The sequence below is a fragment of the Pygocentrus nattereri genome, chromosome 17, assembly GCF_015220715.1.
Source record: "Pygocentrus nattereri isolate fPygNat1 chromosome 17, fPygNat1.pri, whole genome shotgun sequence".
In the NCBI taxonomy this organism is placed as follows: Eukaryota; Metazoa; Chordata; class Actinopteri; order Characiformes; family Serrasalmidae; genus Pygocentrus; species Pygocentrus nattereri.
Genome location: NC_051227.1, coordinates 28,737,325 through 28,809,413, shown reverse-complemented (window position 1 = coordinate 28,809,413; position 72,089 = coordinate 28,737,325). Strand labels below are relative to the sequence as shown.

General features: G+C 40.3%; 8 protein-coding genes and 1 pseudogene across 8 annotated transcripts; all 9 read left to right on the top strand.

Moving 5' to 3' along the window:
• Positions 1 to 7,511: 7,511 nt before the first annotated feature.
• Positions 7,512 to 8,444, top strand: LOC108414495 (putative gustatory receptor clone PTE03). The gene has a single exon (XM_017687358.1). It carries the CDS (start codon positions 7,512 to 7,514, stop codon positions 8,442 to 8,444), a length of 933 nt encoding a protein of 310 aa, XP_017542847.1.
• A 9,920-nt stretch (positions 8,445 to 18,364) lies between these two features.
• On the top strand, positions 18,365 to 19,294 carry LOC108414496 (olfactory receptor 142-like). Its single transcript, XM_017687359.1, has one exon. The coding sequence runs from the start codon at positions 18,365 to 18,367 to the stop codon at positions 19,292 to 19,294; it is 930 nt and encodes a 309-aa protein (XP_017542848.1).
• A 9,854-nt stretch (positions 19,295 to 29,148) lies between these two features.
• On the top strand, positions 29,149 to 30,105 carry LOC108414494 (annotated as a pseudogene).
• A 7,938-nt stretch (positions 30,106 to 38,043) lies between these two features.
• Positions 38,044 to 38,982, top strand: LOC108414497 (olfactory receptor 10A3-like). The gene has a single exon (XM_017687360.1). It carries the CDS (start codon positions 38,044 to 38,046, stop codon positions 38,980 to 38,982), a length of 939 nt encoding a protein of 312 aa, XP_017542849.1.
• Positions 38,983 to 43,563: 4,581 nt separating this feature from the next.
• Positions 43,564 to 44,493, top strand: LOC108414492 (olfactory receptor 142-like). The gene has a single exon (XM_017687357.2). It carries the CDS (start codon positions 43,564 to 43,566, stop codon positions 44,491 to 44,493), a length of 930 nt encoding a protein of 309 aa, XP_017542846.2.
• A 5,452-nt stretch (positions 44,494 to 49,945) lies between these two features.
• On the top strand, positions 49,946 to 50,884 carry LOC108414498 (olfactory receptor 4S1-like). Its single transcript, XM_017687361.1, has one exon. It carries the CDS (start codon positions 49,946 to 49,948, stop codon positions 50,882 to 50,884), a length of 939 nt encoding a protein of 312 aa, XP_017542850.1.
• Positions 50,885 to 55,088: 4,204 nt separating this feature from the next.
• On the top strand, positions 55,089 to 56,027 carry LOC108414499 (olfactory receptor 10A3-like). Its single transcript, XM_017687362.1, has one exon. It carries the CDS (start codon positions 55,089 to 55,091, stop codon positions 56,025 to 56,027), a length of 939 nt encoding a protein of 312 aa, XP_017542851.1.
• A 3,142-nt stretch (positions 56,028 to 59,169) lies between these two features.
• Positions 59,170 to 60,108, top strand: LOC108414491 (olfactory receptor 10A3-like). The gene has a single exon (XM_017687356.2). It carries the CDS (start codon positions 59,170 to 59,172, stop codon positions 60,106 to 60,108), a length of 939 nt encoding a protein of 312 aa, XP_017542845.2.
• Positions 60,109 to 66,258: 6,150 nt separating this feature from the next.
• Positions 66,259 to 67,206, top strand: LOC119265756 (olfactory receptor 1509-like). The gene has a single exon (XM_037546491.1). It carries the CDS (start codon positions 66,259 to 66,261, stop codon positions 67,204 to 67,206), a length of 948 nt encoding a protein of 315 aa, XP_037402388.1.
• Positions 67,207 to 72,089: the final 4,883 nt, after the last annotated feature.

Sequence of the window (72,089 nt, the reverse complement as noted above, 5' to 3'; positions counted from 1 at the left end):
TCTCTGTAATACTGATTGTTCTGTAAAGCTGCTTTGTGACAACACCTGTTGTAAAAAGCGCTATATAAATAAATTTTGCTTGCTTGCTTGCTTGCTTGCTCCTGACCAACTCCACCAACTGAGCCATCTTGTCCCTCATCTTGAGCACGTACGACAGCACATTGCTGTTGTAAAAAGCGCTATATAAATAAATTTTGCTTGCTTGCTTGCTTGCTCCTGACCAACTCCACCAACTGAGCCATCTTGTCCCTCATCTTGAGCACGTACGACAGCACATTGCTCTTTTGCTCCTTGCCTTGCCCCTCCCAGGTTTCCTTCAAAACATCCAGAGGGCCTCTCACTTCTCTACCATACAGGAGGTGGAAGGGTGAGAATCCTGTAGATGCTTGGGGCACTTCCCTGTAGGCGAAGAGCAGGTATGGCAGCCATGTGTCCCAATCAGCACCAGTCTCTGAAACAAACTTCTTGAGCATACATTTCAGAGTTTTGTTAAAGCGCTCTACGAGCCCGTCAGTCTGAGGATGGAATGGAGTGGAATTCAAGCCTTTTATGCCTAGCAGTGAGAAGACCTCTCTAAGCTGTTTAGATGTAAAATTGGTGCCCAGATCCGTTAATACCTCCCGCGGTATCCCCACTCTAGAAATTAGCTCAATCAAAGCGTTAGCTATTTGCCGCGTTTTCACTTTCCTAAGTGCGAACGCCTCCGGATATCTAGAGGCATAATCACTAATCACAAGAATGTAACGGTTACCAGTCCTACTTCTAGGAAGAGGACCAACCACATCCATAGCAATACGAGAAAATGGAACATCAATTATGGGCATGTTAATCATGGGGACCCTGTCAGACTTCTTCTGAGGAGCTGTCAATTGACACTGAGGGCATGTTCTACAAAACTCTACTACGTCCAAATGTAAACGTGGCCAGAAAAATCTGGCGGCTATTCTGTTCAGAGTTTTATCCTGTCCCAAATGACCTGCCTACGGCTCCGAATGACCCATTTTTAGCACGTTCTGTCGCATACAGGTAGGTACTACAAGCTGCTCAACATCATTTTTTCACTCTGTATAAAATGTTGTTTCTCACAACGAACTGCATGTCACATTTACTCAAACTGTTGCCTTGGCTGCATTTTAAAAACAAAGGTTTTAGAGACTCATCTTGTTCCTGTAGCTCTCTGATGTTACCTGGGATGTCTCCCGTGCTACCTTCAGGCTCAATTAGCTGCTCTACCATAACCGTGCCTCTAACTCTATCCCTCCTCCTCTCTTTACGAGACTTTTTGGATTTGGGGGTTTCATTAAAGGGCAGTTCTTGCATTATCAAAGAATTTTCAATCTGACTCTGTTTAGCCTGTCCACGAGTGACCACATAAGCCTCTGCTGTATTACATGTAGCAGCTAACAAATCAATTAGAATGGGCAGATCTCTACCCAGAATAACTGCATATGGCGTTTTCTCCAAAACACCTACATTCAGCAAGTAAGTTTGACCATCAATTTCAATGTTCACATCAGCAGTTGGGTAAATTTGCTCATCCCCATGAATACATTTGACTCTCAACTGAGATTCATGTTTCAATTGGACATTTGGTACACATTTTGCTGCCACTAACGTCTGACTGGCTCCCGTGTCTATCAATGCTTTAACCATTTTGTTGTCTATTTTTACATTGATTACAGACCCTTTATTGTCTACTGCAGGTATAAAGCTATTCTCTTTCACTGGTGAATAACACAGACGACCTGAGCTATTATGTGACGCAGGGCATGCACTCATTTTGTGTCCAAATTGGTTACAATTGAAACATTTAACTTTTTCAGAGCGATTTTTACCACAAGCTGAATCCCTGCTTGTTTGTCTATTCGAGTTACGCCAGCTCCCCTGTGTAGCTGTATTGCTAAATTGCGGCTTAGTTCCACCCCAGACCATGCCCCCAGACCCACCTGATTCATGGTGATGGCGTGGTTTGTTTACAGTCTTCCCCAGCGTGAATGCTCCGTCCGCTAGCCTCGCAGATACAAACGCCTCCGCCATGTCTACGGCTTCCTCAGCCGTGGATGGATTCCGCTCGATGATCCAACGCCTCAGCTCAGGGCTTACCATGCTCAGGTACTGCTCCATGATGATCGTGGCTCCGATCTCCTCCTTACTTTTTGCCTGCGGGGTCATCCACTTTTCATAGAAGGATTTGAGCCTAGTGAACAGCTCTCTTGGGGTCTCGCCATCTTGTACTACGCAGTCTCTGAATCTTTGGCGGTAAGTCTCTTTATTGATCTCATACTTTCGCAGGATAGCGCCCTTGATTTTGCTGTAATCTCCCGTTTCTTCTCCTTCCATGGCTACATAGGCGGCTCGTGCTTTGCCGTCTAGCAGGGGGACAAGGTGTACTGCCCAGTTCTCAACTGGCCATTTAGCCGCTTGAGCCATACGCTCGAACATAGTCAAATACTGCTCAATGTCATCTGACTCTTTGAGCATTGGCATTCTTGGCGACGGCCACATCGCATTTGTTGCAAACTGCTGTTGGGGTGGACTTGCGGCGTTACTCCGCTGTGTACCACTGGTTGTGTGAGTTCTTCGCAGGATCTGACTCTGAGCTGGTTCGTTCGGCTCCTTGCCCGCCTCATTCTCTCGACTCCTTTGATTCTTTTCCACGTCGCGTCTGTGCACTTCTTTCAGCAAGCTGAACTGGTGCTGCATTGTCCGCCATCTTTGTTCATTTTTAGCTGCTTCTTTTCGCATGAGGTCCTCTTTCCCTCTCTGCTCCTTCATGAAGTCTTGCAGCATACCGCATACTTGCTCGAGATTATATACCGAACTGCACGGTGTCAGCTCTATGGGTTGATTACTTGACTCGTCTTCTTCCGCTCTCTGCTCACCTTGTTGTGAACTCTGTGTGGCCAGCTGTTTCTTTGGAGCCATTTTCCGTTAAGAGTTGTCTTGAGTTCTAGCTGGCTTCACTTCGCGTCGCTTCCTTGTGTTCGCCTTCAAGACTGTTCCGCTGCCACCATTTATGGGAATGTTAAGGGGATTTCTTCCATTTTGGTAGTGTTGGCGTGAGCATGGGTTTTACCCTACAAAAATCGGATCAGACTCCAAGAGCCAGATGCACACTTGAGCACTTTTATTTCCAAGTAGAGACGATACAAGTAGAAAAAGCAAAAACAAACACTGAGCAAAAAGAAAATAAACCAAATAAATTCAGAACTGAGCGGCCTGCACCAATCCATGCAGTTCTGGCTGGTCTCCACCGGCACCCAGCAGCCAGCTAGTGTCGGTGGACACGACCATTGTCCTCTACCCAAAGGAAAGGGGAAAAAAAAAAACCAAGAAAGAAAAATCCCCCTTATAAACCTCTAGCCCCACCCCAAACATTAGCATGATCCATTCCCGGGCTAGCAGGGGTTACAACATACAAAACACACAACATAACACGATGGCCATCTTACACAAATAACAATAACAACAACAACAACAACAACACTACACAATCATGATCTAGTGATGAGTCTTAATTTCTACACCTTATAACCATTCTATCTTTCCTTTCCCCTTTAGGTCCTGTACCAGTTGTTCCACCATTGTGGCCACACAATCGTCCAGCAACACATATGCCTTGGGCCATTTAGTGAAATAATACATAGTGGTTTGTGGCCTTGGTGGTGGGAAAGGGTCCCAAGACATCCATGGCTATTCCTTCCATCAGGCCACTGGAACAAAGGTACTGCTATAGAGCATGCAACAGCTGCGGTGGCCCTTGGTTGCGCCACATCCAGTAAAACATGCTTTAGGGTCTTGCTTATCCCAAAGTGCCCCACCACATCCAGCACTGTTTCAAACAGGCTGTGCAGCACTAGCAACTACCAGATATGCATAGTAGCCACTGGATTCTTCCATATATATTACAGCAGCATGTAATCAGAGGCTCTCCCTACCTGCTTAATTTAAAAGTCAAAATGCAAAATTTAAAAGCACCATTGTCACAAGCACTTTCAAGGCTGTTAAAGATTATCAGTATATCTTTATAACTTCAACTCTACAACATGTTCACATCACTGTGAAAAGTGTGCATGGTAATTTCATGTCTGGAATTTCATGACTTGAAGTTCATTCTTTGTTGAGTGTACTTAAGTAAAAATTCAGGTTAATTTTTACTTTCAAACGATGAAAGTTCAAATTATATTTTGTCACTTACAATATTTACTAATTACTTTTTTGTGTTTTATTTCATTATGTTGCTCTCTGTGGCCATTTGCTGTCATGCTGAATTGTACTCCTGTAGAGATATGATCCACCTCATTTCTTGGTCCTCTGCCTCTTAAAACTGCGTGTTCCAGGTCAATGAGGCGTCAGATCATGCACAGCATGATGGAAACACCACAGGGCCAAAATTGGCACAGTCCTACCACATTCCCCCACATTACACAGTCATTTTGCTATTGCTTGCTCATCTGCTGGCTGTACTACATGATTATTCTCTATACTCTCCTGTACTTGTGAGACGACAGCACCAATTTGTGTCTGTGGCCACATGCCTTCGGAAATGCCAGTGTCAGCACCTTACACAGATGAGCACAGGGGGCACTAAATGCAAACCTGCTCTCAGCTTAATTATTCCAGCATAAAAGGGCACCCTTTTCAGTAAGCTGGTATAACATTGTGGAAATGTCAGTGAATCCATGCATTAAGCTCAGTACAAAGCCAAGACAAGAAAGCAGCATAGCTCACCAACACTCTGTGTGAGAGCCACTCAGTGTGCATCTTCCCCAATTCTGCTTCCACCCCAGTATTAATCACTTTGTGGTAGAGGAAGCTAACATGCCATTGAAGGAAATTACATTTCTTAGGATGTACATGGAGGCTTGCAAATATCCTGCAATACCAGCTCCAAAATTACGGTTGCCCAATCAGTTTCTGGTGTGTGTACCAGCACGTCATCAAGATAGATGATGCACTAGTCCCTAGGAATACTGACTAACACTCACTCCATCAGCTGCCCAAATATAGCAGGTGCATTTTAGAGGCCAAGGAACATTACTGTAAACTTTCCAGAGCACGGGGCCCAGTGTCAATGCTGTCTTTCTCTTGCATCCAGAGAGAGCATCCATCTGCCGCATGTTGATTTTCTACACCTCAGAATCAGGATAGCCCTTCATGATTTTGGCTCCTGTCATTGACAAAAAATCATATAGCAATAATGCATGCTTCCCATATGGATGTGAACCAAAATGCACGCTCTCAATAAAGCCCTTCCAGCATGACTGGTACCTGCTTCCTCCGTCTCATGTCAACAGTAATGGACCAGCGTTGGACATTGGTAGCCTCCCAGCCATCTGACATACCTCTTCAAGTGTGGTAAAGCATGTCTATCCACAGCAGAGAGATTATTGAGCCTAAGTGTATAAACGCAATGAGCAGCCATCAATGCTCCACTCTATCCAAAGCCTGCGGTGGCAATTGCTCCTTCCAGCAATTCCAGCTGTTGGCCACTGCTGCTCCTCCCAACATCGGCCACTGCTGCTCTGCCGCTCCTCTCACCCTTGTCCACTGTCACTCCAGTAATTTCACCTCTATTGCTCTCTACTCTTCTTCACCAGAAGAAGAGTTAGGTGAGGTCAGAATTTCTGCTTTAAAAAGCAAATAAAAATAGGAAGCATGTCACTCCTAGCCCTACTCTTTCTGTTACTAACAGAAACCCACTTTAACTAGTCCTCAATCAGAAGAGAATAAAAAATAAATACATACACACCCTTTAACCAAAGAACAGCAACATACAACATGAAACCAAATAAACAGTCTCTCTTTACTGGAGGCACATGCGTTCCATGAGCCTCTTCAACTGGCATTTTGCATAGCAAGGCTAAAATTCTCAAGAGAGACCCTATTGTAGCCATCCTAATATCATATCTATATTGTCACTAGGGGTGCGGGAAAAACTCAATTCTTAGATGCATCGCAATGCAGACGGGAACGATTCTGTATCGATTCATAAATGCCGAAAATCAATTTTATAAATATTTACTTTATACCGTAATGTTGACAGAACATAAAAAACAGAACTTGGAAGTGGGTAAGTGCAGTGCCCAGACAGTCTCTGGTGGCATGTAACAAAAACGCATATGGATGAGCGAGAAATCCGACCAAAAGCCAGGTTAGATCAGGGGTCACAACCCAAATGTTCAGAAGAGACATTTTGTCCTTTCAACAAAAATCAAACCACCTTGGGAGCCACAGCATTTGATGTCCAGTATGGCTCAAGATGTGCTGATGTCCTAGTATAGGCTAAAAAACAAATGAGAACATGGACTTACTTTGCTTTAGCTCAGCTACAGTCACTTTCTTCCCATCTCCACCAGAAAACCTTTCCTCAGAAGTAGAATAGCTTATTGTAATATGTCTCTCATTGCTTCTTATTCTCCAGATTCTTGTTCAGATTCTTTTTTCCATTCCACCTTAAATTCTGACTGAGGCGCTGAATGTAAATGCAGCACCATTTAGGGTGGAATGGGGAAATTCGAAAGAGAAGCGTCTTCATCTTTGCAACTTTTTAGTGTTTGACAGTGTCTTGTTGCAGATTTAACATTCCAGGAATCCGACTGTGCTGCTTATAAATGCGAACAGGTCAATTTGTTTCCAGATGTTCATCTTAAATCTCTTTGCCTTTTTGTAGCTAGCAGCGAAGTCTTGCCTGGCTAGTATGTGACCTGCAGTCTTCTCAGTCGTTGAGAACCAGGGCTTTCGCACTATGTTGCACGCTTTGGAGCCGAGATTCAGTGTCAAGTCTCGAAAATATTTTACTGACACAGTGACCTCTGACTTTCTACAATGAGACCTAAATTGAAATTAAACGGGTAGGACGGCTGTAACATGGTGCATGGACATCGACTGCCACTGGATCTTATGCCACCCTAACAGCACATTTTATGGCAGATTAGTAGCAGCAGCGTCTCAAACAAGAGCAGTGAATGAGAGCCTTCTAGATCCCTTCCATTTGATTAGATATTGGAAGTAAATATATTATGGATCATTACAAATACTTTGCTTTAAAACTATTGAGTCCCCACACAGTGAGAAAATAGACATCCTGTGTAGAAAAAAAGATGCATCGATAATTGTTTTATAATCACATGGCAGCCCTCTGAATCGTATTTGAATCGAATTGTGAGGTGCCTGAAGATTCTCACCCCTAATCTGCACTATTCACTTTTATGATTATCTATGTTTGACAACATAGAGTCAAGTGTCAAACCCTGGACAAAAAAAAAAAAAAGTAAAGACCTCTGAAACTAATTTTTATGTATTGTCATGCAGTCATATGTGGTCATAACTGTTCCTTGTCAAGCCCAATCTAATTCTCCCTGGAAATGTCCTGTGCTGTCCACAGGGGGGTAGGACAGTTTATGCACATATTCACACACATATAAGTGTACATGGTAGAGGAGCACCTTATGGCTACTTCCAGCAGCACTTTTGTTCCCTGTCAAGACAATTAATTAATCTAAAGGACAATGGAAAATGGAACTCTCTTTTATTTCTCCATGTTTGAAAATATGGGAGAGTTTCGATTTCTTTTTTTCAGTTTGTTATTTATTGTATACTTCTTAATTGTATTCTTTAATGTAACCATCATTTTGATAATAGTTATGGAAACTGCACTGCACCAGCCTATGTACATTCTGATTTCATGTTTGTCACTCAATTCACTTTATGGTACTGCTGGCTTGTTTCCAAGATTACTAACTGATTTATTATCCTACACACACACAATTTCTCGCCATGCATGTCATATACAAGCTTTTGTCATTTACACTTATGCATCAAATGAATATACAATCTTAACTTTAATGGCATATGATAGATTTGTTGCTATTAGTAAACCCTTACAATACCACAGTATAATTACACCTAAGAATCTTGCTGTTATGATTGCTCTGGCATGGATTTGTCCAATGTTTTCCATTGGTATTGGATTTATTTTGACTGCTAGACTTAAACTGTGTGGGCATGCCTTAACAAAATTGTACTGCAGCAATTGGGTAATAGTAAGACTCTCCTGTTCTGATACTTCATTAAATAATATTTTTGGGTTTGTAGTGCTTATAGCAACAGTTTTCATCCCTTTGAGTTTTGTTTTGTTTTCCTATGTTAAAATTATTTTAATTTGTCAAAGAAACACATCAGAATTTAGAAGAAAAGCTTATCACACTTGTCTTCCTCACATAGTAACCTTTGTAAATTATTCAATAACTATTTTATGTGAGATCACATTCAGCCGCTATGAAGATGGGTTTTTTCCTCAAGCAATCGCTGTTATTTTATCTTTGGAGTTTTTGACCATACCCCCAATATTAAATCCATTGGTTTATGGCTTAAAATTTCCAGATCTTCACAGAAAATTTAAACACATTCTGAAAACATCCAAAAGAATTTATTCTAGCTAAACATGTGCTTTGGCATGGGTGAAATGTGAACTGCAGCCCATTACATTTAACTGTTTCATGCATGTAAGCATAATGTATTTTTAAATTTCATATAAAAGAAAAAACAAACATCTCCATTTCCTGAGAGATGCATTGTGAACTAGGCATTACCTATCTAACAACCAGAACACACCAGTGTTTGGCAGGCTGCATGACAACCCACAAAACATGTATAAAGGCTTAGTATTCAAAGTGCATCATCTGTTTTAAAGGTTGCTTTTATTTACCTTGATGTCAACCTATGACATACATGTCTGGTAACTTTTTTTTTTCGCCATCAGGTTGTCATGATACTTTTTAAATTAAATTACGTACCAAGTTATGACAACTATCTTTGTAGCTTGGTGAGTATCACACTAACATAATGCTGATTTTTGACATAGCTCAAAATGTATAAATGGTAAAATAAAATTTGCTTCACCCCAGGGCCTCAAAAATGTTCACTTTTTTTTAGCCATCCTGTTGTGGCAAATTATGTCATCAGCATCATGCCACAAAAGAAAATCACTACCACCTGACATAGCTGTTACATGAACTTGATGTCAAAGCTGCCAAATACAACCATAAAGATGCATAAAATATTTGTTTATTCCCAATATGGCATTTTCTAAACATTAACTCAAGTCTTAAAAGGAAACCTAGCTAGTATGACTTGTAAACCTCAATATGAGTTAAATATCATAAACTATTAAAATATTTTGTTAAAATTCTATAAAATATTGTATTTCCTATAAAATCTATGGAGATATTTGACATGTTTGACACATGGGAGTCACCATTATTTTAAAAATGCAATGCATTTTGGGTGGCAAACAAGGTGCAAAATACAGGGATCCAGGACCTCTTGGACCCCCTGGATGTCTCAAATCAACATTCTGGGGGATCACTGACATAATAATAATAATAATAATAATAATAATAAGTTGAACTTATATAGCGCCTTTACACAAAACCCAAGGTCGCTTTACAAAATGCATATCACCTTACACAAGGCCCGAGGAAGATGCAGGAGAAAAATGAAGGAGAAAAAGATGAGATTTCAATAAAGATTTGAAATGAGAAAGAGAAGAGGTAGAGCGAAGAGAGAGAGGAAGAGAGTTCCAGAGCAAGGGGGCCGCAACACTGAAGGAACGACCACCCATAGAGCTGAGCCTGAACCTAGGGACCACTAGAAGGCCTGCTTCCGAAGACCTGAGGTTACGAGTGGGCTTGTAGGGTATTAGAAGGTCGAGTAAGTATGCAGGAGCCAGGCCATGAAGTGCCTTGAATGTGAGAAGTAGAATTTTATAGCGAATACGTAAAGTAATGGGCAGCCAATGAAGTCTCTGAAGAACAGGAGTAATGTGCTCAGATTTTTTAGTGTATGTGAGAATCCGTGCTGCAGAATTTTGCACTATTTGTAACAACCTAAGTGACTTAGCGGGGAGCCCATAGAGCAATGAGTTACAATAGTCCAGGCGAGAAGTAACAAAAGCATGGACCAGAGACTCAGCTGCAGCCGGGGACAGTAAAGGACGGATACGTGAAATATTGCGAAGGTGGAAAAATGCCGACCTAGACAGAGACTTGATGTGTGGTTCAAAAGACAAAGAAGGGTCAAAAAGAACACCTAGGTTTCGGACAGTGACAGATGGAGTGATTGTAATATAATTTACAGTGAGAGCAAGATTTTTGAGAGCGTTAACAGTTGACTTGGAGCCAGTAACTATAAACTCGGTTTTGTGTGCATTTAAAGAAAGAAAATTTGCCCTAAGCCAGGAGTTCAGGTCAGTAAGACATCTATTTAACTGGGGTGGGGGAAACAGTGCTGCTGGTTTGAAGCTGAGATAGATCTGAGTATCATCAGCATAGCAATGAAAGTGTAAATTGTGACTACGAAAAATATAACCGAGGGGGAGAATATAGATTATAAAAAGGAGGGGACCAAGGACGGAACTCTGAGGGACACCATGTTCAATGGGCACTGTGTCAGACGTATGGTTCCCAATTGAAATAAACTGAAGCCTGTTAGTCAGATACGAGTGGAACCAGGATAGTACGGTTCCAGAGAGACCAATCTCAGTGAGCCTAGTTAAGAGAACATTGTGATTTACTGTGTCGAAAGCAGCAGTGAGATCAAGAAGCAAAAGAATGGAGATGCAACCTGTATCCGCGGAAAGGAGAAGGTCATTTAGGACACAGAGAAGAGCAGTCTCTGTGCTATGATGCAAACGAAAACCAGATTGAAATTTTTCAAATAGATCATTAGAGTTCAAAAAATCAAGCAGCTGGGAAGCCACGACCTTTTCTAGAACTTTAGAGATGAATGGGAGATTTGAAATAGGCCTGTAATTGCTCAAAATTGTTATATCTGAGTCAGGTTTCTTAATGATAGGTGTGACAGCTGCTGTTTTTAAAGACACAGGAACATATCCAGAAGTGAGTGAAAGATTAACCAAGTGGCATATTGGTTCGGAAAAGATAGAGACACAGCGTTGAAGAAGATGGGTAGGAACAGGGTCCAGTCGAGAGGATGAAGTCTTAGAGTTAGCTATAATATTGACAATAGAAGTTGAGTCAGTCAGAGAGAAATTTGAAAAAGAAAGTGACAGAGTTGGAGAGAAAACGATAGGCCCATGGTAGTCAACAGGGGTATTCAACAGGTCTTTATAGATGGTTGACACCTTGTTACCGTAGAATTTCAGAAAGGCATTACATAGATCAGTTGAGGCAGTATTTGGAGTTGATGGGGGTCGCAGAAGCTTATTTACCACTGAAAACTGAAGCTTGGGATTCTGACCAGCAGCACTGAAAACATCCGCGTAGTATGACATAAACTTACTATGATGTAAAACAGATGCTCAAATATTAATTCAGGGAAAGATTATTGTTTAGTCTGCTTCATCAATGAAATGGTAGACTTCTGTCTTTGGTATTCTTAACTAGCTAGAGATGCAAAAATGGTCTGCATCAAGGTGGCGCTGCAGCAAATTGGGTCACACAGTTGATCCTTCATAGCCATTTCCCAAAAGACTGACGGAAAGAATTGTTACTCATTTTTAAAACCTTTGACAAATACAAGATGTGTAAGATCTCAACTAATGTGTGGAGCCATATTACCAAACTAGCAAAAGCATTTCCAAGAGAACAAATAAAATTAACAATAAAAATTTTGTTGCCATTGAAGCTAGCATCAGAACCGCTATGCCAATTAAGTTACCAGCCAAGAAATGCTAGAGTAACCACCCACATGGGACCCTGTGTGTCTCTAGGCTGGCATGGGTACTCTACCAGAGTGGCTCAGTCCCCCACAATCCTATGCCACACAATATGCTTAATTTACATAATAAACACATAATAGACACTGGGTGGCATTGTCCTGACCAGTGACAGTTCCAACATGCTCTGCAGAGCATCCAGAGGCACTGTTGTTGCTTTCAGTGGCTCTGTGCTCTAGGTGGCGCTATTCACACTTGGAGAGGCTCATGGGTGCGCTCTAGAGAACCATGCTGCAAGGCCAATGGGGGCAGCTCTGGGGTGCTCTCCAGGGCACCAGGGTGTACTGTCAATGCTTGTGGTGGCTCTGGGGTGCTCTCCAGAGCATGAGGTGGTGCTGTTGACATTTTGTCAAAGGGCAATAAACAAATTACTATTAAACTTAACAGCTTTTCTACACATATGGAGAGGAGACAGAAGTAAGAAAAATGTTTGTGGACAAACAACTTTGGCTGTTTCTGACTGGTTATCATCTTGCTCTGTCTTCTTTGATTCACCAGAGGAAAGCTGATAGGAAATTAACTTTAATACAACTGTGTGGATGAAGACCCAGCAGTCATGCCCCAATCCCAACTTTTTTGGAATATGTTGTTGATATCAAATTCTAAATGAGTGTATATAAAAAAGGCTATAAAATTTCTTAGTTTCAACATTTGATGTTGTCTTTGTAGTATTTTTGAATTCGGGTATTCCAATCACTTCCATGGCCACAGGTATATAAAACCAAGCACCTAGCCATGCAGACTGCTTCTACAAACATTTGTGAAAGAATGGGGCTCTCAGGTGCTCAGTTAATTCCAGTGTGGTACCGTGATAGGATGCAACGTGTGCAACAAGTCCAGTCATGAAATTTCCTCACTACTAAATACTCCACAGTCAACTGTCAGTGGTATTATAACAAAATGGAAACGATTGGGAACAACAGCAACTCAGCCACGAAGTGGTAGGCCACATAAAATGACAGAGCAGGGTCAGCGGATGCTGAGACACATGCTGTGCAGAGGTCGCCAACTTTTGCAGAGTCAATCGATATGGACCTCCAAACTTTGTGGCCTTCAGATTAGCTCAAGAACAGTGCACAGAGAGCTTCATGGAATGGGTTTCCATGGCTGAGCAGCTTCACATGATCAAGCACAATGCCACAATGCAAAGTATCGAATGCAGTGGTGTAAAGCACCACCACTGGACTCTAGAGCAGTGGAGAGGTGTTCTCTGGAGTGGGTCCGGGTTTGAAGGTTGCCAGGAGAACAGTACTAGTATGACTGCATTGTGCCAAGTGTAAAGTTTGGTGGAGAGGGGTTTACGGTGTGAGGTTGTTTTTCAGGAGTTGGGCTCGGTCCCTTAGTTCCAGTGAAAGGAACTCTTACTGCTTCAGCAGACCAAGAGATTTTGGACAATTTCATGCTCCCAACTTTGAGGATGGCCCCTTCCTGTTCCAACATGACTGTGTGCCAGTGCACAAAGCAAAGTCCATAAAGACATGGATGAGCAAGTTTGGTGTAGAAGAACTTGACTGGCCTGCCTCAACCCAACAGAATGCCTTTGGAGTGGAGCGGAGACTGAATGCCAGGCCTTCTTGGCAACATCAGTGTCTGACCTCACAAATGGTCAAAAATTCCCATAAACACAATCCTAAACCTTTTGGAAAGCCTTCCCAGAAGAATTGAAGCTAACATCATATGAAACCCTAAGAATGTGATGTCACTCATATGCATGTGAAAGCAGACGAGGGAATACTTTTGGCAATATAGTGTATCTTTCATATAGGCACACTTTCCCTTTCTCCTTCATCAATATGTTTAAAAATATCAGTAGTTTTTAATAGATGTCAGCTGCTGGTATGTGGAAATTAACCTCGCTTGGAGGGGGGACGGAGCCAGAGCTTGTGCGGGAGATTGAGAGGTACCAACTAGATATAGTTGGACTCACTCCACCCACAGTGTCGGCTCTGGAACCAAACTCCTTGATAGGGGTTGGTACCTCTCCTACTCAGGGGTTGCACAGTGTGAGAGGTGCTGGGCAGGTGTGGGAATATTCACAAGTCCCCAGCTGGCTGCTGTGCAGTTGGAGATGGTCTGGTGGATGAGAGGGTTGTCTCGATGCAAATTTAAATTGCGGAGAGGAAAATTCTGACTGTTGTGTGTGCTTATGCACCAAAGAACATGTCAGAGTATTCTGCCTTCTTGGAGCAAGTGGGCGGGCTTCTAGAAAGGGCCCCGCCTACAGAGTAGATATTCTTACTGGGAGACTTCAATGCTTAGCTGTGGCCAAAAGCTTGTGGGTGCCTGTCAGAGTGGTAACCCAAAAAACCCTCCAGTGGAGACCCGTGGTGAGGGAGGAAGTCAGGTTGAAGAAACAGGCCTTTAAGAACTGGATGGCCCAGAGGACTCCTGACTAAGCAGATAGGTACCGAAAGGCAAAAAAGGTGGCAGCGGCCATAGTGGAGGAAGCAAAATCCAAGGTGTGGGAGGAGTTTGGTGAGGCCATGCAAAAAAAAATGCAGTCGGCCTTGAAGAGGTTCTGGACAACTATCTGTCGACTGAGGAGCGGTCAGGGTGGCTTCATCCAAGATGTATTCGGCAGGAGTGGACCAACTCTGACATCAAATGAGGGTATTGTCGTTTGGTGGAAGGAGCACTTTGAGGAACTCCTTAATTCGAGACATGCCTCCCTCATAGGAGTCAGAGCCTGAGGCTTCTGGTGTGTTAAGTTCCATTTTCCTGTTGGAGGTCACTGAGGTAGTTAGCAAGTTCTTCAGTGGCAAGGCATTGGGGGTGGATGAGATTAATCTGGAAGTGCTTAAGGCTCTGGGGCCTGTTGTGCCTGAAACGCCTCATATCTTATGGACCTTGGAAACAGTACCCTTGGAGGGCAGACTGGGGTGTGGCCCCTATTTTTAAGAAAGGGGACCAGAGGGTGTGTGCCAACTACCAGGGTATCACACTGCTCAGCCTCCCTGGAAAAGTCTATGCCAAGGTGCTGGAGAGGATACTTGACAAATAGTTGGACCTCAGATTGAAGAGGAACAATGCAGATTCTGTCCCATGGAATAATGGACCAGCTTTTCACCTTCTCACAGAATATTGAGGGGGCATGGGAGTTTGCCAACCCAGTCTACACTTGTTTTGTGGACTTGGAAAAGGCTTAAAACAGTGTTCCCAGAGATGGAGGTCCTCTGGGAGTATGGGGTGCCGAGGCCATTCAATTTCTATGCTCCCGGAATGAGAGCTGTGTTTGCATACTCGGCATTAAGTCAGGCTGAGTGTGAAGCAGTTCGTATGCAGATCAGCACCTCCAAGTCTGAGTCCAGGGTCCTAGCCTGGAAAAGGATGGCATGCCCAAGGATGGTAAGGGGAAAGGACTTGGTGGAGGAGTTTATATATCTCGGGGTCTTGTTCACGAGTGATGGGAAGAGGGATCTTGAGATCGGCAGCAGGCTGTGACAGGCAGCAGAAGTAATACGGTCACTGTACTGGACTGTAGTGATGAAGAGCGAGCTGAATCATAAGGCGATGGCATGTGATACTGTGTGGGATTCTCTGCTCTCCCAACTGCTACTGTGATCCTATCTGGGCTAAGCAGTTAATGATGATCATGATGATGAATTAAAGGCACCAATTACTGATGAATGATATAACACTAAATTCATACAAAATACTCAAACTTTAAATTTGCATGTTGTAATATGTTTTGTTTTTATTTTGCTTGATAATGCATTTAAAATGTAAAATGTATTGAGTGTGTGTGTAAATTTTGAATTGTGTTTTGTCATTGAATTATTTTTATATTGAGAGTTTCAACTGAATTTTGCACTTCTGCCTTGAAATAAACATAATGCAGATGGATAATAAACTGTCCAGTCAACTATGTTACTTGTTTCAGTTAAAATATCTAAAATGGTGCTTGACATTTTTTAAAGCATACTGCACATTGACACAGTTTGGAGCTTTGCAGAACATCACTTAAAACTATTAGAATTACCCCTATGAGTTTTATATAAAAAATATTTCAGTCTTTAATGACCGTGCTGAACATATCACGTGTATCAGGGGGGGAAAAAACTCTTAAAATGATCTTAAAAACATCATTGTACACTGTGTGCACAATTATTAGGCAAGTCTTATTTTTGAGGATTATTTTTATTAATGACCAACTACAGTACTCTTGGTTAAATGTTAATAAACCTCAAACATGAATGTTTAAGAAAAGAAAGCCAAAACTTCACTTTACTTAGGAGAATATCTATATGTGCACATTTATTGGGCAACTATAATGGTGCAGAATTATTATGCAGCTAAATGAAAAACACATTTTCCCATCTCACGTTTTTATTTTCATCTGTTCAAGTGAGAATTATAAACAAACAACTCAAAGCTTTCCAATGAACATTTCTGAGAAAAAAAAAATAGTGACCAATGTAGCCACACTTCTTTTCAATAACAGTGATAAGCCTTCCATTCATGGAGTCGGTCAGTTTCTTGATCTGTTGACGATCAACTTTTTGTGCAGCAGCAACCACAGCCTCCCAGACACTGTTCAGAGAGCTGTACTGTTTTCCTTCACTGTAAATCTCCCGTTTAAGAATTACCCACAAGTTCTCAATTGGGTTCGGGTCAGGTGAGGAAGGGGGCCATGTCATAAGTTTTTCATCTTTAATGCCTTTACTGGCGAGCCATGCAGAGGAGTACTTGGATCCATGTGATGGAGCATTGTCCTGCATAAAAATCATGGCCTTTTTGAAAGATGCAGCTTCTTCCTGTACAACTGCTTAAGTGTCTTCTAAAAACTGTCAGTAGGCTTGGGAGTTGATTTTGAGCCCATCTTCAACCCAAAAAGGTTCAACCAGCTCATCTTTAATAATACCAGCCCATACCAGTACCCCACCTCCACCTTGCTGGCATCTGACTCAAAGTGGAGCTCTGTCCCGTTACTGATCCAGCCACAGGCCCATCCATCTGGTCCGTCAATAGTCACTCTCATTTAATCAGTCCATAAAACCTTTGAAAAATCTGTCTTCAGATTCTTCTTGGACCAGTCTAGACCAGTCTGGAGCAGACTTGTTCAGTGGTGGTGGGTTTCAGCCTTCCTTACCTTGGCCATGTCTCTGAGCGCTGAACATCTTGTACTTCTTGATAATCCAGCTAGATTGCAGTTCTGGAATATGACAGAACTGGAAGATAATGGGTTCCTGGTAGCTTCACGCTTGATTCTTCTCAAATCCTTGGCAGTTATTTTGCGTCTTTTTTTCTCAGCACGTTTCTTGCGACCCTGTTGACTATTTGCAACAAAACGTTTGATGGTTCTGTGATCACACCCCAATATCTTAGCAATTCAAAATCAAGAGTTAGAACATATGCCTAAATATTATAATATGGCCAAAATACTCACTTGCCTAATAATTGTAAACATGGTACCTCAAATATTAAAATGTTTATCACCTACCCTTATTAATATTATTGTTCAAGCACATTTACTTAAATACGCTGAAATATTTTTTTTTCTAGAGCATTAATTTCTCTCAGGTAATCAAATAGCCTTTTTAGGCTGTCATTGTTGTTGTTGAAAGAAAAGACAGTTTATCAGATCCTTTTAGAAAATTGTGAGCACTAATATCTTAGTCTTTACTTAATGAAGGTATTAAAACATAAATAAAAGTAAAAACTGTCTAAAAGGGTATTTTACTCACTAAAGTGTATTGTGAGCAGGTGATCTGAGCATTTTCTTTCTCAAACTATTGTGAAACTTGTGGCTTTGCAATCACTGTATTACTAAAGCTACTATTCGTTTGTTTGTGTTGTGGCTTCTGTTACAGAAATGTTAGTCATGATTTGATGCACTGCACAGACTGTAGAGGCTGCGCTCACCAAAAACCTAAATCATACAGTTCCCGGTTCTTATGCATTACAGTTGTTATGCCTGAAACTCTCCAGGCTTATGTCAGGCAGGTCCAAAAAAGTTGTGACAATGAGTAAAATGCAAAGAAACAGAGAACATACATTTATCAATTTGCTTCCACATGTATTTGAATGAAAACAGTACAAAGAAAAAATATTAAATGTTTTATTTTATCGACTGTATTGTGTTTTGTAAATATATATGCAGTGATGCCTGTACCATATTCTAAAAAGTTAGAACTGGGGCAGTTTAAAACTAGGAACAATGTGAAATGTTAAAAAAATCTTAAACAAGCGATGCAACAATGCTTGGGTTTAAAAGGAGCATCCAGGAAAGGCCTAGTCCTCTTTTAAGGATCTATAGATGCTCACATCTTTACTAAAGATTTCACCCTCTAACGTGCATAGGTTCTTGTAAGTGTACGCAACCCCAAGAAACGTGTAACCATGAAGATGATGAAAGTATTACTATTGCTGATGTAAACTTACTTGGGGAGTTAGTCTGCAGACCCCCCCCCCCCCCCCCCCTTTCTTCTTTAAATATCACGTCAGGCTTCAGAAACATAAGCAAGAGCACCAGACATGAAACTAGACAGAAGACAGTCAACATACAACATACTCACATAAATATTCAGAATAATCTTTGTTTATTTTCTGGAGAATTATGCTTTTAAGACTTTATATGACCTCTGTTCTATTTTGTTTTAGTATTCAAAATTCAGAGAACAAGTGATGGAAAATTCCTCCAGAGAGTTGATGTTTGTGCTTCATGGACTCAGTGAGACAAGAACAAACAAATACATTTACTTTGCATTTGGCCTTGTTGTCTATATTGTGACTTTGCTTGTAAATTTAACACTAATTATTGCAATTATTCTGGACAAAACACTTCATGAACCCATGTATCTCTTTATATGCAATTTGTTTGTGAATGGAATATGTGGTGCTTCTGCTTTCTATCCAAAGATTCTTGCTGATCTTTTTTCAGACCTTCATGTTATCTCATATACAGGTTGCCTAGCACAAATATACATCATTTGCTGCTATATTTTTTGTGAAATTACATGTCTAACAGTCATGGCATATGACCGATATGTAGCCATTTGTAGACCTTTGGAATATTACACCATTATGAACAAACAGAAAGTGATGAAATTGTTGATTTTTATGTGGTTTTTCTCTGTGCTAGAAACATCTGTTGGAATTGTACTGACAGCCAGGCTACCTTTATGTGGTAATGATATTGACAAGATTTACTGCTCTAACTGGGAGGTTGTTAAGCTTTCTTGCACAGATGTGACTGTGAACAATATATATGGGTACCTAACATTTTATCATGTCTGTCAAGCTGCGTTCATCTTTGTCTCATATATTCGCATTATCAGGGCTTCTTTGCGTTCTAAGACAGAGCGGGTTAAATTCATGCAGACTTGTCTGCCTCATTTAATCACCCTCATCAACTTCACCATTTCTGTATTATTTGATGTACTGTATGCTCGCTATGGCAGAAGCCTGGGACTGCAAGCTCTGCGCAACATCTTGGGAATGGAGTTCCTTGTTGTGCCTCCTCTGCTGAACCCCATCATATATGGGTTAAAAATGACTCAGATACGGCACCGCTTTGTGAAAATGTACAGCTACAAGTGGAAAGGAGTGCAATAAAACTGATATCAATCTAAGCAATACTTCTCTGTTAATGCAGGCACAAAGGTAACTAGTCTATATTAGGCTGTGCTACTCAAATGTAGCTGTGTAATTACATATTGAATTGTGCAATTAATTACTTTTATATTTGTTTGAAATTCTATATCAACAGGTTTGAGCCTATACTTCAAACCTTTTCATTTTGTTTGACAGAAGTGTAAATATGTAAACTACTTATCAAGTTGTAGTAAAATATCTCCTCTTTTACTTCTGAACTGAACTGACTAAATGTACAGAATTATCTCCACAACAGAAATTCTTGGCTTGTTTCAATAATCTACAACAACTAATTAGTCTTAAAAGACACCATACTTTCATATCATTGGCAATAATTTCTAGGGGTAAATAACTTTTATAATGTTTTACATTCATGGCATGCTTTCCCTAGAGTTTACTACATAGTCCCACAGTTGAATGGATAGCCAGCCATACCAGATACAAGGAAAGCCATCTAATTTAAGGCATGAAGAAGTGGTTCAAATATAAATAAAGATAATTAGTACTTATGAAGTTCTATTAAGTCAGCCAAATTAAGAACAACTGAGTTTTCATTCACTGCCATATTGGAGCAGAAACTAGCTCTTGGTACATGGAATGTAACCTCACTGGGGGGGGGGGGAGCCGGAACTTGTGCAGGAGGTTGAGAGGTACCAACTAGATATAGTTGGGCTCACCTCCACCCACAGTGTCGGCTCTGGAACCAAACTCCTGGATAGGGGTTGGTCTCTCTCCTACTCAGGGGTTGCACAGGGTGAGAGGCGCCATGTGGGTGTGGGGATACTCACAAGTCCCCGGCTGGTGACCAGCCAGTTGGAGTTTGTCCCGGTGGACGAGAGGGTCGCCTCAATGCGAATTAACACTAGTCCTCCTGAGATTTCAAGATCCTCAGGACATCACCCCTCCTTCTTGCCAGCAATTAGCAGGACCATACATCACCCTTTATTATGTTAATTCACAGAGGAGGACTGAGACAGCAGCTCTGTGGTGCACACAGAAAGTCTAATACTACTACTAATATCCTCTGCAAATATATAATATTCTGCTAAATGTTTGATGTATATCAGATTATTTTTTTTTGTATCTGATTTGATCAGAATAATGTTGTTTAGCACCACATGTATTTGTTTCATCCTCTTACTGCCTTTATTGAGTATATTCTGTCTAGAGTAGCTTCAAACTGTAGTTTATTTTGTTATTTAGTGGGACTCATTAGTGAAATAGTCGTCTGTACGTCATCTGCTACGTGCATGTAGCAAGTAAGAAGCGCCACACATTTACATCGGTGGACCATTATCACGGGTCCATATTATCGCCTTTCATATTGTTCCGTGTATGCATGTCATTAGCGCAGTATTGGCGTTATGTATGAAGCGCCACGGATTTACATTAGTATGAGCTGCTGTGGGCGTGTTCTTCAGAGTTATGATAAAAGCAGAAACACAAATGCAGGTGAATTACATTTTCCCTACTATCCTGTGTGGAGAAGACTGCGGGCATACACAGTGCGCGCAGGAACACGCCGGTGACCAGTTCCAGTCTTCTACAACCTACTTGACCTGGCAGCGATGAACGCGAATGTTTTGTACACGGCATGCACGGGGTCCACAGAGAGTAGGAGAGTCTTTCTATGTGCACTTGCTGAGGAACTTCGTCATCGTTATCTGCAGGAAAAGGAATTGAGGTTGAATTGTTTGTTTTTCTGACTATTTGATCAGAATAAAGTTGTTTAGCAGCACATGTATTTGTTTTTTCCTCTCATTGCCTTTATTGAGTATATTCTGTCGAGAATAGCTTTACAATTGTTGTTGGATGCAGTACAGCATAAAATAGAATAAACAGCGCTTACACGAATTGAAACGCAGAACCGAAAGTGTTCGATGACGAAAAATATCATTATATATTATAGTAAAAGAAATGTACAAAGAGCGAGATTCAAACTGTAGGTTATTTTTATTGTTTAGCGGGATTCATTAGTGAAACAGTCGTCTCTACGTCTGCTGCTACGTGCGCTTGAATTTTAACTTTTGAAACACGGGTCTACAAATTTTCTGCCGCTTGTTGTAGGATCGGTAACATATACAGTCCACTTGTCCAGTTGTATGAGCTCGAGGTGGGCATGGGGGGTTTCCACTTCCACCGCACTCCATATCATTACCAAGACAATGGGCGTTAATCGCTTCACAGCAGGGGAGTGGGCTACATGGTCGCTGGTTTCCCTTACGAAAATTTTCGTAGCTTTCGGAAGATTAGTGTTAAAATCGCAGAGAGGAAAACTTTGACTGTTGTCTGTGCGTATGCACCAAACAACAGGTCAGAGTATTCGGCCTTCTTGGAGCGAGTGGGCGGGGTTCTGGAAAGGGCCCCGTCTACAGACTCCATAGTCCTACTGGGAGACTTCAATGCTCACGTTGGCAATGACTGGGAGACCTGGGGAGGCGTGATTGGGAAGAACGGCCTGCCCGATCTAAACCCGAATGGTGAGTTGTTATTGGACTTCTGTGCCAGGCATGGATTGTCCATAACAAACACCAAGTTCGAACACAAGCATGTTCATAAGTGTACATGGTACCAGAGCTCCTTGGGTCAAAGGTCAATGATCGACTTTGTTGTCGTTTCATCTGACTTGGGACCATATGTTCTGGACACTAGGGTGAAGAGAGGTGCTGAGCTGTCAACTGATCACCATCTGGTGGTGAGTTGGATCAGATGGCGGGGAAGACTGATGGTCAGACCCGGTAGGCCCAAGCGAATAGTGAGGGTGTGCTGGGAACGACTGTCAGAGGCCTCTGTTCGGTATGATTTCAACTCCCACCTCCGGGAGAGCTTTTCTCACGTCCCGGAGGAGGTAGGGTACATGGAGTCTGAATGGACCCTGTTCAAAACCTCCATTGTGGAAGCTGCCAGGCATAGCTGTGGCCAAAAGCTTGTGGGTGCCTGTCGGGGCGGTAACCCAAGAACCTCCTAGTGGACACCGGTGGTGAGGGAGGCCGTCAAGCTGAAGAAAGAGGCCTTTAGGGACTGGTTGGCCCGAAGGACTTCCGATTCAGCAGATAGGTACTGACAGGCAAAAAAGGTGGCAGCTGCAACGGTGGCAATAGCAAAATCCAGGGCATGGGTGGAGTTTGGTGAGGCCTTGGAAAAAGACTTTCGTTTGGCCTCAAAGAGGTTCTGGACAACTGTCCGTTGACTCAGGATGGGTCGGAGTGGCTGCGCCCAAGCTGTATTCGGCAAGGGTGGAGAAACTCTGACTTCGAATGAGGATATTGTCGGTCGGTGGAAGGAGCACTTTGAGGAACTTCTTAATCTGGGAGACGTGCCTCCCTCACGGGAGTCAGGTCCAGAGGCTTCTGGGGTGTCAAGTTCCATTTCCCTGGTGGAGGTCACTGAGGTAGTTGGTAAGCTCCTCAGTGGTAAGGCACCGGGTGGATGAGATTCGTCCAGAAATGCTTAAGGCTCTTTGCAATATTGCATGGACCTCGGGAACAGTACCCTTGGACTGGCAGACTGGGGTGGTGGTCCCTATTTTTAAAAAGGGGGACCGGAGGGTGTGTGCCAATTATCGGGGTATCACACTGCTCAGCCTTCCTGGGAAAGTCTATGCAAAGGTGCTGGAAAGGAGACCCCGACCGATAGTTGAACCTCAGATTGAGGAGGAACAATGTGGATTCCGTCCCGGCTGTGGAACGATGGATCAGCTTTTCACCCTCTCACAGATTGTTGAGGGGGCATGGGAGTTTGCCAACCCAGTCTACATGTGTTTTGTGTACTTGGAGAAGGCTTATGACCGTGTTCCTCGAGATATCTTGTGGGAGGTCCTCCGGGAGTATGTGGTGCCGGGGCTACTACTCCGGGCTATCCAATCTCTGTACTCCTGGAGTGAGAGCTGTGTCCGTATACTCGGCATTAAGTCAGACTCTTTCAGGGTTAGCGTTGGACTTCGCCAGGGTTGTGTTCTGTCTCCACTCTTGTTCGTGATATTCAGCCAGAGTCAGGAGGGCATTATGTGTGGAGGCCGGAGGGTGGCGTCTCTGCTATTTGCAGATGATGTTCTTTTGGCGGAATCACATGGACGCCTCCAACGCTCACTGGAGCGGTTTGCAGCTGAGTGTGAAGCGGTTGGTATGCGGATCAGCACCTCCAAGTCTGAGTCCATGGTCTTGGCCCGGAAAAGGATGGCATGCCTACTCCAGGTAAGGGGAAAGGACCTGCCCCAGGTGGAGGAGTTTAAGTATCTTGGGGTCTTGTTCACGAGTGACGGGAAGAGGGATCGTGAGATCGGCCGTAGGCTGGGACAGGCGGCAGCAGTAATGCGGTCACTGTACCGGACTGTAGTGGTGAAGAGGGAGTTGAGCCAAAAGGCGAAGCTCTCTGTTTACCGGTCGATCTACATCCCAACCCTCACCTATGGTCATGAGCTGTGGGTAATGACCGAAAGAACGAGATCGCGAATACAAGTGGCGGGCTACACGCTCTGCGATAGAGTGAGGAGCTCGGTCATCTGGAAGGAGCTCAGAGTAGAGCCGCTACTCCTCTGCATTGAGGTGAGGTGCCAACTGAGGTGGTTTGGGCATCTTGCCCCCTGGACGCCTCCCGGCGGGGGTGTTCCAGGCACGGCCTACCGGGACAAGACCCCGGGGTCGCCCTAGGACCCGCTGGAAGGATTAGGCCTCTAAGTTGGCCTGGGAGCGGCTTGGGGTCCCCGGGAATTAGCTGGAGGAAGTTGCGGGGGACAGGGTCATCTGGGATTCTCTGCTCTCCCAACTGCTAACGCGACCCTATTTGGACTAGCGGGCAACGATGATGATGATGATGATGGAGTTTTCATTCAGTTCTGCTAGTCTGAGCTAAAACATTTCATTGCAGTCAGAGGTCTTTCCAACAAATTAATTTAAGAAGTCATAAAATGGGTTACAATCAAAAGAATCAAAGTCAACTATTCTATATAATATTTATATCTCATTTAAGGACTAAACTTTGTGGTTACATGTTCAGAGTTGCCAGTCCAGGCCAGACACTGATACATAATTGAAAGGGTTAACTCTGCTCCAACTCTGCTCTAAGCAGACTTTGCAGCAAGCATAGCTACTGTCCTTGGCAGTTTTGCACAAACAACTTGCTTCTCTTATCGGGACAACATTCTGTCCAGAACCATTTGTTCTCTTTCGTAGGTAAGATTATCGTACACAGAGCAGAAGCCCCCCTCCTTTGGGCAGTTCCGGTGGTCCGTGAGTGTCAGCTTAGCATTTCATGACTGTTAGACAACTTATTTGGGTCCACCCTGTTTGCTTGTACGCAACAGGGCAGGACGTGTTTGTATAAAAGAAGGAGTGCCCTTCTTTCTTTGTGCAGAAGACTTAATAAACTCTTTGATTGATTACAAGAGTGGTTCTGTCTTTCTGCACCGAGCGCTCTTGCTGCGACTGAGACTTTCCACAGGACAGGTGATCCACTCTCTGGTTCCTCTTCATGAACGGACCAAAAACGGCCGGTCCTTTCAATAATCAACAGAAGAAAGCCCAACACTTTTGTGTAGACTCAAACTGTGTACCAGAGGAACAAGGTAGTCTGATTAAATGTGTGAATCCATACTTCAGAAAGGTGTCAGTCTAGGTCAACAATCAGGGCTGCACCTTGAGCAGGGCAGTGAAAGAGACTTTTGCTATGCTAAACCCTTGAGTGAATGTGGTACAGAAATTAGCAAATACTATAAACCACTGTCATTCTTTGCTCCATCACAACATGACTAAAAAAGGAAGTGAAATTGACATTTTTTTATATGAATGTTTTAGTTTGGAGTTCTGAGCTCTGTTCATTCAGACCAAGAGAGGTGATTTGAGAGTTCTTTAAACCATAAGCTCTGTTGCTTGTATTAATAGATACCAGTCTACTGGTATCACGGTTCAGCTTCTTGTCTCTAAAGATACTTTTCTGCTATAATACGATACCTCATCAGGACACTGGTGAGTCCCTTTTTAATGTTTGGACAGGAACCTCGGCTTTGCATACATCAAAAAAACTTACTTACATGCCCTGAAAACACTCTTTGGTATAGATATCTTTAAAACGCTAACAAAACCCTCTGAATTTTTGCAGGAGACAGTGGCTAGGAAATGTGGTTATGTAGCCAGAAGCACTCTTGAACACTACTTGACCTGTATAACAACATGAAAAAGTCTAAGCTTATGCCCTGGATGTTCCACACGCTCGCCTGTTAGACACCAAATATTTTTATATAAGCAAGATTGCCAGATATAGAACATTACTGGCTAAGGGACAGATACTACTCAAGATATTAATTTCACTGTAATTTATCTTAAAATATGTTGCTTAATTAAGCTTATTTTGAAAAACAGTGTTAAAGCAAATCTTGCAATTAAATCTTGCAAGTTTTTAAATTAAGACTTAAAATAAACAGTATAGGTTTTTAAATGAAACAAAAGTTGCATTGTAGTCCTGAAAGTACTGAAATGCATCAAGAAAAGGGAGCAAATTACCCCGGGTGTAAGATCACTACACTAGCTGTCATGTTGTACATCCAAGAGTACCTGACAGATTATTTAACATCTGGAAGGACTACCTACAAAAACATACTTTGTCTTTTGTTCTTTCCATTTTTATCATTATTGTTTTCTTTATAGAACAAACAAGAACTGACTCAGAAATAAGAATGTGTACTGTTCACCTAGTTTAAAAGAGGCAACAAAGTTAACAAAAAATGTTGCTTTATATACATGACGTACTAAACATTCGATAGTTATCAGAATTCCCTGTCACAGACAGTGTCACAGTATGATATGCTCTCATCATGCAATAGGCAGGATTAATAGACTTCTCATTTCGCAAGGGTTTTTCACTTTGTCAAAGCTCAAGTATCTCAATTGTAAGACAGTCAAAATAGATCTGGGCCATTCATTATTGGCCTTCTTAACATACACCTGGTACAGGCTCTTGGATTTTTCCAAGATGTGAAATGCAACAGTTCATAAAACTGAATAGGCTTTTGAACCTGGTTCTATGGCCATTGCCTAGGCAATTTCATCAAAATGATGGATTTGTGTTTATTAGGCTGGCCACCTTCTCAGTATATTGCACCCTCACTGTATTGCAGCAACTTGTGAGCAGCAAACGATTTCAGGGATACTAGCAATTCAGTATGGTTCTAACCTAGTCAGTGGAGTGCTGTTCTTTTTAAGAGAGTGGTGGATTCAGCAGATTATACTGACATGGCAAAAGTAATGGTATAGCAGTATGCAAATTGATTACAAAGTGGCTTTACCCCAGGGGATGACTTGGAACGCCCACACTTGTGTTGACCTTGTGAATGAAGTTGAGCACTGGCTAGCGTGTTCATGGCAAAACAACGTGAATTATCAGAGTTCAAACCAGTCATGATAGTGGTATGAGAACTTCCATATCTACGGGCGTTTAACATTCTTTGATCCACAGTGTCATGTGTACTGGGAATACATCGTAAAAGGCATTACCACAGTGTCAGTGCATGGTTTGTGTCCACTGGTCCACCTGAAAACATCGTTGACCATTTCACTGCTTTGTAACTATTTGCAGCCCTTCATGGACTTCAAGTAACCAGCACAATTATGGGATATTCAAATTGCACCCTGCCATTTGTCCCAAGTTGTCTAATATTGGTTTGACAAGCATTCTGGAGAGTTCTGACAAATTATGTGGCCTGCACGTTTGGCCCAATCAAGCATTTATGGGATGTGCTGGTGAGGTCCACTTGCACCAGAGATCCTGCACCTACAAATATTCTCCTGGGAATTAATATGCAACTAAACAAAAGGACCAACTCCCTGGCAATTGTTATACACCAGGGGTTTCACCCTGAGCGAGAATCAAACTCACAACCCTTATGCTAAGGTTTTCCACCTGGCAAACAGAGGATGGCCTCAAGCACAGAGCAACCAATAAGCAGGGGAACTATGCAACTACGAAAAATAAAACTCCGAACTAAGAACTTGGAAAAACAAATAAGACAAGGAATTAAGTAAAAGGGGAAAAATGGACTGGCCCCAGGGACTTGGGATTGAACCCTCAATCATTGCATTACCAGGTGCGTACCACCAAAGGCATAATGGCTGTGCAAACTTAAAGGCTTACAAGAATGAACCAGACTAAGAACCCTCAAAACCTCCCTTTTTGGGTTTCTCTCAACTAGCCCTAAACACAGAGAGTGAGGAATACTCACAAGATCCCTTTACCCCCGCTTTTTATATCTATGCTTGAGAACTAGGAAAAAAGTAAAGACTCAAACCTTGAGACAAATACTAAAATTACCAACCAAGCTAGAGCGCCCTGCACACAGGAGCATGTGAGCATCCCTTAAGTGGGGTGCCCACAGCTGCTATCACTTAGCCCTAATTACTCAATCCTGGCTCTCCAGCCCTTCCTAGTGGCTGAAGGTGGCCTAGCAGGCTGCCCAGAAGGTTTTTGAAGGTTGCTCAGCAGAGAACATAGGATGACAAAACGATATAATAATATCACTTCAAATATCAGGCTGGGAGCTTCCTTTTCTATATGAGAATATTAACATTCTGTTGGGTACAGGAAGCATAGATAATTGGATGCTCTTAACATTTTGGCATGGTGTGCTGAATAACAGCTCAAATTCCACAGGCATACACAGGTCATCAGCAACTTAAATGTATCAGCTGCTGAATATGTTGTATCCTCAGTTCATCAAAGACAGGGAAGTTTTGTTCTGTAAGCAATGAAACAGATTCCCAGTGAGATACTCAACCACCATTAACCACTCACTAGTGGACCCCATCTGCTCTTGAGGAGAGATTTCTGGGGAGTAGGCCTAGTCAATTTGGAATTGGACCGCTGGCCTAGTTGAGTCGTGAGGATAAATCTACTGGAAAAGTGTGGCACTGTTTGAAAATAAAATTCCACAGGCATCATCCAAGCAAATTAAACAATATTTGCTGTAGACAAAAACCTTATTTTAATAGTGCAAAGTGTTAGAGCAAATGACTTTATATGTTTGCAATTAAAATATTGATTGGGAATAAGAATCATTTGTAACCTAAATAAATGTTGGCACACATATGTGTATGTTGCACATCACTGTTGTCGGAAGAAAACCATGTATCTCCATTTTTACCATTTTTTTTTTAAATACCTGTTACCTTTACATTCTATGTAACTTTTATGATGAATGTACCAAATGAAATGACACAATATGACTTGAAATGTTCCAATGACTTACATTAAAAATAAAGTAGGTTTTGTGCTTCTCCTGTAAAGGTTTTCTTCAGACAACAGCGATAAATAAATATGTATGAAAATTTAGCAAAAGTCAGTTTTTGATTTACTTCCTCAAAATGATAAATAAAACAAAACTTATTTTTAATGATATAAAAGTTGCAACTTCACCATGAAAATTTGTTTGTAAGTGTACACGCTATTGAGAAGACAATATCCTTGTTAATTCACATAGGAAACTGATGTATCATAGATGTAAAGTCACTTGGTGAGTTGTTTAGGATACAGGATACTGTGTCTTTAAGGAGTTTTCCCTACTTTCTCATTTGTAAACATCACGTGTTAGTCTTCAAATATCTGTATATATGTAAGAAAAGCCAGGCATAGAGTCACTGGCTAAAGGATGTTCAACATGTTTGCTTAGTTGCTAAATAGCTGATTGTGAACATTTTAAGCCAGTAAGGGAACCCACACAAAAGAAGGTTATGAACCATTCTGGTATTTTGATTTAGTTTGGTTTAGTGAGGGTGACCATTTTAAAGATTTTTTCCTGTTGTTTTTATATCAAAATGTACTGAGAAGTGATGGAAAATTTCTCCAGAGAGTTCATGTTCGTGCTTCATGGACTGAATGACTCAAAGACAAACAAACACATTTACTTTTCATTTGGCCTTGTTGTCTATATTGTGACGCTGTTTGTAAATTTAATACTAATTATTACAATTATTCTGAGCAAAACACTTCATGAGCCCATGTATCTGTTTATCTGCAATTTGTATGTGAATGGAATATGTGGTGCTTCTGCTTTCTATCCAAAGATTCTTGCTGATCTTTTTTCAGACTCTCATGTTATTTCATATACAGGGTGTCTGATACAAATATACATAATTCACTGTTATATTTTCTGTGAACTTACATGTTTAACAGCTATGGCATATGACCGATATGTAGCCATTTGTAAGCCTTTGGAATATCACAACATTATGACACACCAGAAGGTGGTAAATTTGCTGGTTTTTATCTGGTTCTTCTCCATACTAGAAACATCTGTTGGGACTGCACAAACAAGCCAGCTACGCTTATGTGGTAATGACATTGACAAGCTTTACTGCTTTAACTGGGATGTTGTTAAGCTTTCCTGCACAGATGTCACTGTGAACAATGTTTATGGATACATTGTAATATTTGCTCATGTTTTTCAAGCTGTGTTCATCATTATTTCATATATTCGCATCGTCAGAGCATCTATGAAGTCCAAGACGGAGTGAGTTAAATTCATGCAGACTTGCATTCCTCATTTAATCACCCTCATGAACTTCACCATTTCTCTGTTATTAGATCTTATGTGTGCGCGCTATGGCAAAGGTCAGGAATTGCAAGCTCTGCGCAACATCTTGGGAATAGAATTTCTTGTTGTGCCTCCTCTTCTAAACCCCATCATATATGGGTTAAAAATGACCCAGATACGACGGCAATTAGTGAAAATGTACAACTCAAAGCAGTGCAACAAAACTGAAATTTATTCTAGAATTACATCTTAATTAGGTAATTTCCTTTTTTCAGAGTATTCAAGGTCTGGCATTGCACAGCATAAGAAAGAAAGTCAAGGTTTCCACTGCTAAACAGCCAGGTTTCAGACCTTGGAAATTTGAAAACTTACATCTGCTGTACCTGAACTTTACTTTTTTCTCTTTTTTTCAAGTATTTGGCGCCTGGCATGGCACAATAGCACTGTATATCTGTGAATCTGTGAAGCCAATAATAAATGAATCTATGATGTATAATTTCTTCCACCTGATAAACAAAATGTAATTAAAGAAAAAAAAAAGTTTTACTGCTTTTTTTTTTTTTGTTTTGTTTTATTAGGCCCACATACAGTCTCTCTCACATATATATATATATATATATTTATCATATGTTTTCTTTTGTCTTAGAGACAGTGTTATGGTCATACAATAAAATGACACATGGTATCTAATATAATACACAGCAAGCTTATTTTCATTTTTGCTAATTTGACCTGCTGCTTAGCTGTTAATATTTCAATTTTAACACAGATTAGAGACGTGTAACGTGTGAACAGAATCGCAGACGCTTGCAGGTAAAAGGGGAAGAGATTTATTACCTGAGGTAATCAGGAGAATCCCCAGAGGGAGAAAACATATATCCAAGTCCAAGTTCAATCCAAAGTCGTGACACAAATCAGTCCAGGCAGGCAGAGGTACACAAGGGCAAAACAATACACAAAACCGGGTCAGGAATAGCGTGAAGTCAATACACAGGAAATACACTATAGATATACCGCTCAGTAATTGCATGGGAACAATACCTCGCAAAGAGTCCAAGAAGAGTCCCAGCTTATAAAGAAAGAAACAGGTGCATGACATTAGAATTCCGGTGACTGATCGCTGACAGGTGTGGGGGAAGATCACATGATCCTCCCAAGCATTCTGGGAAGTAGTGTCCGACTTCCCCGTTGACTGCGTGACAGTAAACCCCCCCAAAGAGTCCTGACGGACCTGACCACAGGGACGACCAGGACGACCACACCGACCACCACCAGACACATGACCAGGAACCCAGCTGGAGTTGCCAGAATGCTGGAACGACTGCGATCCTCGCATCCCAGACCCCAGACGAGCCGGCCGGGAGCAGGACAGTCCCTTGCATAGGCGGCCTCGTGGACGTGGGGCCGGTCTCTCCGGGTGCCAACTGTGAAAGTCCCGGATGAGACCCAGATCCAGCACGTCTTTAGCCGGTACCCAGGACCTTTCCTCTGGACCGTAGCCTTCCCAGTCCACGAGGTACTGCAATAGTCCACCACGCCTGTGGGAATCTAGCAGTTTCCGGACAGCGTATACTGGCGTTCCTTCTATCCACTCCGGTGGCGGTGGCGTAGTATCTGGTGTCGCCTCGTCCAATGGTCCTGTAACCACAGGTTTGAGCAGAGAAACATGGAAAGAATTAGATGAACGGAACCTTGGGGGTAAGTCTAGCTTATAAGTAACGTCATTGATTCTCTTCAAGATTTTGAAAGGTCCAGTGTATTTGGGAGATAATTTTTTACAAGTCCCCTCAGGACGTCTGAAGTTCTTGGTGGACAACCACACTCGATCTCCTGGATTGTAGGTGGGTGTCGGACCCCTGTGTTTATCCGACTGTACCTTTTGCCGATGAATAGCCTCTTCTATTCTGCAGTGTGTTTGTTCCCATACCTGCTCACTCCTCTTCATCCATTCATCTACCGCCGGAACATCGGTTCGGACCCCTGTGCAGGGTGCAACAGGTGGCTGGTAGCCTAGGATACACTGAAAAGGGGTTATACCAGTCGTAGAGCTAATGAGGGAGTTGTGCCATTTCTGCCCAGATTAAATAGCGTGACCAGTCTCTGGGATTTTCATGGCAGAAGAGCCGCAAGAACTTCCCTAGTTCCTGGTTAGCCCTTTCACATTGTCCATTTGATTCGGGATGATAACCTGAAGACAGACTGATTGAGACCCCCAAATGTTCAAAAAACGCTGCCCATACCTGGGACGTGAATTGGGGTCCTCTGTCGGAGACGATATCTTCCGGTATTCCATACACCTGGAAGACCACTTGAAATAGGGCTTCAGCTGTCTGAAAGGCACTGGGAAGGGCTTTGAACGTCACAAACCTGACTCCCTTCGAGAATCTGTCAATTACCGTCATTATGGTAGTGAATATCTGAGACTGGCAAGTCTGTTACGAAATCGACAGTGATGTGTGACCATGGCCGGTTGGGAACTGGTAGGGGTAGAAGTCGCCCCACTGGCAGTAATTTAGGTGTCTTGCATTGGGCACAAATAGAACATGAGGCTACAAAATTATGTTTGATCATGTCCTCCCACCAATACCTATTAATAAGGAGTTGTTGGGTGCGTGTTTCACCTGGGTGTCCTGATGTTAATGAAGAGTGTGCCCAGGTGATAAGTGCAGTTCTGAAGGCAGGGGGTACATCTGGAGGACACTGTTCAGGTATGCGAATGCTGGGGAGAGCTTTCTCAATCTCCTTGTCTATTCTCCAACAAATGGATGATATCTTTACCTCAGGGGGGCAGAATTGGGTGAGGATCTTCGTCTTGCTCAAGGTTGATTTGGTTGAGACATTTCCGGGACAATGCATCTGCCTTGGTGTTGCGACTTCCGGGTCTGTAGGTGATACTAAATTGAAAGCATGAGAAAAACAAAGACCACCTGGCCTGTCTGGAATTGAGCCTTTTAGCTGTCCGGAGATATTCTACATTTTTATGATCCGTAAGTACAGTGAACGGATGATTGGCGCCCTCCAACCAATGTTGCCATTCTTCAAGAGCTAATTTGATAGAGAGTTGTTGGCTATCTCCTATTCCATAATTTCGTTCCATCTGAGATAATTTATGCGAGAAAAATGCTATGGGGTGTAGTTTAAGTTTAGACCCGGTCCGTTGCGACAGAACTGCTCCCACCCCTGTTTCTGACACATCTACTTCTACTACAAAAGGCAGCTTAGGATCAGGATGAGCCAGTATCGGGGCTTGGGTGAAAGCCTTCTTAAGGTCTTGGAAGGCCTTTTCTGCCTGAGCATTCCAATTGATTCTTTTAGGGTTCCCTTTTAGCAATGAAGTCAATGGAGCCGCAATACCACTGAAATTCCTAATGAAGCGTCGATAGAAATTAGCAAAACCCAAAAACTTCTGCAACTCTTTAACGGACGTTGGTTGCGGCCAATCTAGGACTGCCTCCACCTTATGATCGTCCATAACTATCCCCTGTTGACTAATGATATACCCCAAAAAGGCAACTGAGTGCAAATGAAATTCACATTTTTCACCTTTTAGATACAAGTTATTCTGTAGTAGTCTCATAAGCACCTCTCTAACGTGATGGATATGTTTCTCTAAGGAAAGTGAATACACCAAGATGTCAAAATACGCGATTACGAATTTATCAAACATGTCTCGCAGTACATCATTAATGAACGCCTGGAACACAGAGGGGGCGACAGAGAGCCCGAAAGGCATAACTAAATATTCATAATGTCCCCTGGTGGTCAAAAAGGCGGTTTTCCACTCATCTCCTTCCTTAATCCGAATTAAATTATACGCGCTGCTGAGGTCTAATTTGGTGAAGTATTGGGCCCCTTGCAGTTGTTCCAGTGCTACCGGGACCAAGGATAAAGGATATGGATATGCCTTGGAGATTTGATTAAGAGCCCTGTAATCAATACACGGTCTAAGCCCTCCATCCTTCTTTATAAAAAAGAAACTAGAGGCTATGGGAGAGGTGGAAGGGCGAATAAAGCCCTGATCTAAGGCTTCATCAATACAGCTATCCAGGGCCTTCTGTTCCTCTTGAGTTAGGGGATATACTCTGGCTTTGGGCAGTATGGGTTCTGAAACCAAGTCTATAGCACAATCATAGGGTCTGTGGGCTGGTAATTTAGTGGCATTCTTACTAAACACCTCCTTTAAATCTAGGTATTCCTGTGGGATTTCGAAGGGAGACTCAGTGTCTGGGCTTTCAATAGTGGTTGATCTGATGGCGATAGAAGACTTAAGACAATTTTTGAAACAGTACTCCGACCATTGTGCAACAATACAATCGGTCCAAGAAATGATCGGGTTATGTTTTTCTAACCATGGAAGCCCAAGGATCACGTCAAAGTAAGTTTGATCTAGGATCAGGAAAGATAACTTCTCAGAATGCAATGCACTAGCGTGTGTCTCAATAGGGACGGTGACATGGGTGATTGGCTGAAATCCCACAGGATCTCCATCTAATGCAGTAACTTCTAGGGAATTCCGGAGGTTCTTGACAGGGATGTGTAGTTTCTCCACTACCTGAGCATGTATGAAGTTCCCCTCGGCTCCATAGTCGATTAGTGCTGAAACGACAACAACCTTGGGGTGAAAGCACAACCTAACAGGTAGCAGTACAGATTTAGAAACCAGCCCCTTCGTGGGAATACTCCACGTGCTTTCCCGGGGACGGTGCCTTATTTTGAGAGGTTCTCTTGCGACAGTCTCTGATGTGGTGACCAGGTTGTCCACAAAAAAAAAAAAAAAAAAAAACAAATGCTGGGAAAAACGGTGTTGCCTCTCTTCCTGTGATAACCGAGATGATTCACATACCATGGGTTCCGGAATCTCAATGTCCCCGGGAACTCTAACAGGATGTGATATGTCTCGTGGGCCTTGTGCACTTCCCCCTCTTCCTTCTGGAGTTCATTAAATGATCTAGCTTGATGGCCAGTGATATCAGTTGATCTAAACTCAATCCTTCATCCTTACTGGTAAGCTCATTGAGGACATCCGGGTTCAGTCCGTGTCTAAACATCACTAGAAGGGCCATCTCATTCCAACCGCTACTGGCTGCGAGAGTTCTGAATTCCAGCCCGTATTCCACTACAGAGCGTGGGCCCTGATGTAGTTGGGTTAACAGTTCTCCGCTTACTTTTCCCTCATAGGGGTGATCAAAAACTAGTTTAAACTCCTTCAAAAAAACACTCATATGTCCATCCATTGAAGGCAGGCCAGCTAGCAGTAGCCCATTCTAATGCCTTTTCTGATAATCGGGACACCACGAAATAAATCTTAGCTTGGTCTGACCCTATTGGCGAATTGTCAAAAAAAACTGAGCATTGCAACAAAAAACCTCTGCATAGATCAGGATTGCCTGTGAATTTATCAGGTTTACTAACCGGAAACGTTGTTAGGGTCGGCGTTGTCACTGGGTTAACGGGAGCCGTCCTGGGTGTTGAATCTGTCGGCCGCATTCCCCGAAGCTGGCTGGTCATTTCCTTGATGCTGTCTACAAGCTGTACCAACTGAGCTTGCTGTACTGCTTGTTGGTTAGTTAGGGACTCCAGTGAACTTGTTACTCCTGAGAGTACCTGCTGATGTTGTCCCAGAAGTTGACCCTGTTCCGTAAGTACCCTTCGAAAAACATCCCCTTCCACCATCTACACGGTTGGCGAGGTATTCTGTAACGTGTGAACAGAATCGCAGACGCTCGCAGGTAAAAGGGGAAGAGATTTATTACCTGAGGTAATCAGGAGAATCCCCAGAGGGAGAAAACATATATCCAAGTCCAAGTTCAATCCAAAGTCGTGACACAAATCAGTCCAGGCAGGCAGAGGTACACAAGGGCAAAACAATACACAAAACCGGGTCAGGAATAGTGAGAAGTCAATACACAGGAAATACACTATAGCTATACCACTCAATAATTGCATGGGAACAATACCTCACAAAGAGTCCAAGAAAAGTCCCAGCTTATAAAGAAAGAAACAGGTGCACGACATTAGAATTCCAGTGACTGTGATCGCTGACAGGTGTGGGGGAAGATCACATGATCCTCCCGAGCATTCTCGGAAGTGGAGTCCGACTTCCCCATTGACTGCGTGACAAGAAGATAACTGCCATGTTTGCAGCTAGTTTAGTTTCTTGGTGAAGTGCTGCAACACTTCAGCCAATCGTGCCAATTAAGAGACTTTTTATACCCGTGCCTTTGCTTGCAAAGCCAACTTTGGTTTTAGCTCATAATGACAATGTGATTATTGGTCTGGGATGTTTTAAAGCTGCACATGTCATTTCATAACCTCAGTTGTGCTTTGTCCACAATCTCTTGGTTGCTGAAGTAGTAAAAGAGTTCATTTCACTGGAACCAAGTGGCCGAGCCCAACTCCTGAAAAACAAACCCACACCATAATCCCCCCTCCACCAAACTTTACACTTGGCACAATGCAGTCAGACAAGTACCATTCCAAGTACCCAGGCTCATCCATCGGCTTGCCAGATGGAGAAGCATGATTTGTCACTCCAGAGAACACGTCTCCACTACTCTAGAGTCTAGTGGCGGTGCATTACACCCCTGCATTCAAGACTTTGCATTGCGCCTGCTGATGTAAGGCTTGGATGCAACTGCTCGGCCATGGAAACCCATTGTGAAGTGATTAGAGCACCTAAATTCAATGATTTGGATGAATGAGTGAATACTTTTAGCAATACAGTGTATCACTAGGGGAGGAGCAACCATTCAGTCTGCCAGTTAATGGTGCCACATAGCGTCCATAAACCAGTGTCGGGTGCAGTGCATGGAGCAGCTGGCCTGGACATCTTAGCCTGGGCAAAAACCTGAAATGGCAACAGAAGAGATTCTACTGGCTGAGCTGCTGCCTAAACCTCGAGCCCTATGTACATTGCTGCAACCTACATATGGCCTAGAAAGGGCTTCATCTAACCAGCTTGAACAATATGCTGCAATTCTGCCAGAACAAATATGTACAGTGTTCAAAGCTAGTACAATCATACCTGACTCAAAGCAACTATTACAGCCCAGATAGCGAGCATAAATCGGGCTGTTTGCCATTGCTGGTCCACCCTTGGACCACCCAGTCCTGCATGCAAACTTTAATTAGCTTTAAATCTCCTCAAACAGATTTTAAATGCACAGACACTTTTATTTTAGAAAATATGCCTAGACAAATATTACAAACAAGTGAAGGAAAAAACAACAATGATTCGACCTGATATAAAATGATTTTATAGTAAATGTTGTTGCTGACACTGTGCTGCATTAAAATGATTTACTAAAATAATGTACAAAGTATAACTAAAGAAAGGAGGGAAGAAAAAAACAGTAAACTGGTGATGATACGTGGAATTTTCTCTAATACGCTGATTAACCGCAGATGGCACTCCCAGAAAATGCTGAACAAAATGTACTATCCTCTTACTATCAGGGAAGGTGGATCTACCAAAATCATTACAATGTTGTTGTTCCAGACACAAAAAAAACATATCTTAGTAGTGAAAAGTGTTAGAGCAATTGAGTATGTACATTTGCAATTAAAATATTGATTAAGGAAAAAAGAATCATTTGTTATCTTAATAAATACACAGTATCATGTATGTATGGTATATTGTGCATCTATAAATATGTATGAAAATTTGTGCAAAAGTCCCCTTTTGATTTACTTCTTTAAAATGATAATTAAACAAAGTTAAACTTATTCTTAATAATATAAAATTTCACCATGAAAATGTTCTATATGTCTGCTTGTGAGTGTAGACACTACTAAGAAGACTATAATTAAGACACTACTAAGAAGACCTTGTAACTAATAGAAGTTGTATTATTGTAGATGTAAAGTCACTTGGTGAGTTGCTCAGGAAACTGTGCTCAGGATACTGTGCCTTTAGGGAGTTTTCCCCAGTTTCTCATTTAAAAACATCAAATGTAGGTCTTCCAATATCTGTATATATGTAAAAAAGCCAGGCATAGAGTCACTGGCTAAAGGATGTTCAACATGTTTGCTTAGTTGCTAAATAGCTGATTGTGAACATTTTAAGCCAGTAAGGGAACACACACAAAAGAAGGTTATGAACCATTCTGGTATTTTGATTTAGTTTGGTTTAGTGAGGGTGACCATTTTAAAGATTTTTTCCTGTTTTTATATCAAAATGTACTGAGAAGTGATGGAAAATTTCTCCAAAGAGTTTGTGTTTGTGCTTCATGGACTGAATGACTCAAAGACAAACAAACACATTTACTTTGCATTTGGCCTTGTTATCTATATTGTGACGCTGTTTGTAAATTTTACATTAATTATTACAATTATTCTGAGCAAAACACTTCATGAGCCCATGTATCTGTTTATCTGCAATTTGTATGTGAATGGAATATGTGGTGCTTCTGCTTTCTATCCAAAGATTCTTGCTGATCTTTTTTCAGACTCTCATGTTATTTCATATACAGGGTGTCTGATACAAATATACATCATTTACTGTTATATTTTCTGTGAACTTACATGTTTAACAGCTATGGCATATGACCGATATGTAGCCATTTGTAAGCCTTTGGAATATCACAACATTATGACACACCAGAAGGTGGTAAATTTGCTGGTTTTTATCTGGTTCTTCTCCATACTAGAAATATCTGTTGGGACTGCACTAACAAGCCAGCTACGCTTATGTGGTAATGACATTGACAAGCTTTACTGCTTTAACTGGGATGTTGTTAAGCTTTCCTGCACAGATGTCACTGTGAACAATGTTTATGGATACATTGTAATATTTACTCATGTTTTTCAAGCTGTGTTGATCATTATTTCATATATTCGCATCGTCAGAGCATCTATGAAGTCCAAGACGGAGCGAGTTAAATTCATGCAGACTTGCATTCCTCATTTAATCACCCTCATGAACTTCACCATTTCTCTGTTATTAGATCTTATGTGTGCGCGCTATGGCAAAGGTCAGGAATTGCAAGCTCTGCGCAACATCCTGGGAATAGAGTTTCTTGTTGTGCCTCCTCTTCTAAACCCCATCATATATGGGTTAAAAATGACCCAGATACGACGGCAATTAGTGAAAATGTACAACCACAGACTCAAAGCAGTGCAACAAAACTGAAATTGATTCTAGAATTACTAGAATTACATCTTAATTAGATGATTTCCTTTTTTCAGAGTATTCAAGGTCTGGCATTGCACAGCATAAGAAAGAAAGTCAAGGTTTCCACTGCTAAACAGCCAGGTTTCAGACCTTGGAAATTTGAAAACTTACATCTGCTGTACCTGAACTTTACTTTTTTCTCTTTTTTTCAAGTATTTAGCGCCTGGCATATGAATATCTGTGAATCTGTGAAGACAATAATGAATTAACCTATGATGATGTATAATTTCTTCCACCTGATAAACAAAATGTAATTAAAGAAAAAAAAGAAAGTTTTACCCCTTTCTTTTTATTAGGTCCACATACAGTCTCTCTCTCTCTCTCTCTCTCTCTCTCTCTCTCTCTATATATATATATATATATATATATATATATATATATATATATATATATATATATAAACTACTTTTTTATTTGACTTTTATTAAAGTTCTTGTATTTATCATATGTTTTCTTTTGTAAGTCTTAGACACAGTGTTATGGTCATACAATAAAATGACACATGGTATCTAGTATAATACACAACAAGTTTATTTTCATTTTTGCTAATTTGACCTGCTGCTTAGCTGTAAATATTTCAATTTTAACACATAGATTAGAGATGATAACTGCCATGTTTGCAGCTAGTTTTGTTTCTTGGTGAAGTGCTGCAACACTTCAGCCAATCATGCCAATTAAGAGATTTTTTATACCCGTGCCTTTGCTTGCAAAGCCAACTTTGGTTTTAGCTCATAATGACAATGTGATTATTGGTCTGGGATGTTTTAAAGCTGCACATGTCATTTCATAACCTCAGTTGTGCTTTGGACTGCTCTCCCGATTAAAATAAATCGCGATGATTGCGAGAACTCAAAACTAGGTGAAGGACGTGTTTTCAGAGGATGTTTCAAATGTGCATTAGGATGGTGGCTGAACTGCTAATCTTGCTTGCAGCAGAGCAGAAAAGCTTACACGACAAGCAAACACTGACTAAAAATGTGTTAAATATGTGGCAGACTACAGTTATGAATGATAGTAAGCACATTACGGTACGAGTACGGTATACAGCACCTGTAAATAACCAGTTCATTTGATCTTTTTTGTGATGCCTGTGAAGATGAACCTGGAAGCTCTGGGAGTGACTGGTGATCCTTCATTGTCATGATTGTTTACCTCTGGATGAACCTCGTGAAGCAACATGAAGCATTGTTCTTTTGCACATGCGGGTCGGTTAAGGAGCTGACCTGTTCAGACTAATGTTGCATATAGATCACATTAAAAAGATATTTTAAACAGCCAAACAAAAAAATCTGATTTGGTGAGAAAATCAGAATTGGCCCACTTTTACCTGCTGTAAACGTAGCCTATTGGCACTCTGAGTGAACTGGGACAGCCTCTGGTTATGTGAAGGAGTGTTATACACTATATTTCCAAAAGTATTCACTCGTCATATGAACTTGAAAGACATCCCATTCTTAATCTATAGGGTTTAATATGATGTCAGCTCACCCTTTGCAGCTATAACAGCTTCAGCTCTTCTGGGAATGCTTTCCAAAAGGTTTAGGAGTGTGTTTATGGGAATTTTTGACCATTCTTCCAGAAGCGCATTTGTGAGGTCAGACACTGATGTTGGATGAGAAGGCCTGGGTCACAGTCTCCGCTCTAATTCATCCCAAAGGTGTTCTATCGGGTTGAGGTCAGGACTCTGTGCAGGTCAGTCAAGGTCTTTCACACCAAACTCACTCATCCATGTCTTTTTGGACCTTGCTTTGCCCACTGGCACGCAGTCATGTTGGAACAGGAAGGGGCCGTCCCCAAACTGTTCCCACAAAGTTGGGAGCATGAAATTGTCCAAAATCTCTTGATCCGCTGAAGCAGTAAGAGAGTTCTTTTCACTGGAACTAAGTGGCCGACCCCAACTCCTGAAAAACAAACCCACGCTATAATCCTCCCTCCACCAAACTTTACACTTGGCGCAATGCAGTCAGACAAGTACCGTCTCCTGGCAACCGCCAAACCCAGACTCATCCATCGGCTTGCCAGACAGAGAACCATGATTTGTCACTCCAGAGAACACGTCTCCACTGCTCTAGAGTCCAGTGGTGGCGCTTCACACCACTGCATTCAACACTTTGCATTGCGCCTGCTGATGTAAGGCTTGGATGCAACTGCTTGGCCATGGAAACCCATTCCATGAAGCTCTCTATGCACTGCTCTTGAACTAATCTGAAGGCCACATGAAGTTTGGAGGTCTGTAGTGATTGACTCTGCAGAAAGTTAGTGACCTTTGTGCACTATGCGCCTCAGCATCCGCTGACCCTGCTCTGTCATTTTATGCGGCCTACCACTTCATGGCTGAGTTGCTGATGTTCCCAATCACGTTCACTTTGTTATAATACCACTGACAGTTGACTGTGGAATATTTAGTAGTGAGGACATTTCACGACTGGACTTGTTGCACAGGTGGCATCCTATCACAGTACCACACTGGAATTCACTGAGCTCCTGAGAGTGACCAATTCTTTCACAAATGTTTTTAGGAGCAGTCTGCAGGCCTAGGTGCTTGGTTTTATACACCTGTAGCCATGGAAGTGATTAGAACACCTAAATTCAATGATTTGGATGAATGAGTGAATACTTTTAGCAATACAGTGTATCACTAGGGGAGGAGCAACCATTCAGTCTGCCAGTTGATGGTGCCACATAGCCTCCATAAACCAGTGTCGGGTGCAGTGCATGGAGCAGCTGGCCTGGACATCTTAGCCTGGGCAAAAACCTGAAATGGCAACAGAAGAGATTCTGCTGGCTGAGCTGCTGCCTAAACCTCGAGCCCTATGTACATTGCTGCAACCTACATATGGCCTAGAAAGGGCTGCAGCAGTTTTAAGGCAGTTAAGGCAGCTGCAGAGTTCTTCATTGTTACCAGTACATGGAAGACATGTTACATACACTTCATTAAAACATTTAAAACTGTGACATGGTACCTCAGATATTAAAATGTTTATCACCTACCCTTATTAATATTATTGTTCAAGCACATTCACTTACATACGCTGAAATATTTTTTTTTCTAGAGCATTAATTTCTCTCAGGTAATCAAATAGCCTTTTTAGGCTGTCATTGTTGTTGTTGAAAGAAAAGACAGTTTATCAGATCCTTTTAGAAAATTGTGAGCACTCATATCTTATTCTTTACTTAATGAAGGTATTAAAACAAATAAATCAAGTAAAAACTGTCTAAAGGGGTATTTTACTCACTAAAGTGTATTGTGAGCAGGTGATCTGAGCATTTTCTTTCTCAAACTATTGTGAAACTTGTGTCTTTGCAATCACTGTATTACTAAAGCTACTATTCGTTTGTTTGTGTTGTGGCTTCTGTTACAGAAATGTTAGTCATGATTTGATGCACTGCACAGATCTAAGAGGCTGCGCTCACCAAAATCCTAAATCATACAGTTCCCAGTTCTTATGCATTACAGTTGTTATGCCTGAAATTCTCCAGGCTTATGTCAGGCAGGTCCAAAAAATTGTGACAATGAGTAAAATGCAAAGAAAAAGAGAACATACATTTATCAATTTGCTTCCACATGTATTTGAATGAAAACAGTACAAAGAAAAAATATTAAATGTTTTATTTTATCGACTGAATTGTGTTTTGTAAATATATATGCAGTGATGCCTGTACCATATTCTAAAAAGTTAGAACTGGGGCAGTTTAAAACTAGGAACAATCCATCCATCCATTTTCTAAGCCGCTTCTCCGTCAGGGTCGCGAGGGATGCTGGAGCCTATCCCAGCAGTCTTCGGGCGAAAGGCAGGATACACCCTGGACAGGTCACCAGTCCATTGCAGGGCAGACAGACACAGACAGTCACTCACACCTAGGGGCAATTTAGCATGTCCAATTGGCCTGACTGCATGTCTTTTGGACTGTGGGAGGAAACTGGAGAACCTGGAGGAAACCCACGCAGACACGGGGAGAACATGCAAACTCCACACAGAGAGGACCCTGGCCGCCCGGCCGGGGAATCGAACTCAGGCCCTCCTCGCTGTGAGGCGACAGCGCTACCCACCACGCCACCGTGCTGCCTACTAGGAACAATGTGAAATGTTAAAAAAATCTTAAACAAGCGATGCAAAAATGCTTGGGTTTAAAAGGAGCACCCAGGAAAGGCCTAGTCCTCTTTTAAGGATCTATAGATGCTCACATCTTTGCTAAAGATTTCACCCTCTAACGTGCATAGGTTCTTGTAAGTGTACGCAACCCCAAGAAACGTGTAACCATGAAGATGATGAAAGTATTACTATTACTGCTGTAAACTTACTTGGGGAGTTAGTCTGCAGACCCCCCCCCCCCTTTCTTCTTTAAATATCACGTCAGGCTTCAGAAACATAAGCAAGAGCACCTCACATGAAACTAGACAGAAGACAGTCAACATACAACATACTCACATAAATATTCAGAGTAATCTTTGTTTATTTTCTGGAGAATTATGCTTTTAAGACTTTATATGACCTCTGTTCTATTTTGTTTTAATATTCAAAATTCAGAGAACAAGTGATGGAAAATTCCTCCAGAGAGTTGATGTTTGTGCTTCATGGACTCAGTGAGACAAGAACAAACAAATACATTTACTTTGCATTTGGCCTTGTTGTCTATATTGTGACTTTGCTTGTAAATTTAACACTAATTATTGCAATTATTCTGGACAAAACACTTCATGAACCCATGTATCTCTTTATATGCAATTTGTATGTGAATGGAATATGTGGTGCTTCTGCTTTCTATCCAAAGATTCTTGCTGATCTTTTTTCAGACCTTCATGTTATCTCATATACAGGCTGCCTAGCACAAATATACATCATTAGCTGCTATATTTTTTGTGAAATTACATGTCTAACAGTCATGGCATATGACCGATATGTAGCCATTTGTAGACCTTTGGAATATTACACCATTATGAACAAACAGAAAGTGATGAAATTGTTGATTTTTATGTGGTTTTTCTCTGTGCTAGAAACATCTGTTGGAATTGTACTGACAGCCAGGCTACCTTTATGTGGTAATGATATTGACAAGATTTACTGCTCTAACTGGGAGGTTGTTAAGCTTTCTTGCACAGACATGACTGTGAACAGCATTTACGGGTACCTAACATTTTATCATGTCTGTCAAGCTGCGTTCATCTTTGTCTCATATATTCGCATTATCAGGGCTTCTTTGCGTTCTAAGACAGAGCGGGTTAAATTCATGCAGACTTGTCTGCCTCATTTAATCACCCTCATCAACTTCACCATTTCTGTATTATTTGATGTACTGTATGCTCGCTATGGCAGAAGCCTGGGACTGCAAGCTCTGCGCAACATCTTGGGAATGGAGTTCCTTGTTGTGCCTCCTCTGCTGAACCCCATCATATATGGGTTAAAAATGACTCAGATACGGCACCGCTTTGTGAAAATGTACAGCCACAAGTGGAAAGGAGTGCAATAAAGCTGATATCAATCTAAGCAATACTTCTCTGTTAATGCAGGCACAAAGGATACTAGGTTATATTTGGCTGTGCTACTCAAATGTAGCTGTGTAATTACATATTGAATTGTGCAATTAATTACTTTTATATTTGTTTGAAATTCTATATCAACAGGTTTGAGCCTATACTCCAAACCTTTTCATTTTGTTTGACAGAAGTGTAAATATGTAAACTACTTATCAAGTTGTAGTAAAATAAAATATTTCCTCTTTTACTTCTGAACTGAACTGACTAAATGTACAGAATTATCTCCACAACAGAAATTCTTGGCTTGTTTCAATAATCTACAACAACTAATTAATCTTAAAAGACACCATACTTTCATATCATTGGCAATAATTTCTAGGGCTAAATGACTTTTATAATGTTTTACATTCATGGCATGCTTTCCCTAGAGTTTGCTACATAGTCCCACAGTTGAATGGATAGCCAGCCATACCAGATACAAAGAAAGCCATCTAATTTAAGGCATGAAGAAGTGGTTCAAATAGAAATAAAGATAATTAGTACTTATGCAGTTCTATTAAGTCAGCCAAATTAAGAACAAGAGTTTTCATTCAGTTCTGCTAGTCTGAGCTAAAACATTACATTGCAGTCAGAGGTCTTTCCAACTGAGGAGCCAACTGAGGTGGTTTGGGCATCTTGCCCCCTGGACGCCTCCCGGTGGGGGTGTTCCAGGCACGGCCTACCGGGATAAGACCCCGGGGTCGCCCTAGGACCCGCTGGAAGGATTATGTCTCCAAGTTGGCCTGGGAGCGGCTTGGGGTCCCCGGGAATGAGCTGGAGGAATTTGCGGGGGACAGGGTCATCTGGGATTCTCTGCTCTCCCAACTGCTAACGCGACCCTGTTTGGACTAGCGGGCAACGATGATGATGATGATGAGTTTTCATTCAGTTCTGCTAGTCTGAGCTAAAACATTTCATTGCAGTCAGAGGTCTTTCCAACAAATTAATTTAAGAAGTCATAAAACGGGTTACAATCAAAAGAATCAATGTCAGCTATTCTATATAATATTTATATCTGATTTAAGGACTAAACTTTGTGGTTACATGTTCAGAGTTGCCAGTCCAGGCCAGACACTGATACATAATCAACAGAAGAAAGCCCAACACTTGTGTAGACTCAAACTGTGTACCAGAGGAACAAGGTAGTCTGATTAAATGTGTGAATCCATACTTCAGAAAGGTGTCAGTCTAGGTCAACAATCAGGGCTGCACCTTGAGCAGGGCAGTGAAAGAGACTTTTGCTATGCTAAACCCTTGAGTGAATGTGGTACAGAAATGAGCAAATACTATAAACCACTGTCTTTCTTTGCTCCATCACAACATGACTAAAAAAGGAAGTGAAATTGCCAAATTTTTATATGAATGTTTTAGTTTGGAGTTCTGAGCTCTGTTCATTCAGACCAAGGGAGGTGATTTGAGAGTTCTTTAAACCATAAGCTCTGTTGCTTGTATTAATAGAACTGTCCATAATTTTTTATGCACTCTACTGGTATCACAGTTCAAGCTTCTTGTCTCTAAAGATACTTTTCTGCTATAATACGATACCTCATCAGGACACTGGTGAGTCCCTTTTTAATGTTTGGACAGGAACCTCGGCTTTGCATACGTCAAAAAAACTTACTTACATGCCCTGAAAACACTCTTTGGTATAGATCCCTTTAAAACGCTAAAAAAACCCTCTGAATTTTTGCAGGAGACAGTGGCTAGGAAATGTGGTTATGTAGCCAGAAGCACTCTTGAACACTACTTGACCTGTATAACAACATGAAAAAGTCTAAGCTTATGCCCTGGATGTTCCCCACGCTCGCATGTTAGACCCCAAATATTTTTATATAAGCAAGAATGCCAGATATAGAACATTACTGGCTAAGGGACAGATACTACCCAAGATATTTTAAGATAAATTACAGTGAAATTAATATGTTTGCTTAATTAAGCTTATTTTAAAAAACAGTGTTAAAGCAAATCTTGCAAGTTTTTAAATTAAGACTTGAAATAAACAGTATAGCTTTTTAAATGAAACAAAAGTTGCATTGTAGTCCTGAAAGTAAAGCAAATTACACCGGGTATAAGATTACTACACTAGCTGTCATTTTTAATGTTGTTAACATCCCCTAATGTTGTACATCCAAGAGTACCTGACAGATTATTTAACATCTGGAAGGACTACCTACAAAAACATACTTTGTCTTTTGTTCTTGCCATTTTTATAATTTTTGTTTTCTTTATAGAACAAACAAGAACTGACTCAGAAATAAGAATGTGTACTGTTCACCTAGTTTAAAAGAGGCAACAAAGTTAACAAAAAATGTTGCTTTATATACATGACGTACTAAACATTCGATAGTTATCAGAATTCCCTGTCACAGACAGTGTCACAGTATGATATGCTCTCATCATGCAATAGGCAGGATTAATAGACTTCTCATTTCGCAAGGGTTTTTCACTTTGTCAAAGCTCAAGTATCTCAATTGTAAGACAGTCAAAATAGATCTGGGCCATTCATTATTGGCCTTCTTAATATACACCTGGTACAGGCTCTTGGATTTTTCCAAGATGTGAAATGCAACAGTTCATAAAACTGAATAGGCTTTTGAACCTGGTTCTATAGCCATTCTTTAACTCAACTGCCTAGGCAATTTCATCAAAATGATGGATTTGTGTGTTTATTAGGCTGGCCACCTTCTCAGTATATTGCACCTTCACTGTATTGCAGCAACTTGTGAGCAGCAAACGATTTCAGGGATAATAGCAATTCAGTATGGTTCTAACCTAGTCAGTGGAGTGCTGTTCTTTTTAAGAGAGTGGTGGATTCAGCAGATTATACGGACATGGCAAAAGTAATGGTATAGCAGTATGCAAATTGATTACAAAGTGGCTTTACCCCAGGGGATGACTTGGGAACGCCCACACTTGTGTTGACCTTGTGAATGAAGTTGAGCACTGGCTAGCGTGTTCATGGCAAAACAACGTGAATTATCAGAGTTCAAACCAGTCATGATAGTGGTATGAAAACTTCCATATCTACGGGCGTTTAACATTCTTTGATCCACAGTGTCATGTGTACTGGGAATACATCGTAAAAGGCATTACCACAGTGTCAGTGCATGGTTTGTGTCCACTGGTCCACCTGAAAACATCGTTGACCATTTCAATGCTTGGTAACTATTTGCAGCCCTTCATGGACTTCAAGTAACCAGCACAATTATGGGATATTCAAATTGCACCCTGTCATTTGTCCCAAGTTGTCTAATATTGGTTTGACAAGCATTCTGGAGAGTTCTGACAAATTATGTGGCCTGCACGTTTGGCCCAATCAAGCATTTATGGGATGTGCTGGTGAGGTCCACTTGCACCAGAGATCCTGCACCTACAAATATTCTCCTGGGAATTAATATGCAACTAAACAAAAGGACCAACTCCCTGGCAATTGTTATACACCAGGGGTTTCACCCTGAGTGAGAATCAAACTCACAACCCTTATGCTAAGGTTTTCCACCTGGCAAACAGAGGATGGCCTCAAGCACAGAGCAACCAATAAGCAGGGGAACTATGCAACTACGAAAAATAAAACTCCGAACTAAGAACTTGGAAAAACAAATACGACAAGGAATTAAGTAAAAGGGGAAAAAATGGACTGGCCCCAGGGACTTGGGATTGAACCCTCAATCATTGCATTACCAGGTGCGTACCACCAAAGGCATAATGGCTGTGCAAACTTAAAGGCTTACAAGAATGAACCAGACTAAGAACCCTCAAAACCTCCCTTTTTGGGTTTCTCTCAACTAGCCCTAAACACAGAGAGTGAGGAATACTCACAAGATCCCTTTTTCCCCCCTTTTTATATCTATGCTTGAGAACTAGGGAAAAAAGTAAAGACTCAAACCTTGAGACAAATACTAAAATTACCAACCAAGCTAGAGCGCCCTGCACACAGGAGCATGTGAGCATCCCTTAAGTTGGGTGCCCACAGCTGCTATCACTTAGCCCTAATTACTCAATCCTGGCTCTCCAGCCCTTCCTAGTGGCTGAAGGTGGCCTAGCAGGCTGCCCAGAAGGTTTTTGAAGGTTGCTCAGCAGAGAACATAGGATGACAAAACGATATAATAATATCACTTCAAATATCAGGCTGGGAGCTTCCTTTTCTATATGAGAATATTAACATTCTGTTGGGTACAGGAAGCATAGATAATTGGATGCTCTTAACATTTTGGCATGGTGTGCTGAATAACAGCTCAAATTCCACAGGCATACACAGGTCATCAGCAACTTAAATGTATCAGCTGCTGAATATGTTGTATCCTCAGTTCATCAAAGACAGGGACGTTTTGTTCTGTAAGCAATGAAACAGATTCCCAGTGAGATACTCAACCACCATTAACCACTCACTAGTGGACCCCGTCTGCTCTTGAGTAGAGATTTCTGGGGAGTAGGCCTAGTCAATTTGGAATTGGACCGCTGGCCTAGTTGAGTCGTGAGCTTAAATCTACTGGGAAAGTGTGGCACTGTTTGAAAATGAAATTCCACAGGCATCATCCAAGCAAATTAAACAATATTTGCTGTAGACGAAAACCTCATTTTAATAGTGCAAAGTGTTAGAGCAATTGACTTTATATGTTTGCAATTAAAATATTGATTGGGAATAAGAATAATTTGTAACCTAAATAAATGTTGGCACACATATGTGTATGTTGCACATCACTGTTGTCGGAAGAAAAAAAATACCTGTTACCTTTACATTCTATGTAAATTTTATGATGAATGTACCAAATGAAATGACACAATGTGACTTAGAAAAAAGTCTGGTTCCATTGACTTACATTAAAAGTAAAGTAGGTTTTGTCCTTCTCCTGTAAAGGTTTTCTTCCGACAACAGCGATAAATAAATATGTATGAAAATTTAGCAAAAGTCAGTTTTTGATTTACTTCCTCAAAATGATAAATAAACAAAACAAAACTTATTTTTAATTATATAAAAGTTGCAACTTCACCATGAAAATTTGTTTGTAAGTGTACACGCTACTGAGAAGACTATATCCTTGTTAATTCACATAGGACACTGATGTATCATAGATGTAAAGTCACTTGGTGAGTTGTTTAGGATACAGGATACTGTGTCTTTAAGGAGTTTTCCCTACTTTCTCATTTGTAAACATCACGTGTTAGTCTTCAAATATCTGTATATATGTAAGAAAAGCCAGGCATAGAAAGTCACTGGATAGAGGATGTTCAACATGTTTGCTTAGTTGCTAAATAGCTGATTGTGAACATTTTAAGCCAGTAAGGGAACCCACACAAAAGAAGGTTATGAACCATTCTGGTATTTTGATTTAGTTTGGTTTAGTGAGGGTGACCATTTTAAAGATTTTTTCCTGTTGTTTTTATATCAAAATGTACTGAGAAGTGATGGAAAATTTCTCCAGAGAGTTCATGTTCGTGCTTCATGGACTGAATGACTCAAAGACAAACAAACACATTTACTTTTCATTTGGCCTTGTTGTCTATATTGTGACAATGTTTGTAAATTTTACATTAATTATTACAATTATTCTGAGCAAAACACTTCATGAGCCCATGTATCTGTTTATCTGCAATTTGTATGTGAATGGAATATGTGGTGCTTCTGCTTTCTATCCAAAGATTCTTGCTGATCTTTTTTCAGACTCTCATGTTATTTCATATACAGGGTGTCTGATACAAATATACATAATTCACTGTTATATTTTCTGTGACCTCACATGTTTAACAGCCATGGCATATGACCGATATGTAGCCATTTGTAAGCCTTTGGAATATCACAACATTATGACACACCAGAAGGTGGTAAATTTGCTGGTTTTTATCTGGTTCTTCTCCATACTAGAAACATCTGTTGGGACTGCACTAACAAGCCAGCTACGCTTATGTGGTAATGACATTGACAAGCTTTACTGCTTTAACTGGGATGTTGTTAAGCTTTCCTGCACAGATGTCACTGTGAACAATGTTTATGGATACATTGTAATATTTGCTCATGTTTTTCAAGCTGTGTTGATCATTATTTCATATATTCGCATCGTCAGAGCATCTATGAAGTCCAAGACGGAGCGAGTTAAATTCATGCAGACTTGCATTCCTCATTTAATCACCCTCATGAACTTCTCCATTTCTCTGTTATTAGATCTTATGTGTGCGCGCTATGGCAAAGGTCAGGAACTGCAAGCTCTGCGCAACATCTTGGGAATAGAATTTCTTGTTGTGCCTCCTCTCCTAAACCCCATCATATATGGGTTAAAAATGACCCAGATACGACGGCAATTAGTGAAAATGTACAACCACAGACTCAAAGCAGTGCAACAAAACTGAAATTGATTCTAGAATTACTAGAATTACATCTTAATTAGATGATTTCCTTTTTTCAGAGTATTCAAGGTCTGGCATTGCACAGCATAAGAAAGAAAGTCAAGGTTTCCACTGCTAAACAGCCAGGTTTCAGACCTTGGAAATTTGAAAACTTACATCTGCTGTACCTGAACTTTACTTTTTTCTCTTTTTTTCAAGTATTTAGTGCCTGGCATATGAATATCTGTGAATCTGTGAAGACAATAATGAATTAACCTATGATGATGTATAATTTCTTCCACCTGATAAACAAAATGTAATTAAAGAAAAAAAAAAAGTTTTACTGCTTTTTTTTATTAGGCCCACATACAGTCTCTCTCTCTCTCTCTCTCTCTCTCTCTCTCTCTATATATATATATATATATATATATATATATATATATATATATATATATATTTAAATTACTTTTTTATTTGACTTTTATTAAATTTCTTGTATTTATCATATGTTTTCTTTTGTAAGTCTTAGAGACAGTGTTATGGTCATACAATAAAATGACACATGGTATCTAATATAATACACAATAAGCTTATTTTCTGCTTATTCACAATAAGCTGCTTAGCTGTAAATATTTCAATTTTAACACATAGATTAGAGAAGATAACTGCCATGTTTGCAGCTAGTTTAGTTTCTTGGTGAAGTGCTGCAACACTTCAGCCAATCATGCCAATTAAGAGACTTTTTATACCCATGCCTTTGCTTGCAAAGCCAACTTTGGTTTTAGCTCATAATGACAATGTGATTATTGGTCTGGGATGTTTTAAAGCTGCACATGTCATTTCATAACCTCAGTTGTGCTTTGGACTGCTCTCCCGATTAAAATAAATCGCGATGATTGCGAGCGCACTGAAAGAGAACTCAAAACTAGGTGAAGGACGTGTTTTCAGAGGATTTTTCAAATGTGCATTAGGATGGTGGCAGAACTGCTACTCTTGCTTGCAGCAGAGGCACAAAAGCTTACACGACAAGCAAACACTGACTAAAAATGTGTTAAATATGTGGCAGACTACAGTTATGAATGATAGTAAGCACATTACGGTACAAGTACGGTATACAGCACCTGTAAATAACCATAGTTCATTTGATCTTTTTTGTGATGTCTGTGAAGATGAACCTGAAAGCTCTGGGAGCGACTGGTGATCCTTCATTGTCATGATTGTTTACCTCTGGATGAACCTCGTGAAGCAACATGAAGCATTGTTCTTTTGCACATGCGGGTCGGTTAAGGAGCTGATCTGTTCAGACTAATGTTGCATATAGATCACATTAAAAAGATATTTTAAACAGCCAAACAAAAAATCTGATTTGGTGAGAAAATCAGAATTGGCCCACTTTTACCTGCTGTAAACGTAGCCTATTGGCACTCTGAGTGAATTGGAACAGCCTCTGGTTATGTGAAGGAGTGTTATACACTATATTTCCAAAAGTATTCACTCGTCTTCCTTCACATGCATATGAACTTGAATGACATCCCATTCTTAATCTATAGGGTTTAATATGATGTCAGCCCACCCTTTGCAGCTATAACAGCTTCAGCTCTTCTGGGAAGGCTTTCCAAAAGGTTTAGGAGTGTGTTTATGGGAATTTTTGACCATTCTTCCAGAAGCGCATTTGTGAGGTCAGACACTGATGTTGGATGAGAAGGCCTGGGTCACAGTCTCCGCTCTAATTCATCCCAAAGGTGTTCTATCGGTTGAGGTCAGGACTCTGTGCAGGTCAGTCAAGGTCTTTCACACCAAACTCACTCATCCATGTCTTTTTGGACCTTGCTTTGCCCACTGGCGCGCAGTCATGTTGGAACAGGAAGGGGCCGCCCCCAAACTGTTCCCACAAAGTTGGGAGCATGAAATTGTCCAAAATCTCTTGATCCGCTGAAGCAGTAAGAGAGTTCTTTTCACTGGAACTAAGTGGCCGACCCCAACTCCTGAAAAACAAACCCACGCTATAATCCTCCCTCCACCAAACTTTACACTTGGCGCAATGCAGTCAGACAAGTACCGTCTCCTGGCAACCGCCAAACCCAGACTCATCCATCGGCTTGCCAGACAGAGAACCATGATTTGTCACTCCAGAGAACACGTCTCCACTGCTCTAGAGTCCAGTGGTGGCGCTTCACACCACTGCATTCAACACTTTGCATTGCGCCTGCTGATGTAAGGCTTGGATGCAACTGCTTGGCCATGGAAACCCATTCCATGAAGCTCTCTATGCACTGCTCTTGAACTAATCTGAAGGCCACATGAAGTTTGGAGGTCTGTAGTGATTGACTCTGCAGAAAGTTAGTGACCTTTGTGCACTATGCGCCTCAGCATCCGCTGACCCTGCTCTGTCATTTTATGCGGCCTACCACTTCATGGCTGAGTTGCTGATGTTCCCAATCACGTTCACTTTGTTATAATACCACTGACAGTTGACTGTGGAATATTTAGTAGTGAGGAAATTTCACGACTGGACTTGTTGCACGGGTGGCATCCTATCACGGTACCACACTGGAATTCACTGAGCTCCTGAGAGTGACCAATTCTTTCACAAATGTTTTTAGGAGCAGTCTGCAGGCCTAGGTGCTTGGTTTTATACACCTGTGGCCATGGAAGTGATTAGAATACCTAAAATTCAATGATTTGGATGAATGAGTGAATACTTTTGGCAATACAGTGTATCACTAGGGGAGGAGCAACCATTCAGTCTGCCAGTTAATGGTGCCACATAGCCTCCATAAACCAGTGTTGGGTGCAGTGCATGGAGCAGCTGGCCTGGACATCTTAGCCTGGGCAAAAACCTGAAATGGCAACAGAAGAGATTCTACTGGCTGAGCTGCTGCCTAAACCTCGAGCCCTATGTACATTGCTGCAACCTACATATGGCCTAGAAAGGGCTTCATCTAACCAGCTTGAACAATATGCTGCAATTCTGCCAGAACAAATATGTACAGTGTTCAAAGCTAGTACAATCATACCTGACTCAAAGCAACTATTACAGCCCAGATAGCGAGCATAAATCGGTCAGCTGGCTTGATAAAGTCAGCACTCCACTGACTGTTTGCCATTGCTGGTCCACCCTTGGACCACCCAGTCCTGCATGCAAACTTTAATTAGCTTTAAATCTCCTCAAACAGATTTTAAATGCACAGACACTTTTATTTTAGAAAATATGCCTAGACAAATATTACAAACAAGTGAAGGAAAAAACAACAATGATTCGGCCTGATATAAAATGATTTTATAGTAAATGTTGTTGCTGACACTGTGCTGCATTAAAATGATTTACTAAAATAATGTACAAAGTATAACTAAAGAAAGGAGGGAAGAAAAAAACAGTAAACTGGTGATGATACGTGGAATTTTTTCTAATACGCTGATTAACCGCAGATGGCACTCCCAGAAAATGCTGAACAAAATGTACTATCCTCTTACTATCAGGGAAGGTGGATCTACCAAAATCATTACAATGTTGTTGTTCCCGACAAAAAAAAAACATATCTTAGTAGTGAAAAGTGTTAGAGCAATTGAGTATGTACATTTGCAATTAAAATATTGATTAAGGAAAAAAGAATCATTTGTTATCTTAATAAATACACAGTATCATGTATGTATGGTATATTGTGCATCTATAAATATGTATGAAAATTTGTGCAAAAGTCCCCTTTTGATTTACTTCTTTAAAATGATAATTAAACAAAGTTAAACTTATTCTTAATAATATAAAATTTCACCATGAAAATGTTCTATATGTCTGCTTGTGAGTGTAGACACTACTAAGAAGACTATAATTAAGACACTACTAAGAAGACCTTGTAACTGATAGACGTTGTGTTATTGTAGATGTAAAGTCACTTGGTGAGTTGCTCAGGAAACTGTGCTCAGGATACTGTGCCTTTAGGGAGTTTTCCCCAGTTTCTCATTTAAAAAACATCAAATGTAGGCCTTCCAATATCTGTATATATGTAAAAAAGCCAGGCATAGAGTCACTGGCTAAAGGATGTTCAACATGTTTGCTTAGTTGCTAAATAGCTGATTGTGAACATTTTAAGCCAGTAAGGGAACCCACACAAAAGAAGGTTATGAACCATTCTTGTGTTTTGATTTAGTTTGGTTTAGTGAGGGTAATAATTTTAAGGTGTTTTAATACCTTACCACCTGCTTTTATATCAAAATGTACTGAGAAGTGATGGAAAATTTCTCCAGAGAGTTCATGTTCGTGCTTCATGGACTGAATGACTCAAAGACAAACAAACACATTTACTTTTCATTTGGCCTTGTTGTCTATATTGTGACAATGTTTGTAAATTTTACATTAATTATTACAATTATTCTGAGCAAAACACTTCATGAGCCCATGTATCTGTTTATCTGCAATTTGTATGTGAATGGAATATGTGGTGCTTCTGCTTTCTATCCAAAGATTCTTGCTGATCTTTTTTCAGACTCTCATGTTATTTCATATACAGGGTGTCTGATACAAATGTACATCATTTACTGTTATATTTTCTGTGAACTCACATGTTTAACAGCCATGGCATATGACCGATATGTAGCCATTTGTAAGCCTTTGGAATATCACAACATTATGACACACCAGAAGGTGGTAAATTTGCTGATTTTTATCTGGTTCTTCTCCATACTAGAAACATCTGTTGGGACTGCATTAACAAGCCAGTTACGCTTATGTGGTAATGACATTGACCAGCTTTACTGCTTTAACTGGGATGTTGTTAAGCTTTCCTGCACAGATGTCACTGTAAACAATGTTTATGGATACATTGTAATATTTGCTCATGTTTTTCAAGCTGTGTTGATCATTATTTCATATATTCGCATCGTCAGAGCATCTATGAAGTCCAAGACAGAGCGAGTTAAATTCATGCAGACTTGCATTCCTCATTTAATCACCCTCATGAACTTCACCATTTCTCTGTTATTAGATCTTATGTGTGCGCGCTATGGCAAAGGTCAGGAATTGCAAGCTCTGCGCAACATCTTGGGAATAGAATTTCTTGTTGTGCCTCCTCTTCTAAACCCCATCATATATGGGTTAAAAATGACCCAGATACGACGGCAATTAGTGAAAATGTACAACCACAGACTCAAAGCAGTGCAACAAAACTGAAATTGATTCTAGAATTACTAGAATTACATCTTAATTAGGTAATTTCCTTTTTTCAGAGTATTCAAGGTCTGGCATTGCACAGCATAAGAAAGAAAGTCAAGGTTTCCACTGCTAAACAGCCAGGTTTCAGACCTTGGAAATTTGAAAACTAACATCTACTGTACCTGAACTTTACTTTTTTCTCTTTTTTTCAAGTATTTAGCGCCTGGCATATGAATATCTGTGAATCTGTGAAGCCAATAATGAATTAATCTCTGATGATGTATAATTTCTTCCACCTGATAAACAAAATGTAATTAAAGAAAAAAAAGAAAGTTTTACCCCTTTCTTTTTATTAGATCCACATACAGTCTCTCTCTCTCTCTCTCTCTCTCTCTCTCTCTCTCTATATATATATATATATATATATATATATATATATATATATATATATATATATATATATATATATATATATATATATAATTACTTTTTTATTTGACTTTTATTAAATTTCTTGTATTTATCATATGTTTTCTTTTGTAAGTCTTAGACACAGTGTTATGGTCATACAATAAAATGACACATGGTATCTAATATAATACACAACAAGTTTATTTTCATTTTTGCTAATTTGACCTGCTGCTTAGCTGTAAATATTTCAATTTTAACAGATAGATTAGAGAAGATAACTGCCATGTTTGCAGCTAGTTTAGTTTCTTGGTGAAGTGCTGCAACACTTCAGCCAATCATGCCAATTAAGAGACTTTTTATACCCGTGCCTTTGTTTGCAAAGCCAACTTTGGTTTTAGCTCATAATGACAATGTGATTATTGGTCTGGTATGTTTTAAAGCTGCACATGTCATTTCATAACCACAGTTGTGCTTTGTCCAAAATCTCTTGGTCCGCTGAAGTAGTAAGAGAGCTCTTTTCACTGGAACTAAGTGGCCGAGCCCAACTCCTGAAAAACAAACCCACACCATAATCCTCCCTCCACCAAACTTTACACTTGGCACAATGCAGTCAGACAAGTACCATTCCAAGTACCCAGACACATCCATCGGCTTGCCAGACAGAGAAGCATGATTTGTCACTCCAGAGAACACGTCTCCACTACTCTAGAGTCTAGTGGCGGTGCATTACACCTCTGCATTCAACACTTTGCATTGCGCCTGCTGATGTAAGGCTTGGATGCAACTGCTCGGCCATGGAAACCCATTCCATGAAGCTCTCTATGTACTGCTCTTGAACTAATCTGAAGGCCACATGAAGTTTGGAGGTCTGTAGTGATTGACTCTGCAGAAAGTTAGTGACCTTTGTGCACTATGCGCCTCAGCATCCGCTGACCCTGCTCTGTCATTTTATGCGGCCTACCACTTCATGGCTGAGTTGCTGATGTTCCCAATCACGTTCACTTTGTTATAATACCACTGACAGTTGACTGTGGAATATTTAGTAGTGAGGAAATTTCACGACTGGACTTGTTGCACGGGTGGCATCCTATCACAGTACCACACTGGAATTCACTGACCTCCTGAGAGTGACCAATTCTTTCACAAATGTTTTTAGGAGCAGTCTGCAGGCCTAGGTGCTTGGTTTTATACACCTGTGGCCATGGAAGTGATTAGAACACCTAAAATTCAATGATTTGAATGAATGAGTGAATACTTTTAGCAATACAGTGTATCACTAGGGGAGGAGCAACCATTCAGTCTGCCAGTTAATGGTGCCACATAGCGTCCATAAACCAGTGTCGGGTGCAGTGCATGGAGCAGCTGGCCTGGACATCTTAGCCTGGGCAAAAACCTGAAATGGCAACAGAAGAGATTCTACTGGCTGAGCTGCTGCCTAAACCTCGAGCCCTATGTACATTGCTGCAACCTACATATGGCCTAGAAAGGGCTTCATCTAACCAGCTTGAACAATATGCTGCAATTCTGCCAGAACAAATATGTACAGTGTTCAAAGCTAGTACAATCATACCTGACTCAAAGCAACTATTACAGCCCAGATAGCGAGCATAAATCGGGCTGTTTGCCATTGCTGGTCCACCCTTGGACCACCCAGTCCTGCATGCAAACTTTAATTAGCTTTAAATCTCCTCAAACAGATTTTAAATGCACAGACACTTTTATTTTAGAAAATATGCCTAGACAAATATTACAAACAAGTGAAGGAAAAAACAACAATGATTCGACCTGATATAAAATGATTTTATAGTAAATGTTGTTGCTGACACTGTGCTGCATTAAAATGATTTACTAAAATAATGTACAAAGTATAACTAAAGAAAGGAGGGAAGAAAAAAACAGTAAACTGGTGATGATACGTGGAATTTTCTCTAATACGCTGATTAACCGCAGATGGCACTCCCAGAAAATGCTGAACAAAATGTACTATCCTCTTACTATCAGGGAAGGTGGATCTACCAAAATCATTACAATGTTGTTGTTCCAGACACAAAAAAAACATATCTTAGTAGTGAAAAGTGTTAGAGCAATTGAGTATGTACATTTGCAATTAAAATATTGATTAAGGAAAAAAGAATCATTTGTTATCTTAATAAATACACAGTATCATGTATGTATGGTATATTGTGCATCTATAAATATGTATGAAAATTTGTGCAAAAGTCCCCTTTTGATTTACTTCTTTAAAATGATAATTAAACAAAGTTAAACTTATTCTTAATAATATAAAATTTCACCATGAAAATGTTCTATATGTCTGCTTGTGAGTGTAGACACTACTAAGAAGACTATAATTAAGACACTACTAAGAAGACCTTGTAACTGATAGAAGTTGTGTTATTGTAGATGTAAAGTCACTTGGTGAGTTGCTCAGGAAACTGTGCTCAGGATACTGTGCCTTTAGGGAGTTTTCCCCAGTTTCTCATTTAAAAAACATCAAATGTAGGCCTTCCAATATCTGTATATATGTAAAAAAGCCAGGCATAGAGTCACCGGCTAAAGGATGTTCAACATGTTTGCTTAGTTGCTAAATAGCTGATTGTGAACATTTTAAGCCAGTAAGGGAACCCACACAAAAGAAGGTTATGAACCATTCTTGTGTTTTGATTTAGTTTGGTTTAGTGAGGGTAATAATTTTAAGGTGTTTTAATACCTTACCACCTGCTTTTATATCAAAATGTACTGAGAAGTGATGGAAAATTTCTCCAGAGAGTTCATGTTCGTGCTTCATGGACTGAATGACTCAAAGACAAACAAACACATTTACTTTTCATTTGGCCTTGTTGTCTATATTGTGACAATGTTTGTAAATTTTACATTAATTATTACAATTATTCTGAGCAAAACACTTCATGAGCCCATGTATCTGTTTATCTGCAATTTGTATGTGAATGGAATATGTGGTGCTTCTGCTTTCTATCCAAAGATTCTTGCTGATCTTTTTTCAGACTCTCATGTTATTTCATATACAGGGTGTCTGATACAAATGTACATCATTTACTGTTATATTTTCTGTGAACTCACATGTTTAACAGCCATGGCATATGACCGATATGTAGCCATTTGTAAGCCTTTGGAATATCACAACATTATGACACACCAGAAGGTGGTAAATTTGCTGATTTTTATCTGGTTCTTCTCCATACTAGAAACGTCTGTTTTGACTGCACTAACAAGCCAGTTACGCTTATGTGGTAATGACATTGACAAGCTATACTGCTTTAACTGGGATGTTGTTAAGCTTTCCTGTACAGATGTCACTGTAAACAGTATTTATGGAAACATTGTAATATTTACTCATGTTTTTCAAGCTGTGTTGATCATTATTTCATATATTCGCATCGTCAGAGCATCTATGAAGTCCAAGACAGAGCGAGTTAAATTCATGCAGACTTGCATTCCTCATTTAATCACCCTCATGAACTTCTCCATTTCTGTGTTCTTAGATCTTATGTGTGCGCGCTATGGCAAAGGTCAGGAACTGAAAGCTCTGCGCAACATCCTGGGAATAGAGTTTCTTGTTGTGCCCCCTCTCCTAAACCCCATCATATATGGGTTAAAAATGACCCAGATACGACGGCAATTAGTGAAAATGTACAACCACAGTCTCAAAGCAGTGCAACAAAACTGAAATTGATTCTAGAATTACTAGAATTACATCTTAATTAGATGATTTCCTTTTTTCATTCTTTTTTTCCAAGTATTCAGGGTCTGGCATGACACAAGTGTGCTGCAATTCTGAGAATGAAAGTCAAGGTCTCCACTGCTAAACAGACCGTTTTTGAGTGCTTGGAAATTTAAAAAATTACATTTGATCTGTCTGATCACATGTGATTAGGGGACTAGATGTCAGAATGAATGGAAAACTTTAAACCCTTAAGATGTCTAAGGCTGTATTTACCTTGTTTCAGCACATCAATGCACCACAGAAAATAGCATTTGTTTTCAGGGGGATGCATTGGTTCTGGTGCATGATCATCCAAGTTTTGTTTTGGTTCAAATACTTGCATACAACATGGAGAACCACTGGCAATAGCTCATATATTTAAAAGTGACTGTTTACCTCAGAAATGTCAAATTCAAGCAGGAAAATGACTGGATGTTACTACATTGAAATATTGATGTTGACTGTAACCAATGACCTAAATCCTAATCTGTCCAAGTTTGCTTTTTATCTATTTATCAATTAAGGTTTTGGAAAATAATTAAATGATGCAAATTATGCTGACTTTCTGTTTATTCAAAAACAAATAAATTAAGAAAATCATGAATCATATAAATATTGCCTTAGCAAGACTACTTTTCAGTCAAATTTTACAGGGAACGCCCTTGTAAAACCCACATGCAGCCAACTACAGAGGGGATATGCATTCACATGTATGAACATGCCTGAGCAGTGTAAATGCAGAGTTACATCACAAATATAAAGAACTGTGTAACCAGCATATTTATATTATCAAGTTGATTTTGACAAAATACAATCAACTTTTTCAACTGTCTTATTTGCGTCATGCTGTAGCATGAAATGGATTACAGAGATTTTACAAGTTATTTATGTGATTAATTGTTTCCTCTACCTTTTAAATGCTTAACCTATATTGCAAGTTGATATGCTTTTGAAACAAAAAAGGCAATAATGAACGAACGCTTTGAGATTATGTAAAAACACATTTAAAATGGAATCCAAACAGCTCATTTATTGACAGTGCACTGGCTAAAATACAAATATTTACATCGGAAATAGGGAGCAAATTGCACTTGTAGCAATACAGCATAGTGGCTGTTTTCTTTATAATTAATTTATATATTCTTATTAGTTTAATGATGTCATTAATCTATGATGGTGTATAATTTCTTCTATTTGAAAAGCAAAATGTGATTAAAGAAAAAAGAAAAATGTCCCTTCTCTTTTTATGAGGCCTACATAGAGTCTCACTCATTCTTGTATATAAATTAACTTTTTTACATTTCACTTTTATTAAATTACTTTTATATAGTCTTAGACGCAGTCATATGGTTACCTAGCTAATTGGTTAAATAGAAAACAATAGATTGCAACTAATATAATACACTACAAGAGGAAGCTTATATAGAAATAAGAATGATGAAGCTATTTTTGATGAAACTTTGATGACGTTAATTTGAGAGGAACTGGTGGCAGTTATTTTCATTTTTGCTAATTTGACCTGCTGCCTGGCTGTAAATATTTCAATATTTTAAAACATAGGTTAGAGAAGATAACTGCCATGTTTGCAGCTAGTTTCGCATCTTGGTGAGGTGCTGCAACACTTCAGCCAATCATGCCAATTAAGACTTTGTTGCTGCCTTTGCTTGCATAGCCAAGTTTAGTTTTAGCTTATAATGACAATGTGATCATTGGTCTAGGATATTTTGAAGCTGTAATACAATAGCTTTGAGTATTTGGAGACATCTCATTTCATAATATCAGTTGTGCTTTGGACTGTTGTCCCGATTAAATGATTCTGATGACTGCGAGCACACTGAAAGCGAACTTGAAGGACGTGTCTTCAGAGGATGTGACCAATGTGCATCAGGCTGGTGGTGCAATCACTAATCTTGCTTGCAACAGAGCACAAATGCTTATATGACAAGCAAATACTGACTAAAACATGTGTAAGAAATATGTGGCAGACCTTTTGAATGACAGTGAGTATGTTACAGCACCTGTATATAACCATAGTTCATTTGATCCTTTTTGATGAGAGGAGCAACAAGCAGCAGAGCCTTGAATTCCCCCACTGAAACACTGAAATACAGTACCTGCAAAATTGCTTGTTATGCAGCTTCAGCTAGCTCTTGTAATAGGCGAGGGAATGCCTAATGTTAATGTTGTATTCAGGGATGTACTCAGTGTATGGAACATTTAGTTTCAGTGCTTAAAAAAGTGTTTTGATTTTTATTATATATATATATATATATATATATATATATATATATATATATATATATATATATATATATATATATATAACCCCAATTCCAATGAAGTTGGGACGTTGTGTAAAACATAAATAAAAACAGAATACAGTGATTTGGAAATCCTTTTCAACCTATATTCAACTGAATGCACTACAAAGACAAGATATTTAATGTTCAAATGGATAAACGTTATTGTTTTTTGCAAATATTCAGTCATTTTGAATTTGATGCCTGCAACACGTTCCAAAGAAGTTCGGACAGGGGCAACAAAAGACAGGGAAAGTTGAGGAATGCTCAAAAAACACCTGTTTGGAACATTCCACAGGTGAACAGGTTAATTGGAAACAGGTGAGTGTCATGATTGGGTATGAAGGGAGCATCCCTGAAAGGCTCAGTCGTTCACAAGCAAGGACGGGGCGAGGTTCACCACTTTGTGAACAACTGCGTGAGCAAATAGTCCAACAGTTTAAGAACAAAGTTTCTCAACGTGCAATTGCAAGGAATTTAGGAATTTCATCATCTACAGTCCATAATATCATCAAAAGATTCAGAGAATCTGGAGAAATCTCTGCAAGTAAGCGGCAAGGCAGAAAACCAACATTGAATGCCTGTGACCTTCGATCCCTCAGACGGCACTGCATTAAAAACCGACATCATTCTGTAACGGATATTACCACATGGGCTCAGGAACACTTCAGAAAACCATTGTCAGTGAACAAAGTTCGTCGCTCCATCTACAAGTGCAAGTTAAAACTCTGCCATGCAAAGCGAAAGCCATATATCAACACCACCCAGAAACGCCGCCAGCTTCTCTGGGCCTGAGCTCATCTGAGACAGACTGATGCAAAGTGGAAAAGTGTCCTGTGGTCTGACGAGTCCACATTTCAAATTGTTTTTGGAAATCATGGACGTCGGGCCAAAGAGGAAAAGGACTGTCCGGATTGTTATCAGCGCAAAGTTCAAAAGCCAGCATCTCTGATGGTATGGGTGTGTGTTAGTGCCCATGGCATGGGTAACTTACACATCTGTGAAGGCACCATTAATGCTGAAAGGTACATACAGGTTTTGGAGCAACATATGCTGCCATCCAAGCAACATCTTTTCCAGGGACGTCCTGCTTATTTCAGCAAGACAATGCCAAGCCACATTCTGCACATCTTACAACAGCGTGGCTTTGTAGTAAAAAAGTGTGGGTACTAGAGTGGCCTGCCTACAGTCCAGACCTGTCTCCCATTGAAAATGTGTGGTGCATTATGAAGCGCAAAATACGACAATGGAGACCCCGGACTGTTGAGCAGCTGAAGTTGTACATCAAGCAAGAATGGGAAAGAATTCCACCTACAAAGCTTCAACAATTAGTGTCCTCAGTTCCCAAACACTTATTGAGTGTCGTTAAAAGGAAAGGTGATGTAACACGATGGTAAACATGCACCTGTCCCAACTTCCTTGGAACGTGTTGCAGGCATCAAATTCAAAATGAGTGAATAGTTGCAAAAAACAAAGTTTATCCATTTGAACATCAAATATCTTGTCTTATGTTGTAGTGTATTCAGTTGAATATAGGTTTGCTAAATGTAATGTAAATCTGCTAAATGCTGTAAATGGATTTGCAAATCATCATATTCATCATATGTTTTTATTTATGTGTTACACGATGTCCCAACTTCTTTGGAATTGAGGTTGTGTGTTCAGTCCACAAAGATAAGAGTAGTCATGGATATCCTGAGCCCCTGTGCCATCACTGAGACCGGGGACAGATACAGGCTCATGATTATGCATTATTTAACTGAATGGCCCGAGGCATATGTTGTCCCAGACCAGAGTGCAACAACAACAGCGAAGCAGCTGGGCATCCAGTTCAACCAGTTCAGCATACCAGAGAAACTTTACAATGATCAGAGGCGCAACTCGTCGACAGTGGACAGTCATGGCTAAGGTTTGCAACCAGCTGGGCATCCGGAAGACCCAGACCTCACCACTCCACCCTCAGGGTGATGGTCAAGTTAAGCATTTTGAGTAAACACTCACTACTCAGCTGGCCATCGTCACTGACTAGCGCCAAAATGACTGGTACTGACATTTACCCCTGGTCCTGCTGGCTTGCCTTTCCATTGTCAACTAAGTTCACTGAAGCTCTTCAATACTGTCTCCATGCAGTGAACCTGCTTACCAGAGGCCATTGAGTCAAGGCCATTGCCCAACAGGGCATTTGACTTGCGCTGTCAAGGACAACCACTGTTGTTTGGAGTCTGAGTGTGGCTGTCTGTACATCAGTCACCTTGATTATGTCCCTGTGTTGTAAAAGAACACCTAGGTGAAGAAGCATATTGGGTCCAGGTGGGGTGGTGGACTGTTGTAGTTCATAGGGATAGACATGCCATCTACCGGCCCCATAAATGGAAGACATGTCAGGGTAGGTGGAACCTTTGCAGCAGGGGCATCACCCTGAGGTGGACTTGGAAGCAATAGGGGGCCACATTCATAACTATTGTGTATGATAAGTTAATGGGATGTAGCTTTTGGAGGCATTAAATGCTTCAGATATCTGGTTCTCAATTCTGACTCTGTAAATTTCTCTAGAAAGGTACATTTCACACTGAACCACTCTGAGTGATTTTCTTTACATCTAAACCACCACATGATTAATTTTGCTAAATCATTGGAGTTCCCCTTTAAGGTCAATCTACATGATTCCACAATAAGAAAGACACCAGGCAAAAATGGCTTTCATTGGAGAGTTACAAGGCACAAACCACCGCTAACCAAATAGAACACAAAGGTACTTCTCGCATTTGCCAGAAACATCTAGGTGACCCCCAAGACTTTTAGGATAATATTCTGTGGCCTGCGAAGTCGGTGGATCATTTTGAAAGACATGGGTTCTGCTACATTTGATGTAAAGCTAGCACTGCATTCCACCATAAGAGCATCATACCAACAGTCAAATATGGTGGTCGTTGTGTGATGGTCTGGGGTGGCTTTGATTCTGCAGGACCTTGACGTCATAACTGATGGACGCTGCTCTCTGACTTCTGCTCTCTGTGAGAAAATCCAGAAGGAGAATGTTGCCCAGTCAGTTCGTAATGTAAAGCTAAAGCGAATGTCTCAAAAAAAAAAGAAAGAAAATTAAGGTTTTGGAGTAGCTGAGTCAAAATCCTGACTTGAATCTGATTGAGATGCTGTGGCAGGTTAAATTAAAACACTTCCACAAAATAGACAGCAAGAAAAAAAAATCCATGACTTATCATAAGTTATCACAAACTTTTGATTGCAGTTGTTACTGCCAAGGGTGGCACAACCAGTTATTTTGTTTTGAAGGCAATAACCTTTTTACATAGTTGATATAGGTTTTAAATAAATCTTCATTTTGAGTGAAAAGAATGATCATTTAGTTGGATGATCTGAAACATTTCAATAGGACAAATTAGCAAAAACAAAAGAAATCAGGTCGGGGGGAGTTTTTTACAGCACTATAATACTGAATGAAGTCAAATTCACAGAGTAGCATCATTATAGACCTAACTCACCTAGGGAGCTGTTCAGTAAATTGTCTTAAGGCAATACTTCCATTTCATCAGTTGTAAACATCACGTCAGACTCCAAATATCTATATAAGCAATGATGCCAGAAAGTGACAGGCTAGAGACAGACAGCACCACTTACAATGACCAGTACGTTGCTGTCAGCTGGCTGTGGACACTGTATCTCATGAACAGAAAACTGTACAAACGTTGCTGAGTCAGGTGGTTCTTATTTTATTATAGTTTAAGTCAGGACAATTATGCTTTTAAGACCATTTAAAAGCGTGCAATCAATTTTTGTATTCAAATGTACTGACAAAATGCCAGACAATTCCTCTAAAGAGTTCATGTTTGTGCTTCGTGGACTGAATGACTCAAGGACAAACAAACACATTTACTTTGCATTTGGTCTTGTTGTTTATATTGTGACTCTGTTTGTGAATCTGACTCTGATTATCACAATTATTCTGGAAAAAACACTTCATGAGCCCATGTATCTGTTTATCTGCAATTTGTTTTTAAATGGAATATGTGGTGCTTCTGCTTTCTATCCAAAGATTCTTGCTGATCTTTTTTTAGACTCTAATATCATTTCATATACAGGGTGTCTAATACAAATGTACATAATTTACTGTTATCTTTTCAGTGAATTCACAAGTTTAACAGTCATGGCATATGACCGATATGTAGCCATTTGTAAGCCTTTGGAATATCACAACGTTATGACACACCAGAAGGTGGTAAATTTGCTGGTTTTTATCTGGATATTTTCTTTACTACAGGTATCTGTTGCAACTGTACTGACAGTGCAAACACCCTTATGTGGTAATGACATTGACAAGCTTTACTGCTTTAACTGGGATGTTGTTAAGCTTTCCTGCACAGATGTCACTGTGAACAATGTTTATGGGTACATTATAATGTTTTTTCTGTTTTTTCAAGCTGTGTTCATCATTATCTCATATACTCGCATCATCAGGGCTGCTTTAAAGTCCAAGACAGAGCGAGTTAAATTCATGCAGACTTGTCTGCCACATTTAATCACCCTCATCAACTTCACCATTTCTGTGTTATTAGATCATATGTGTGCACGCTATGGCAAAGGTCAGGAACTTCAAACTCTGCGCAACATCTTGGGAATAGAGTTTCTTGTTGTGCCTCCTCTTCTAAACCCCATCATATATGGGTTAAAAATGAATCAGATACGGCGCCGGTTTATGCAACTGTATAGTCACAGACTCAAAGAAGTAGATCAGAGCTTAAATTGATTGTAGACAGATTGTTGGTGTAATGCAGGTCTTGCAGAGGAACCTTGAAATGAACTTCTTCAGACAAGAACACATGTGATATGACAAGATCTGATATAAATGGCATGGCACAGCTGCATTTCTAATATGAATACAGCAGTACAGGTGTCCGCTGCTAAAGAGTAGTTTTCAGACTTTAGAATTAGACATTTACATCTGGCATATGTTATATAACCTGGATGGAAGAATAAGCATCAACATCAGGAGTATAAATGCAGTGACATTGTGAAAAATTGTGATGGCAATGCATTGTGGGGAATGGACATTCTATTAATTGCAATGTAATGCAACCTCATTGTTTGGAAATCAAAAATTACAAATGATCATTACCAACAAATCAGTCCAGCAGTCCTCCTGCCCACCAGCTCTACCGTCATGACTAAGTTGTGCAGCAACATTATTATAGACATTTTCCTTCATTCGAATCTTGCTTGAAATATTGCAAAAATAATCCATCCTGAACCCAGTGTCATATTTAATCATAGGCTAAATGTATTATTAATCAACATTTTTAATGCTTTTGTGTTAAGCTTAAAATGTCTAAAATTGATATGATTAATCTGAACAAAATGACAGATACAACTTTGCAGGACCTTTAGCTGCATCACTGAACATCATGCTGTAGATTACAGTGATTTACCCTGTCTGCTGTGCCCACAGTTGTTAATGCTGAAGTTACATAGTTGATCAACATGATTTTGAAATAAAGATTGTAAACATTATGAAAAATACACTTTTTTCTTTTTATTCTTTTTCATCCTGAGGCCGAATATAATCTCTTTTCTTAGTTTTATTTACTTTTGTGTAAGTTTACTTTCATAAAATTTTATTTATTTTTATATATTTTTTTCATTTATTCTATGCTATTTGTGGTTTTGAGATATCGCTCTATGGTTGGCTAGACCTTTGGTCATACAGGAAACAGTGGATGATACGTAAAATAATACAAAATATGGACATTTGAAATTAAGACAAATAATAAATTAATCTCAAGGGCTTGTTTCCTGAACACTAGTTGAGCCTCTTGGATGAGAGTGCGGTGCCATTGGGGAATCCAGTAGACCAGGAGACCTAAAAGCATCTCTGAGCACTTATAAGAATTAAGTGGTACATTTGAAAGGATAAAGAATTCTGTGTGTATTATTTTACATTACAGCACTCTGCATATACCTCAGACAGCATGTTTGTAACTATTTCATTTAACAGCTTTCTGTGAGGTAGTCTTCATAGGCATTAAGCTTTCATCTCTGCTTTGAACAGTATGTTCTTCTAGAACAGTGGCTTGCTGGTTCTAGAACCTCTAGAACCAGCAGGCCACCCTGTTCACAATTCTTCCCAGTTTCATGTGATGTCACATGTGAGCCATCTGCCATATAAATGACCTACACAAGCCAGACTGAAGACTGTCACCAGCTGGACAGAAGTTGTGCTACTGTAACATGTCATTAGTCATTATTACTATATTACTATACATATATTTACATACACATTAACTATCCATAGATAATAAATATATACATACATATTATAATTACTGTATAATAATTAATCAATCAATCAATCAATCAACCTTAATTATAAATCAGTGGACACTAATGGAGCCCCTCTATGTGGCCATGTCCATACAGAAATTAAGGACTGAAAAAAAATTGTACTGTAAAAATATATCAAATGCTAAACATATATATATATATATATATATATATATATATATATATATATATATATATATATATATTGTTTTGTTATTATTATTATTAATAATAATAATAACAATAATAATAATAATAATAATAATTTTAAAATGCTGTGGTTTTTCAACTGCAGCACCAATATAGTCAAGATGGTGATTATTAGCATATAAATGTACTTTGCATTTGGCAACTTAGTTGGTGATATCATTAATATAGATATTAAACAAGGTCTGAGGAGTGAACCTCTTAGTTATCGCTAGTAGCTCTGAAATACTTTGTTCCAGGGCCACACATTGGTATCTATCAGAGATCATTTCTAATCCATCCCTCTGGTCAAAGCCAATATTTAATAGACTTTTTAAAAGTAAGGAATAATCAACTAAATCAACAGCTAAGCATGAGGTGTTACTTCCTTTGTGAAGTGGAATTACATGAGCTCTTTTCAAAAGGGAGTAAAATAGATAGATTAAAAATATATGTAATGTGTTCTAAAATAATCAGGGTCAGTAGCCTCTGAAAAACTGAACTGTCCTCTCCTATACCTTTTTAGTGTTGCTGGTGTTAAGGGCATTAGCTACTATACTAAAAGAGAAGGGTAAATTGTAAAGAGACCCTGTCTCACATCAGAAGGTGTATCAATTTCACAGAGAGGTGCTTCCATATTAGTATAATCAAATCAATGTCCAGTAGCTGCAAAGTGAGTATTACGTGCTTGGCAGAGCTCTCTGATCAGAAATCTGTTGATAATCAATAACAACATGAGTTGGAATAGGGACTGATTTGTTTTTGAGCAAATTAACTGTCTTCCAGAATTTGAAGAAGTTTGAAGATGAATTTGTAAATATCTGAGGGTTGATTTTATGATGTAGGAAGTACATTTATTCCTTAGTTGCCTGAAATTAAGCCACTGGTCACTGTCGCTCTTTTTTCTTGTGAGAGCCCATGAGTAGAGAGGCAGATGCCCATGTCTGTAAAGACAGAATCTATCCTGCATGAACTCCTTGTGTGCATTATAAGCCAACGTGCATACTCGGGGTGTTACCTGTGTTGCATTTCATAATGAAACACTGTTTTACTGACTTTTATCTTGTAGGTATAACTGGACTAATGAGGCAAGTCCTAAATGTATACTTGCTTTATGCTAAGAGATTAAGTAATTCAGTAGAATAAATTCAGCATGGTAAGAATCAGAAGGATCTGCATAACCTCTCATTACCTTTATGTTACATTTCAAAGTACTAAATAAATTACATTTTGCATGTGGTCCATTGCATATTTTTATATTGCAAGAACACATTTAACAACTGAGCTCACTGTAATGTGTCTTATATGCGTCCAATTTCTTCCTCCACAAGTCAGATTGCATTTAGCCTGCAATGGGAGCTTGATAAGTCCTTGAAAATCAAAAAAATTAGTAGATGTTTTTTAAACATGTGTAGGCAGCACGGTGGCATGGTGGGTAGCGCTGTTGCCTCATAGCAAGTAGGGGCTGGGTTCGATTCCCAGGCTGGATAACCACGGCCCTTTCTGTTTGTATGTTATCCCTGTGTCTGTGTGGATTTCCTCCGGGTAATCCAGTTTCCCCCCACAGTCCAGAGACATGCAGTCAGGCCAGTTGGACATGGTAAATTCAGAGAATCTGGAGAAATCTCTGCAAGTAAGCGGCAAGGCAGAAAACCAACATTGAATGCCCGTGACCTTCGATCCCTCAGATGGCACTGCATTAAAAACCCACATCATTCTGTAACAGATATTACCACATGGACTCAGGAACACTTCAGAAAACCATTGTCAGTGAACACAGTTCATCGCTCCATCTACAAGTGCAAGTTAAAACTCTGCCATGCAAAGCGAAAGCCATATATCAACAACACCCAGAAACGCTGCCGGCTTCTCTGGGCCCGAGCTCATCTGAGATGGACTGACGCAAAGTGGAAAAGTGTCCTGTGGTCTGACGAGTCCACATTTCAAATTGTTTTTGGAAATCATGGACGTTGTGTCCTCCGGGCCAAAGAGGAAAGGGACTGTCCGGATTGTTATTAGCGCAAAGTTCAAAAGCCAGCATCTCTGATGGTATGGGGGTGTGTTAGTGCCCATGGCATGGGTAACTTACACATCTGTAAAGGCACCATTAATGCTGAAAGGTACATACAGGTTTTGGAGCAACATATGCTGCCATCCAAACAACGTCTTTTTCAGGGACGTCCTGCTTATTTCAGCAAGACAATGCCAAGCCACATTCTGCACATCTTACAACAGCGTGGCTTTGTAGTAAAAGAGTGTGGGTACTAGACTGGCCTGCCTGCAGTCCAGACCTGTCTCCCATTGAAAATGTGTGGTGCATTATGAAGCTCAAAATACGACAACGGAGACCCCGGACTGTTGAGCAACTGAAGTTATACATCAAGCAAGAATGGGAAAGAATTCCACCTACAAAGCTTCAACAATTAGTGTCCTCAGTTCCCAAATGCTTATTGAGTGTCGTTAAAAGGAAACGTGATGTAACACAGTGGTAAACATGCCCCTGTCCCAACTTCTTTGGAACGTGTTGCGGGCATCAAATTCAAAATGAGTGAATATTTGCAAAAAACAATAAAGTTTATCCGTTTGAACATTAAATATCTTGTCTTTGTAGTGTATTCAATTGAATATAGGTTTGCTAAATGTAATGCAAATCTGCTAAATGCTGTGAATGTAAATGGATTTGCAAATCATCATATTCTGTTTTTATTTATGTGTTACACAATGTCCCAACTTCTTTGTATTTGAGGTTGTGTATATATATATATATATATATATATATATATATATATATATATATATATATATATATATCGCCTCTGCTTTTGCGAAGAGCAGTGACTGGTGCCACACAGCCTGCATAAAGCAGTGTTGGGTGCAGAGCAAGAGCCTAAAATGGCTGCAGAAGAGGTTCTCCTGGCTGGGATTCAGCCTGAACTTGGAGCGCTATGTACACTGCTGCAACCTATGTACCGCCTAGAAAGGGCTGCAGCAGCCGTCGCACAATTTTTTAAAAGTCTTTCTGCTCCAGTGCTTCAGTCCACAAAGATAAGAGTAATCATGGATATCCTGAGCCCCTGTCCCATCACTGAGACCGGGAACAGGTACAGGCTTATGATTATGCATTAT

Coding starts and splice junctions, on each gene's coding strand:
- LOC108414495 (XM_017687358.1), top strand. CDS start 7,512: ATGGAAAATGGAACTCTCTTTTATTTCTCCATGTTTGAAAATATGGGA.
- LOC108414496 (XM_017687359.1), top strand. CDS start 18,365: ATGGAAAATTCCTCCAGAGAGTTGATGTTTGTGCTTCATGGACTCAGT.
- LOC108414497 (XM_017687360.1), top strand. CDS start 38,044: ATGGAAAATTTCTCCAAAGAGTTTGTGTTTGTGCTTCATGGACTGAAT.
- LOC108414492 (XM_017687357.2), top strand. CDS start 43,564: ATGGAAAATTCCTCCAGAGAGTTGATGTTTGTGCTTCATGGACTCAGT.
- LOC108414498 (XM_017687361.1), top strand. CDS start 49,946: ATGGAAAATTTCTCCAGAGAGTTCATGTTCGTGCTTCATGGACTGAAT.
- LOC108414499 (XM_017687362.1), top strand. CDS start 55,089: ATGGAAAATTTCTCCAGAGAGTTCATGTTCGTGCTTCATGGACTGAAT.
- LOC108414491 (XM_017687356.2), top strand. CDS start 59,170: ATGGAAAATTTCTCCAGAGAGTTCATGTTCGTGCTTCATGGACTGAAT.
- LOC119265756 (XM_037546491.1), top strand. CDS start 66,259: ATGCCAGACAATTCCTCTAAAGAGTTCATGTTTGTGCTTCGTGGACTG.